Source organism: Lycium ferocissimum, chromosome 8 (assembly GCF_029784015.1).
Source record: "Lycium ferocissimum isolate CSIRO_LF1 chromosome 8, AGI_CSIRO_Lferr_CH_V1, whole genome shotgun sequence".
Taxonomy (NCBI): Eukaryota; Viridiplantae; Streptophyta; class Magnoliopsida; order Solanales; family Solanaceae; genus Lycium; species Lycium ferocissimum.
This window is the reverse complement of record NC_081349.1, coordinates 21,412,476-21,484,564: the sequence shown is the minus strand read 5'-3', so window position 1 is coordinate 21,484,564 and position 72,089 is coordinate 21,412,476. Positions and strand designations below refer to the sequence as shown.

General features: G+C 34.5%; 5 protein-coding genes and 1 long non-coding RNA gene across 6 annotated transcripts in view; 4 read left to right on the top strand and 2 right to left on the bottom strand.

The window, feature by feature from the left end:
* Positions 1-16,123: 16,123 nt before the first annotated feature.
* LOC132066131 (uncharacterized) lies at positions 16,124-18,020 on the top strand. Its single transcript, XM_059459509.1, has 3 exons — positions 16,124-16,496; positions 16,579-17,631; positions 17,740-18,020. The coding sequence occupies exons 1-3, from the start codon at positions 16,124-16,126 to the stop codon at positions 18,018-18,020; spliced, it is 1,707 nt and encodes a 568-aa protein (XP_059315492.1).
* Positions 18,021-26,499: 8,479 nt separating this feature from the next.
* LOC132066712 (uncharacterized) lies at positions 26,500-29,584 on the top strand. The gene is made up of 5 exons (XM_059459948.1): positions 26,500-26,806; positions 26,895-26,982; positions 27,095-27,165; positions 27,268-27,324; positions 29,055-29,584. The coding sequence occupies exons 1-5, from the start codon at positions 26,714-26,716 to the stop codon at positions 29,307-29,309; spliced, it is 564 nt and encodes a 187-aa protein (XP_059315931.1). The 5' UTR covers positions 26,500-26,713; the 3' UTR covers positions 29,310-29,584.
* Positions 29,585-44,708: 15,124 nt separating this feature from the next.
* LOC132067527 (uncharacterized) lies at positions 44,709-45,503 on the top strand. The gene has a single exon (XM_059460795.1). The coding sequence runs from the start codon at positions 44,730-44,732 to the stop codon at positions 45,177-45,179; it is 450 nt and encodes a 149-aa protein (XP_059316778.1). The 5' UTR covers positions 44,709-44,729; the 3' UTR covers positions 45,180-45,503.
* An 8,976-nt stretch (positions 45,504-54,479) lies between these two features.
* Positions 54,480-55,337, top strand: LOC132067526 (leucine-rich repeat extensin-like protein 2). The gene has a single exon (XM_059460794.1). It carries the CDS (start codon positions 54,744-54,746, stop codon positions 55,215-55,217), a length of 474 nt encoding a protein of 157 aa, XP_059316777.1. The 5' UTR covers positions 54,480-54,743; the 3' UTR covers positions 55,218-55,337.
* Positions 55,338-66,223: 10,886 nt separating this feature from the next.
* LOC132066129 (uncharacterized) lies at positions 66,224-67,153 on the bottom strand. Its single transcript, XM_059459507.1, has one exon. The coding sequence runs from the start codon at positions 67,151-67,153 to the stop codon at positions 66,224-66,226; it is 930 nt and encodes a 309-aa protein (XP_059315490.1).
* Positions 67,154-67,960: 807 nt separating this feature from the next.
* The window catches only part of LOC132067525 (uncharacterized), a 6,649-nt gene continuing 2,520 nt past the window's right edge, over positions 67,961-72,089 (bottom strand). The window contains exons 3-4 of the long non-coding RNA XR_009417162.1: positions 69,809-69,895; positions 67,961-68,269 (exon numbers count right to left, since the gene is read on the bottom strand). This is a non-coding gene — a long non-coding RNA (uncharacterized LOC132067525). The remainder of the gene's footprint in view (positions 68,270-69,808; positions 69,896-72,089) is intronic.

Genomic DNA, 72,089 nt, shown 5'->3' with positions numbered 1-72,089 from the left:
AAGCAAAATGCTATTTCCTCTCCTGGTTGTTAACCGAGTCGATGGCGTCTTCGAAGTCGGGATGAACGAATGCAAAGGTATCTTGAAAGGGTCCGAGTCATACTTCACCGATTTAAAGAATGGACCATGCGGCATGTACCGAGGGAGCGAAGAGCTGCGGCCGATCGTTGGCCGAGTTTGGGATCTTCGGTCGAAGGGGAAGAAATTAACCCGGGATTGTGGTGCACTTGATCAACTCGGCAATAGATAACAGTCATGCTGAGGTAAACACGATGGGTTTAAATTGGGATTGGCGTAACAAGTATATCGACTATTTGCAGCATGGAAAGCTCCCCAATGATCCTAAGGAATCGCGATCACTAAGGGTTAAAGCAGCGCGCTTCTGCCTGGTAGATGGCCAGTTATACCGACGGTCTTTCTTCGGTCCTTTGGCCAAATGTCTAGGCCCCGGTGAAACCGAGTACGTGATGAGAGAAGTACACGAGGGTACTTGTGGTAATCACTCCGGTGCGGAAGCCTTGGTTCGGAAAATCATTAGAGCGGTGCCTCTGGAACCGGATGGAGGAAGATGCAAAGAATTTTGTTCGGAAATGTGACGGATGTCAAAGATATGCCCAGATGATTCACCGGCCGGAGGCTACTACACTCGGTGATATCACCACGGCCCTTCATGAAATGGGGAATGGACATTGTTGGTCCGTTGCCATGGGCGCCGAGTAAGGCCCGCTTTATTTTTTTATGATTGACTATTTTTCAAAATGGGTTGAAGCACGACCTTCGAGAAAATACGAGAGAAGGAAGTTATTGACTTCGTTTGGGACCACATTATTTGCCGGTTCGGCATTAGGCCGAATCACTTGTGACATCGGCCCCCGATTCGTTGGTGGTAAAGTCAATGATTTCCTTGAAGGATTGAAGATCAAGAAAATTGTGTCGGCTTTCCGTATCATCGTGTGCGAACGGACGAGCGGAATCTGCGAACAAAACGATAATTCGAGAATGCGAGAAAGAGACTTGAAACGTCAAAGCACCCTTTGGAGAAATATTCTTAGAATGCTTGTGGGGTTATAGAATCACGTCAAAATCAGCACGGGGGAAACACCTTTCTCGTTGGTCTACGGGACCAAAGCTCTCGTCACGGTAGAAGTCGGAGAGCCCCGGCCTCGGTTCCGGATTATTCCACCGGAATCAAACGAGGAGGCCATGGCGGTAAGGCTCGATCTCACGGATGAGCTACGAGAACGCGTTAATCCGTGTGCGGCTCAAAAACATAGGATGGAAAAGTACTATAACCGGAGAGCTAACTTTCGGCATTTCCAAATTGGAGACTTGGTGCTTCGAAAAGTTACCTTGAACACCAAGAACCCCAATGAGGGAAAACTGGGCCCGAACTGGGAAGGGCCATACAAGGTGACCGAGATAACGGGCAAAGGGTCTGTCGGTTTGGAATCCATGGACGGGCAACGGTTGCGCAACAACTAGAATGTGGCTCGTTTGAAGAGATACTATTGTTGAGGGTATGGACCACTTTTATTTTATTCACTTACCTTTTCCCTTTGCGGGGAGTCGTGCTCGACGTAGTTAACTTGCTAGGTACGAAAACACGTGTTGCACTCTTTTCCTTGGCTCGATTTTGTCCCAAATGGGTTTTCCAACAAGGTTTTTAATGAGACAACAAGTACAATATGTTACTAAAATAGAATATAAATACCGGATATTCGAGACAACACCCTACGAGTGGGGACTTGATAGTGCTTACCCGACTTCACAGTTCGAATAAGCACTAGGGGGCCATGACACCCATGTCTCGATTTATTCCGACTAGGCGAAAACGGAAGAAATTTCAACAACGGATACCGCTGGGATCTTGTGGACCGGATTACCGGCGGTAGTATTCGATGTAAGGACCAAAACGATCAAAAGCGAATGTGTCCCCCAATATTCACTATGGCAAGAATCAATTCCGGACCTTCTTTGATAGGTTTTGATGTAAGGACCAAACGATCAGAGCGAATCGTTTCCACTTAGAATTTGCCACGGCAAAAACTTGAAGGAAACGGACAAAATCCTCGTATGATGTACAAGTACTTGGAGTTTATTGAAAATCAAATTGTTACATTTCGGATTTATCTTCCTAGTAAAGCACATCACCCCGAAATTCGGGCGTTATTTTATCCGCATACCCGATTTCGGGCATTACAGTCGAAATACAATAAAGGTAACAAGGTTATAGTAAGCCAAACCTAAATCTTAATGCTCCCGAATGGGGATTGCTACACCCGAACGGTTAAGCAGAAATTCAGGTGCCCGAACCTAATCAAAGATAAATGAGTAGCCACAAAATATCGGCCCTAAAAATGCCTAACGTGATTCGGAGACGTCTGAATTCACAAAGCATAAATAAGCCCCGCGGGCAAACTGTTCCATTCAACTCCCGGATAAATCATACCGGATGAGATAAAAACTCTAAATGAACAAGTTTGAACAAGTCGGAAAAAACCGCGACTTGACCAAGAATCATAACAAACATTCAAACAAAAGAATGATCGAACAAAACGGATACGCTTTTTATACATATACAAATCTTTCACACTTGAAATTTGAGGAAGCTCAAAATACTGTAAAGGCAAAACAAAGGGTAATATTAGCCCAGGCCTATCCGGTATGACTGGAACCTGAATGCTCGGACTTTGTCTGTTCAGAATCGTCAGAGTCGGAGTCAAGAGCTCTCTTTGCTTCTTCCTCAGTTCTTCTAGCCTCTCGAATAAGAGCTGGGAGATCGGTAAAGCCACGCTCGGCTTCCTCAAGGGTGATTCTTCGAGATCTCCACCGCTCATGTTCCACTGCAACCGTGGAGTAGGCTTTGACAGTTTCCACATTCTTTAAGGCTTCTGCCAAATCGGCTTCAGCCCGGGCCAGCTTAACCAAGAATTCATTCCTCTCTTCATCGAGGACATTCCGATGTTGATTGGCCGAATCAAGCTCAGCTCTGAGTATATTATTAGCCTCGGTCGTCTCCTCGAGTCTGGTTTTTAGTTCATCGTACATTCGAGCCCTATCTTCAGCTTTTTGCTCAAAAACCCTCATTCTCTCTGCATAATTAGCAATCTCGGATCCGAGCTATCGGTGCCTCTCGGCCATGCTGACGGCATCCGATTTAACCGAATCTAGCTCCCCTCGGAGTTGAGATATGGAGGTTTTGAGCTCGCTAAGTCTGGAAGAAAGCCGAGCGTTATCTTGACTAAGGCCGATTTTTTCTTCTTCCAGAAGTCGGTTCCTATCCACAAATCTGGCTAGCTCGCCCTTTAATCGAAAGTTCTCAGCCTTCGTTGCATCCAGCTCAGGTCGAAGGTTTGTGAGGGCCATTGCTCGGCTCAGCTCCTCTTCCTTTACTTACAAAAGATGCTGGAACTTCTCCGTTTCCCGACCTTGGGCGTCCAGCTGGCCCTTAAGGTCATCAACCTCTTGTTGGGCCCGGATGAAGGCTTCGTTGACAAGCACCACACTCTGTAAAAGAAGCAAAGATATTAAGTAAGAAACCGGAAACTCACGTCAAAATTATACAAGGCATGGGCTGAATTTGATCTTGCCCCGTTACGCATGCATGCCTTCGTTAATCAGGCTCTGCCAAGGGATTCCGGCCATCTTCCTTTTGTCCGATTCCAAGACAAGGGGCCTTAGGTAGCTTACTATTCCCACCGAACGAGATAAAAAACTGCAATCTTCGGGGACAGTAACTACTACTGATCTGGTTCTCCTAGGTTCCACACTAGGAGTCGAAAAGATGTGCACTAGGCCTTCTCTTGCGCCGGTTTCGGTGGATCGGTTAGCTGCCCTCGTGACCCGAGGGATTGGAAGATGGCCAAAACCGCGGCCTCCGGTCGCGGGAGGAGTGTCCAAAAATAAAACCATCTGATTGTCCCGAGACCTCGGAGCGATGGGGGTGGTTGGAACGACACCGGCGGCCTCGGCGGAAGTAGAGGCTTGAGCTCGATGACGGGGTCCTCGGCGAACAATGGGCGGTGTCTGTACGGTGCCTCGGCACCGGTGCGGACTCGATCTTGTCCCGGTTGCGGTTGACTCATGTCCGGATCTACGTGGTCTTTGCAGGGGAATCTCCTCGGAAGAGGCTTCACCTATAATATCAATAAACTCAATAGACCTAAGAGGTGTTGGATAAAGTATTTCTTCCCCACCTGGTAGCTGAGCCGAAACGGAGGGTCCTTCCTCGGTTGAAGGGGGTAGAGCAACAACTTCCTCCTCCGGGACCGACTCAAAGGTGGGGGCCACGCCGACCCTCCGAATGATCACGTCGGACTCTTCTTCGTCTCTCAGAGACCGGACGACGCGCCTTGCCCTTTTTCTTGATTTGTCTCCTTTATCCGAAGGTTTCCTTCGTTTCTGGGCAGCAGCAATAATTCTGGATGACCCGGCCGAATCGAACGCCGGTGCTGGTATAACTTGCTCCGCTGGGATCCGGGTACAAGGATTCTTTGAACCGCCCGGTAAACCTAAAATCGAAGGGGTTAGGGATAACGTTCAAAGTGAAAAAAGACAGTACATAATACCCGAACTCAAAGTGGCGTTACCGTGATTTTGAGCAACCCATCGGCCACGAGCCAAGATTCCCCATGTCAACTCTTCGTGTGTATGCCGGTCAAGGAGCGCCTCGACCCACTCGTTCATATGTGGGATGACCGGGGGTATCCATGCCATGGCTATTGAGAAGAAAAGGGGGAATGTGAGCGCAAAGGACTAAATGAAGGAATATAAGAATAAATTAATGAAATTGGGATCGAGACACTTACGGTTGTCATTCCATTTTTCCAGGAAGGGCATGTATTCCTCCGGAATAATATCTGAGGTCCTCACTCGAACGAAGCGCTCTAACCAGCCCCGGTCTCTATCTTCGTCCATTTTTTAGAAGATCGGATTCCGGCCTCTCTTGGCTAATTTTATTACGCCTCCCCGGAATCGTCTTGGGGAATAAAGGCGGATCAAATGTGCCATCGTGAATGGTTTCTTGGCGTTGTTGGCCAACAACCGGAGGCAAGCTACGGTCCTCAGTTATCGGACCAATTTGTGCAAGGGTCACATTGTAGGTCGGCACATCTCCCAATACGACCGGATCGATTGCGGGTTCCGAGCTTGACGTGAAAGGATAAGTGTAAACATATAAAAAACCCTCCCGGTGGTCGGTAATTGATTCGTCGGGCCGGGGAGCAAATTGCACCGGACGGTTATCCATCCACGGTCGGTCCGGACACCTGGTCAAGCTTATCCTCGGTGATGGAAGAGGGGTATCGCCTTACGTCATACCCTCTATCCGAAACTAATGAAGGCTTCTCGGCTTCAAACTCTTTATTGAAATTGGGTTTGATCGGCATGATATCTAAAGCCGTAGGCTCGGCCACATTCTTTCCCTTCGGCTGAGACACCGGCTCAGCTCCTTGGGAGGAAACCGAGGGAATATCTGCGGGAGGTGGTTTCAGTATTGGCAGACATTTGCGATGGGTGAGAGAGTTTGAAAATTTGATAAAGGGATGAAGGTAAGAATATGGAAACAGTGAAGTAAAGAAAATGAAGCACAAATGGAAAAACGAATAACGTTTCAATCAGCAAAGCGACACTAGAGTGGAACGGTTTCCTTGCAAGCAGATTTAAATGACAAATATGGGTGATTAGATAACAGAATCAACGATGAAAAAGAAGTTAGTGAAATGAGAATGAAGAACAAATGTGAAGGAGTAAAGAAACTGAAGTGAAGATAGTGAAAATGAAGAAGTAAAAATGGAGGAATGAAGGCGGTAAGAGCTTTATATAGGCCTGGATCACACGGCGGTTACAAATCCCGACCAATCGGTGAGCGCCACGTGTCCCGTAATTAATGAAGACGTGATTTGAAGAGACGTGAGTAACGGCGGTTGCAGAGCTTGGACCTGTCGGGATGCCACACGTGGCAGAAGAAGGTGACAACTGTTCCCGCCAAAACGAGAAGATAAGAACGAGCCAATATGATCCCCGATTTCACGATTCATCCACTTCCCGTTACTCCGATATGACCTCGGTCCGGAAAGTGTGGGGACTATCTGTATACGGTAAAACTGGGTAAAGTTTGTCCGGTGCAAACTGGGGTCGGTAAAAGGAAGAAAACAAACGATAGTGATTGATCCGAAGAAGCTCTGCATAAATTCGTTGTATCCGAAGATAACTCCTTATCGTAGTCAGTCCGGGGTCCGGTTCTTACATGGCCGAGTGGTTCGTGGCCGTTTGTCCGGTTCGAATATAGCGAAATCAGTCGTGGCCGTTAGCTCGGTTTCTTCATGACCATTCTGATCGTGGCCGTTGGTCCGGATAGTCAGTTATTCGCCCGCCACGTGTGAAAATCTTGTTGCCACACCGCCGACGGTCGTACGGGTGTCAGACCGTACGACCTAACCTTATCCATATTAGGTTTTTTTTATCCTAAAAGGGCTCCATGATGTATAGAAGGCCCATAGAGGAAAACTATAAATAGGGGGATTTCCTTATTTTTGAGGGTTGGCTTTCTAGATCCAAGAGCATTGTACTTTGAAGATATATATTAAAAATTCTCTCTCACTTTGGTTTCTTCAGATTTTGGTCCGGTTTACAGCTTAAATAGTTCATTGAATCACTCCATTCAACATTGCACGGAATATATATATAAAATCTTAGCTTCAAAGCATAATCCCCAATATCTTCACCCAGTCATTAGCATACCAATTTGTACTTAAGTCGTGTTATAAGCAAATCACAAATGCATATCTTTTGTTAATCAAAGAATAACTTAAAAAGCCACATATCCTATACCTCATTTATAAATTTAACTTATTATCCAATTTCGGGGTAAAACAATAGTGACCAGGAATGGCATTTAAAGTTGATTGTGTTAAGAGTGACTCTTCCTGCCATATTTAAGAGATGAGTTTTCCAGTTTGCCAATTTGTTATGCATTTTGTCAATGATGAATTGGTAATCAGAAGATGTGGGTTTCTTGTGAAGAACTGGAAAACCCAAGTACTTCCGGAAACAGTCATTGTTTTTTATGCCAGAAAACTGAGGTGGAGTGAATGACATTTTGGGGACAGTTCTTTCAAAAGAAATTTTTTGATTTTGCATGGTTAACAAGCTGTCCAGATAGCTGACAGAAGTAAGAAAGCAATTTTTGATGGTAGAACGGTTTTAGGGTTGATTGTGGCCATTAGAGTGAGATCATCCGCAAAGAAAAGAAGGGATATTTCAGGAACCTTTGGACTAATTTTGGTAGGAACCCATTTGCCCATATTATTTTGGTGTCTAATGTAGACAGATAGTAATTCTAAGTACAGTATAAAAGTCTATGCTGAGAGAGGATCACCCTGACGTATGCCCCAGCCAGGAGAGAAATAACTCGTAATAGCACCATTGACATTGATTGCAGTACTACTAGTAGATATCCACGACATACTTAACTTGTTAATGCCTACAGAAAAATGAAAAAACCTAAGCCCACGATAGACAAATGACCATTCAAGCCTATTGAAGGCTTTTTCTAAATCCAGCTTAATAACCATATCATATTTTTTCCCTTTTTGCTTTCTAGAAGTAGACATTATTTCTTGTATAAGTATAGCATTATCACTGGCTTTTCTATAAGGGATGAAACTAGCCTGATAGGGGCTGATGGGAGACTGTAGAAAGGGCTTGATACGGTTGGCAATGATTAATTTGTAATAATTTTATAAATGATATTGCAAAGCCCTATTGGTTGAAAGTTCTTCAAATTATTGGCATTAGGGATCTTGGGGATTAAACACATGATGGTTCTATTAATATCAGAGGGGATCGTAAATGTTTTAAAAACAGAAGTGCAAAAATCTATAACAAAATTTCCTACAATATGCCAATATTTTTTATAGAAAAATGGGTGGAGGCCATCCGGACCTGGTGCTTTAAAGGGTTTAAAGGAAAAAACTACTTTCTTGATTTCACTATAGTGAAGTGGGTAGTCTAGAGAAGACAGATCAAGTTTCGAAAAACTAGTAACTCCAGTTTTACAATCCAATCACACTACAAGAAAGAATAAAAATCACAACAATTTTTTTTATATTTGACGACAACTTAGTTTTATTGTTGGCAAATGATTTTTTTGTTGCCAAAGAATTTAATTTTGTTGTCATAGTATTGATTATTGTTGCAAAAAGTACTTTTGACACAAAAAAAATAAAAAATTGTTGCACGTTGTTGCAATAACAGCAGTTGGGAAAAGTTCATGCAACAAAATATATTTTTTTGTTGCCAAAAGTACTTTTTGCAACAATAATCAATCTATAGCAACAAAAAAAAAAAATTGTTGCCAAATATAATTTTTCTTGTAGTGCCAGTTAGTTTTGGAGTGCGATATCGTAAATATGTCTTGAAAAAAAAAAAGCAAGATTATGGTTAAAGATCATTCTTGGATCATCAATCCAGTCCCCAACATCATTTTTAAAAATGACAATTTTATTTCTTCTTTTCCTACCACTCGCTGAGATATGAAAGAAGCGAGTATTTGCATCGCCTTCATTAAGCCACATGATTCTCGACCTAAGTTTTCAAAAATCCTCCTCTAGAACAAAAATATCATTGTATTCCGAGATGAGTTATTTCTAGATTCTGAAGAAAGGAGCTATATGTATAAGCATTAGAGGTCTGTCTACCTTTAAGTCTAGCAAGAATCCTTCGTTTGTTTTTGAAAATATCCCCAAAAGTGTGATCTTTCCAGTGCATGGCATTCTCTCTAAAACATCTAGTAGTTCTTTCAAGAGGGTTATTTAGCCAACTACTTTTAACAACATTGGCAAAATAAGGATGCCTACACCAATAAGATTCCAATCGAAAGGGTTTTGCATGGGGAATATTTGGCTTAGTGATTAATTGAATAAGTATTGGGTTATGGTCAGAATGTTTTTTTGGTAGGTGAATTACAGAGGCTTTAGGGTATAATCCTAATCATTGCTCATTACACAGGACACGATCTAATCTTTCCCTAATTAATCCTTTATTCTTTTTCCTATGGTTTGACCAGGTGAATTTACATCCCTTAAAGCCTAAGTCTAGGAGTTTACACGCATTTATTTTTTTACCAAAGAAAAGAGTTACTTTATATGTTCGTTAGGTCAAAAGTGCATATTGTGACATTCAAATATAAGCTTTTACTTGTGTTTTATCAAAGGAAAAACTAATTAATACTTATAAATTAAATTGAAAAGATATAAGAAATAAAAGGGTAAAATATAAAAAAGCGGAGTATTTAGTGGTAAGTTAATTTACTCCTAAGGTTGTTGAAATTAGTTGAGAGAGTAATAAGAGGGTAAGTTTTGTATTTTGATTTTACAAAGATAACTACTCCCTCTGTTTCAATATACGTGAACCTTTTACTATTTGGGGAGCCTACGAGGTGCTTCTTTGACCACGTTTTTCTTACATTTTTTCTAAATTATTTAAATTATAAATTATCATGACTTATAGTACTTTTTATGTAATTTCTAAATATATAGATTTTATTTTACAAACTTGAAAAATCTATGTCAAAATTCACGGTCAAAGTTATAAAGTTTGACCCTCGTACTCCTAAAAGGTTCACATAAATTAAAACGGAGGGAGTATTAGTTATAGTAAAAGATTGAATTAATGCTAAACTCTAATGTATTTTTTTTAATCAATCTCTCCCATCTCTATCACTAGAGCATGGCAGCATATTTTATATATATATAACGGCACCAATTACATAACAAAGGAGTAGATCCCTTGTACCTACTTAGAGTGGAGCATGCTCCATATCATCAAATAAGTAGGATTTCCTTCAAAGCTTACAAAAGAGCCTTCTCAGGCTGAGAGATTTCTACCAATCTTTCCTATACAGAGATTTATCATCTATTAAGCCACATCAAAATTATATGGCCTATACATTTGTCTATCTAAGCAAAAGGCATTTCGATGAGTCTTCATTCTGAAAGATGGTAATTGCATTCTATCTACATTGATAGCTCCCCTGATCTCTCTCGGAATGTTCTGTATATCTGTTTCAAATATATCTCTACTGCATTGTAGACCCCAGTTAGCCAACAAATCAACAAATTTGTTTCCTTCTCTGAAACAGTGGTGAATTGACCAGCCTTCCAGTTGGGACAGCATCCCTCGAATGCTGTTGATGATGCCCCATAGCTCCCATGGAACATCATTCTTCCTAGAAATCTAGTCATTAGAAGCGTAGAATCGCATTCTATTTCGATTTTCTTTATTCCATTCCTGTTACACCGCTCAATCCCCATCTTCAACGCCATGGCCTCTGCCTTGTTATTAGTCATACATCCAAAAGGCATGGCAAATAAGTTCACCATATGGCCCCTATCATTCCTCATTATTCCACCTCCTGCACTCATTCCTGGGTTTCCTTTAGAGCACCCATCAGTATTCATCTTTATGTATCCAGTTCTGGGAGGATTCCATTTTAAAGGGATAGTGAATATATACTCCTTAGCAAACTCTATCACTTTTTGAAAAACTTCCCAATCCAGCAAAGGAGGGATCCTGGGAATTTGTTTGTGGATAATGATAATAAGTTGTTGACAAATTTAAGGGATAATCCTGTTATGATGCATTTTCACATTCTCAAATCACTTTCTTGCATCTTGCTTTCCATACCTTCCATACAATAATTCCAAGAAGAATGTGAAGAGCCATTTTTTGAATGTACATTTTTACCTTTTGTCAGCCTCCAAGTGATCATAAGATGTCTTAGATTAGCCGGACCACTACTGATGCCAAACACTTGATTGAAATACTTCAAGATATTGTTACTGATCATACTATCAAAGAATAGGTGCTCCTCAGACTCTTCTTTATGACTGATGAACAAGAACACATGGAGGGGATGTTGATACCAAATTTCCCCAAGTTAAGATCAACAACAACTTTGTGTTTCAGCAACCTCCAGAGAAAGAAGTAAACTTTATAAGGGATTTTTCTTGTGCCATATCATCTTGTTGATCATAGAGTGGTTATGATGTATCCTGATATAATTCCAAGCTGATTTACAGGAGAACTTCCCATCTTTGTTATCAGTCCATATAGGCTGATCTTTTAGAAGTGGAAATTCTCTAGTAATTCCTTGGATGTGTATCACTATCTCATGAGGAAGGATTTTTTTAAGCTTTGTGGTATTCCATCCTTCATTGATAAAGTAATCAGATACCTGCCCTCTGACAGAGGTATTTGCATTACCATACTGAGCAAGTCTTCCTTTTCCAGTCCAATTATCCCACCAAAAACTTGAATTTCCTTCATTGACCTTCCATTGAATTAAGTGTTCCACCTTGTCTCTGCTTTTCATCAGTCTTCTCCAGCAATGAGATTGTGTATAGCTCTATTTCCTAGCTACAGGGTGTATCCTCCTAGCATATTTTGCATTTAGGAATTCAGCCCACAGAGATTTCTTTGTTCTATAGCTCCACCATAATTTGGCCCCAAAACTGTCTGACACATCTTGTAAATATCTGATGCCTATTCCTCCTTCTTTAGTTGGGAAGCACATTTTACTCCAAGCCAGCCAATGTTGTTTATTTTTCCCTTCTTTGGTCCCCCATAAGAAATTCGCAAAGATTTTCTCCATCTGCTTGATGATTGATTTTGGAGGTTGACACACACATAGAAAGCAGATAAACAGGCATAGCAACAAGAATGTGCTTGATGAGTGTCACTTTTCCTCCTGTTGATAGCATATTACAGTGCCAAGCTCCTACTTTTTTAAGAATCCTTGTAGCAATTTGAGTATAGAATTGTATCTTCTTTCTTCCTTGAAAAAGTGGGCATCCAAGATAATTGATTGGGAATTCTTTCCTTTGAACACCAAATATTGAGAAACTATATTAGCTCAAGTAAGCGATATATTAGTATCCATAATGAAACAACTTTTCTCTTTATTAATAAGTTGTCCAGAGTTTTTTTCATATTTCTTTAAGCACTCCATAATGATCTTAATAGTATGAGATTTCCCAGCACAAAAGATAATGAGATCGTCAGCATATGAAAGGTGATTAATTTTTGGACCATTAGGGAGCATATAATATCCCCTGAATCTTGGTTTTTCAAACAAGTCATTCAAATTTCTTGACAGTGCTTTAGAGGCTAAAATAAATAAAGAGGGGGATAAGGGATCACCTTGTTTTACACCTCTTTGAGAATTAAAGAAGCCATGTCTCTTACCATTAATGTTGACAGTATACCACATGTTGGATAGGAGATTCCATATGTTGTGGATCCACATCTCACTAAATCCCATTTTCCTCATGACATCACAAATAAAAGGCCAGGAAATTCTATCATAGGCTTTATTCATGTCAATTTTAAAAACCACATTGCCACCCTTATTATTCTTTTTGAGATCATGAATGAGTTCTTGTGCCAATAAAACATTTTCTCCAATTGCCCTTCCTTTTACAAAGCCACTTTGATTAGGGGAAATCAATTTAGGGAGAATTTTAGAAAGCCTATTATTCATAACTTTAGACACAATTTTTTGAGTAACATTACTGAGACTAATTGGTCTAAATTCAGAAAATTCTTGAGGAAAATCAACTTTAGGAATAAGTATTAGACAAGTATTAGTAAAATATTTAGGCAATTGTTTCCCATTGAAAACAGCAGTTACCATATTCAGGATATCCTCACCAACAACATCCCAAGCTTTTTGGAAAAAAAGTCCTGTGTATCCATCAGGACCAGGTGAGCTGTTTGGATTGATATCAAAAGTAGCATCTTTAACTTCCTGTAAGGTAACATTAGACATTAGAAAATCATTGTCCTCCTTAGTAACAGAAGTAGGAATAGAGTTTAGGAAAGTCCTGTCACTGATGATGTTGTCTTTAGTGAAAAGATTTTGGTAGTATTCTGCAGCTGCCAAACCAATTTCCTTGTCACCTTGGATCCATATACCATCTTTTCGTATCATGTTAATCTGCAGAATGCTCCTTCTACTCCTTAGTAACAGAAGTAGGAATAGAGTTTAAGAATGCTAAACTCTAATAATGGCCAAGGAATTATGTTTGCTTTTGACTATGTCACTCAAAAGTTACGAGAGTTCACATTTGTGTAGCTAAGTCCAATTTAAACACTTTGATCCTTAATTGAATTTCTTAATTGTTATTCCCTTCCATTTTTACTTGTTCATGTTTGATTTGGCACACCCGTTAACGAGCAATAAACAAAACGATAATTTTACCATATCAGCCTTAGTTATTATAAATCATGTATAATTGTAATTTAATCAAACGTACGTTAAAGGTTGTGCAACGACTAACAATTTCTTGATGTTTTCAAACCCAATAATTAATAACAAGGTAAAACAGATATGAAATGGTAAATTATCTCTTAATTTTCAAATTGAATAAGTAAAATTGGACATCTATTTTTAATATACTGGATAAGTAAAAATGGACAGAGGGAATAACAATGAAGCATATTAAGGTAAAAAGCTCCTGTCTGGAGTTATATCCATTTCTAAAACTCACGTTTCTACATAGTTAAAAAATAAAATCAGGGGTGTAATTTGGTTTTGGTTGAGCTTCATTTGATTAAGTTGTTGGACATCTATGAATACTGGGTTAAAATTGTAAGTCCAAACTTGGTGTTAAAGGTGGTGTTTTTTTTTTTTTTTTTTTGGGTTAAGTTGTTAGAATGTTAAGAAAGAAAAACTATAACAAAGTTAAATAAATATTTATCAATTGCATTATAATAAATATTTTTATGTATAAAACAAATTTTAAAAATGTATAGTTATAATGTCGGGTTGATTTGATCTCAGTTTGACCTTTTTTAGTTAATACCAAACCAAATCAGTTATGATCGATTTTTTTGTCAATACCAAATCAAAGTAACCAATCACTATTCGAGTTTTTTCAGTTTGACTCGATTTAGTTATCGGTTTGGTGTGGTTTGTCAGTTTTCTTTATATCTCTAGTAGGTATATTGATATAATGCTAGCGAGTATATATTGTGGTGATGGTTTGAGATATTCACGAATATGATTTGAGAGATTTGGGAGATGATTTGGGAGTGTCGAAGATTTTCGGAAGAGAGAGAATAAATTTGAAAATTTTGAATTTATTTTACGGAAAAGGCTCAAATATGCCATCAAACTATCGGAAATGGCTCATTTATGCCACTCATAAATAGTTTGGCTCATTTATGCCATCGAACTATAGGAAATAGCTCATTTATGCCACTCATCAATAGTTTGACTCATTTATGCCATCGCCCGTTAATAAAAATGACGCATCCATGCCATATTTCATTAAAGTTGGTTTTACAATACCGTATATGACACATGGCCTCCAACTAGGTTATGGTTGTGGGTGGGTAAGGTGTATGGATCTGATTTTTTATTAATTTAGTATTTAAAATTAAGTTGGTTTAATTAAACGACGTAGACCTCTAATTAGAGGTCACGTGTCATATCTGGTATTATAAAACCGGCGTTAATAAAAAATGTCATGGATGAGTCATTTTGGTAACAGGCGATGGCATAATATAAATGAGTCAAAATATTGATGAGTGGCATAAATGAGTCATTTCCTATAGTTCGATGGCATAAATGAGCCAAACTATTGACGAGTGGCATAAATGAGCCATTTCCGATAGTTGAATGGCATATTTGAGCCTTTTCCGTTTATTTTAACGGGAGACTTTGATGGTTAGAGAGATTCACGGATATGATTTGGAAGAATGGAATATTTTCATAAAAGAGAGAATCTTTACAAGTTAGTGAATACAAAATTGTATCCCAAAACGCGAGAATGGGCCATCCCTTGCCAAAAGTTTGAACTGTGACTATTTTACGCCATTTGTCTATCCATGCTGATACCCGGTGCTGAATTTCCTAGATATATATATGTATATATACATATATATGTATATATAAATATATATAACCATTTGTCTATCCATCCTGATACCCGGTGCTGAATTTCCTAGATATATATACATATACATATATATATACGTATATATACATATACATATACATATACATATATATATATTCACAAACAACAACTTTTTGTTACTTAACGAAAATCCAAAAAATATACTAAAATTATATAACGATGATCTTGATATATAATATCGGCAAAAAAATATTTATGAAGAATTATATATGGAGCAACTTGTAGGGTTTGTGGTTCTTGGCAATAAGAATAAAATATCCAAATTCGTTAAGTCATTGTATGGATTAAAACAATTTTTTATTAGTGGAATGAGAAAATTAATATTATGATATTACCAAATGATTTTTAACTTAATGAAACTGATAAATATATTTATTTAAAATTCACAAAAAATTAAAAAAAATACCAGTATGTCAACTTAATAAGAAATACCATTATCTCAACATTGACAGGTTAATGTTAGCACCGCTTAATAGGTTCACAGAGGTGCATGTTAGAGTGCTTTTCTAATCTGCCCCACTCGCCGGAATGGTGAAGGGACGGCCAAGAAAGGATGCAAAGAAGGTGGTAGAAAATAACGCCAGCCCAACAGAAAGGGAGAAAGCAAATTTCAGTGTAAATAAGAACAAAAACCAAACCAGATGATGGTGACGACAGTTGAACAAGAACCAGTCGCATGGCCTCGATTAACAAGCAAAGATCTGAAATCACTAGCTGGGGGTGCTACTGCAAGTGTAGTTACAAAATAATATAACTTTGCTAATGAAGTACTAAAGAATATTCCACTTTGGGTGAAACTCCATAATTTGCCACTCAATTGCTGGAGCATGAACGCACTAAGTAGAATCGGAAGCATTTTGGGTACTCCTCTATATGCTGATGACTGCACATCTAAGAAGGATTGAATAACCTATGCGACGATACTCATTGAAATGGATATTACAAAGGAGTTACTAAAGACAGTGAAGGTTATGGATTCGAACGGGAGATACTTTGCTCAACCTGTTGATTACGATTGGAAACCTATTTATTGTTGCACTTGTCTAATGGTAGGGCGTGACTGCAAGTATGACAAGATGAAGCAGGTTATTGCACCTCCAAAGCAGATGAAAAGGGATTAGAAGTCTAAACCAGAACCTATGAAACCTGCTCCAATAATTGCTCAACCAAATGAAGGGGGGAATGTCAAGGTTGCTGGACATGTTCAGGCTACTATGAATGTAGGGACACAAGTTGTGAACCTTTCACCACCGCAAGCAACCTCTTCTAAACCACAAGAGAAAGAGGCTAGTTGGAATGAAGTACCCAAGAAATCTGCTGCAAAAGGAACTCAAATACTGCAAAAACCACCAGTGAGATCCCTAAATGGTTTCAGTCCGTTAGCTGATAATATTGGAATAAATCCTCACATGGTGCAGAATGCCCCAAGCAGTAGTGGCCATGGTAGTCAGGTTAGAGAAAGTGAGGTCGGGATTCAGCTACACGCTATCAATAAATCTAGTGACATGGAATGTGAGAGGCTTGAACCAAGCCTTCAAACATAGGGGTTTGAATAAGTTTATTACAGAGAATAAAGTAGGTATTATTGCTATAGTAGAACATAAAGTGCACCAAGCTTTGGCTGGAAAGTTGATCAAGAAGATTGTTTACGGATGGCAATGGCGCTCAAACTACAATTCTGTTGGCAGGGGCAGAATCTGGGTTCTATGGGATCCATCTTATATAGTATACACTGAAATTGCTAGTACTGAACAATTCATACATGGTTCTGTCTTGGTGAAAGATATGAATATTAGATTCTTATTTACATCAGTGTATGGGTTGCACACTATTGAAGACAGGAAACCTTTATGGTGTGATCTAGGGAACTTGTCAACCACTATACAGGGCCCTTGGTTGATAATCGGTGATTTTAACACAATCACTCGCACTCAAGACAGGATTAATGGTAGTGAGATGAAAGATCTGGAAGTTCGAGACTTCAGAAAGTTTATTTTTTATCATGCTCTCTCAGAACTATTAACTGATAGAAGACTGTATGCATGGAGTAATGGCACTATATGCAGCAAAATAGATAGAGCTCTCATTAATGCTGAATGGATGCTTCATAGCCCATTTCTTAATGTTACTGCTAGACAGCCTCTATTTTCAGATCATTCTCCAATGTGTTTGGAAATTGAGAGGCATCCTGAGAAAGTAGCTAGGCACTTTAAATTCTTTAATTGCCTTGCACGCCATGGTGATTTTCTGAAGGTTGTGGCTACTGGATGGAACACACAAGCAAGGGTAAACCTCATGGAAAGGGTATGGAGGAAATTAAAAGCTACCAGCAAGAGGGAACTGAAACAACTTAATACCAAGGAGTTCAATGATATTGCATCCAAATTTCAACTTGCAAAAGATCAGCTGCTAGCAATTCAAGAACAAATAAAAGATGGTCAACAACAACAATTACTTGAGCAGGAAAAGGAGTTAAGGAAACAGTTTGAGAAGTGGACTAATATTGAAGAGAGTGTTATGCCACGAAAATCCAGAATTCAGTGGCTGAAACTTGGTGATTCCAACACTGCATACTTTCATGCAAATTTGAAAAGCATGGAAACACTGAATTATAAGATCAGATTGTTAGTAAATGCAGATGGGGAGGGTCTGACGTCTAAGAAAGACATTTAAGAGGAAATACTCAGTTTCCATAAAGGACTTCGGGGGACAAGTGCTGAGAAATTACCAACCATACTTCCTAATGTTCTGGAAGGGGATTATGTACTTAACAGGACACAACAACTCATGCTGATTGAACCTATCATTGATAAGGAAATCTGGCAAGCTATGAAAGATATAGATGATTTGAAAGCAATTGGAATAGATGGATTCAATGCTGTATTTTTCCAGAAAGCCTGGACTATAGTTGGGGAGGAGATAAGTGCAGCAATTATAGAGTTCTTTGACATACAACAGTTGTACAACCCAATGAATTGTGCTAATGTCATACTTATACCTAAAGCCAGAAATCTCACTACTATCAAGAATTTATAATTCTGACGTTGGAGTTACAAAAGGAGAGAATTTGCTGTGAATGGAGGAATTAATCGATACGAAAGCTTGTTAATTTTACAATGTACGATATTGTACACTTTGATTTTGTGACATGAGTAAATCATCTCTACAAGAAAGAAGACAATTGCCAACAATTTTTTTTGGTGTTGGCATGGATAGACTATTATTGCAAAAAGTACTTTTGATAACAACATTTTTTTCTTTTGTTGCATAAAAATTTTCCAACGGTTGTTATCGCAACGTCGTGCAACAACAAAAGCCAAAAGTACTTTTTGCAATAATAGTCAATACTATAACGAAATTAAATTGTTTTGCAACAAAAAAGTTCATTTTTAAAAGATTCATCATATATGCCAACAATAAAACTAAGTTATTGTCAAACATTGAATTGTGCCAACTATATTATTTTTGTTGCCAGAAATGCTATTGCCATTTATGTACTTTCTTGTAGTGCATTGAGCGGGCCCAACATTGTCTAAGGGGGAGAGACAACAGCTCTTAAAATACTAAAAACGATGGAAGTGCCAAACCGCGCCTTATTAGTAGTTTCTATCAAAAACTTACACAATAATAGTCCGAAGATGATGAGACCCTATGTCCATGTTCGGAGCGAGGCAAATGAAGGTCACAAGCATACACGAGATTCGATAATCTGGAAAGTTTATACGAAGGAAATGGAGTTTCTTCTCCTGACAGATTCTATCCAAATAGTTTATGAAATATTTTAAGTAATTTATTTTGTTTAAAAAGTCCTTTTGAATGTACAAAAAAAAAAAAATTACAAATAGAACAACACCCACCCACTCCACCCCACCCCAAAAAAAAAAAAAAAGAGAAAAAAACAAACATGGTTTAATTTATAATGTTTAAAAGTATTAAAATTTAATAAAATAAACAGCAAATACATACATTTGCACATTCTAGTAACTTTTAAGGGTCGTTTGGTTCATAAGATAAGTAGAAAAGATGAGTATAGTGGTAAATTAATTTACTCCAAGCTCTAATTGTTGAGATTCGTTGTGAGAATAATAAGAGGGTAAGTTTGTAAGGTTGTTGAGATTAGTTGTGAGAATAACAATGATAGTAATAGCTCCTTTAAGTAGATACCAGAGGTTGCAATAATGCAAGACAATACACTGAACTCTAAAGGGAGAAGGAATTAATTTTCAAGTTGTTGACTTTATGCGGGTGGCTTTTGGGTGAAGCCTCTAATGCCTAGGTTTTAGGCCTCTCATTTTGGGAGCCCCATTTTTCATCGATGTAGATTATTTTTGAAAAATTATAAAGTCTTTTAAGTACTTTTTGTCATTAAAAGAAAATAGTTAATTAATTTACAGAAAATATGGCCCCTAAATCAGTAAGTAATGTATAATATACAAATACTCAATCTATATTTAGTATCATATTATACTAAAAGTGGAAAGCCCCTTAAGTGTAATATTAGTTTACTAAAATACCCTTTAAAAGTTAAATGATCAATTTACCCTCTGCCTAAAAATAAAATTGCCTCCAATAAAATGATTTATTTGAACTATTTAATTCCAGCCTAAGCTTATTACTCTGTCTGTTTCGCTGGATAAATGTACATAGACTGTAATTGACTATTAAATTGAGATCCTATTAAATGGTGATTATGCCTTCAGTGAACGTGAGAATTGGAAAGGATTTAACCGCAATATAAGTCTTATTCCCTTCTAAGCTAAAGACTCCCAAGTGTCCAATAGATTTTTGATTTTCATTGTTTTCATGATCCAATAAGAAAGTCAACCGTTACCAAATTTGATTTTCATTCTTACTTGAATACTGATAATTTTATCATGAAATTATTTTATTCTAAAGTCTACAGATTTTATCCTTGGAATTAACTATAGAAAACTTCTCTATTCAAAATGTAAGGCTCCAGTTTATATTTTCTATGGTTAATGAAATTTGTAGGTTTATTATTTGAATTTGAATGATTATGGCTTCATATATGAACATTAAAAGAACCTACTGTTGACATCTATTGGATGTGTTAAAAATGATTTCAGGAATTTAACAACATTTGTATTAGTGTCAACAATAACTCAAAAATTCCTGACACTTTTAAAAAAGTCGCAAACAATAAGCTAAAAACGCATAATGCTGACATTTGATAAAGGTCACAAAGAAATGTCACCATTTGTTTGCCGACATTAACCTATATGTCGGAAATTTCAATGTGACATTTTTACAAATGTCGTAAATAAATGTCGCAAAATTTTTACCGACATTTACATAAATGTCAGAAAATTCCCGACACCTAAATTTCCGACATTTAAGCTAAATGTAAAATAAATGTCGATGAGCGATTTTGTGACATTTATGTAGCTATATGCGACATTTATAAAATGTCGTCGTATGTCAACTTTCTTGTAGTGAAATTAAATTACTAATTAATCATCTTATATGCTCAAGAATATTATCAGACCGTCAAGTAAATTCTGGTTACATGAACTTATATAAATGGCCCTTAAATGAATGATATGCATAACCATCATCATTGGAAGAAATGGTAGAAGAAAGCTACAGATTTACCATGTAAGTTTAGTTTCCTTCAGTATTTCCTATGAGTATTCATTGTATCAGAATCTTCTTTTTTTAAGATATAGCATCATTCATGAAGTGTAAGGTATTTATATTGAAAGGTTTCAACCTCTCGGAAAATTTCTTGTACTAGCATAAGTAGCATTCTACTTCTTCCTTGAGCATGTCAGTGTCATACTAACGACGGATCATTATGACATTTCATTTTGTCAATTTTGGGATTGTTTTAGAACACACACATGAAATTGGTGTCAATATTTTGGTTATAAAAAAAAATTATTGAAATTTAACTTGATGTTTTTTATTGACTATTTTGCACTTAAAATTATTCAGTATTTTAATTTATAGACCATACTTTCTTTGATCATACTTTCTTTAGATGTGGTTAGCATTTTTATAAAAGTGAAAAAATAAATGAAGAAGGACGAGAAGTAACAATTACGAATGAACTGAAGAAGGACATAGCAAAAGGCGAGAAGTAACAATTACAAATGAAAGGCAAGTTATAAGTCACTTTGCACTCGTGGATGAAACTTTACTACATGTATGGTATGATCGAAAAACTTTGACTCTGTAGGAAACTTAGTTGTGAATGATGAGGAATTGCTAGAGAGCAATGAAAATCCCCAATAAGTGGTAGCCTTTTGTAATGTTAAACGTTCTAATTACCAAGGCCTGACTAAATTTAATTTTGTTTACTTTTACAGGTTCATACAATATCTAATTACTTGTAGTTCAACAATCAAATCATTCGAATATGCTAATTGTTAATCAACTTTAGCTTGTACTTTCCCTTCAAATATTGCATTATTACAATGTAATTCACAATAATTCATACAGTTTGTACGACTTGTATGGGCACACGTTCAACGCACGTGTCCAAATACTAGTATTGACAATTAAAAAAAATAAATAGAAGACCTCTAATTGGTTTCTCTACAATGCTCAATCTACTTTTAACCTTTCTCTAAATTTTTGTATCATTCTATGCTTTCATATTCTTTTTTATTTCTCCAAGAGAGTCTTTGACTATATTGCTATGAAAGACAAAAGTTACAGCGTATGAATTTGCTATTTTTATTTTTCTCGGGCACCAAATATTACAAGAGGTATATTGAAGCACCAAATAAGTATTCTCAAATCAAGTTATCAACTTCTTAAATCAGGTTCTATTATTTCAAATTTTTTGTTTTTTTTTTTTTTTCATCTAAAACTTGCTTGTTTTTGTTATTTTACTATGTCATATATATTTTCTCTATAACTATTTATTAGAATATAAACTATATCAATGAGAAAATATGAATCCGGTTGTTCAAAACTCAGAAAGGAAGAATTAAATCTTTGGTACAATCTCAAAAAGGAGCTCTTGAGGAAGTAAGTGAGATATCTGACATAAATCCTCAAAAAGTAGACCTCAAATGAAAAATAATTATGAATTCTTTTTTCTATTCTCAATTTTGTGATAAAAAAAAAAAAAAAAAAGGTTAAGACCCCTCATTGAAGTTTGACTTTAGACCCCTAACAGTATTGAGCCGCCCCTGACTTTATGGCTAAAAGTTATAACTATCCAATTTCACATTTGTCATTTTTGTAGCTTAAGTTCCACTTAATCCTTAATTAAAAATTGTCTGTGTGAATATAAAATTTTCGATAAACTAAAAATGAAATAGTGTTTTCAACTGAGTGAAAATATCTTTAAAACAAGTATTTACTAACGAGGGGCTGAGCTAGAATAAAGGATATGAGTTCGGTTTAATTCAGTAATTTTGATTCAAACTTGATATTTATCTTAAGAAATTTATTAAATATATTTAAATTATTAAAATTTAAAACTCACTAACTAGAATTGAAATTCCAAACATATAAATTTTAAATTTTGGTTCCACCTCTATCACTAACATCATCATTTTTATATGATAAGTACTTATCTGCACTTGGTATTTATACTTTATTGATTGACTTACATAGGTTAAGTAATTTAGTTAAGTGAAAATATACACTAATCAATCATTCCTAAGTGATAGATGAATATGTTCTGACACATATATATTAGGCATATGTTACTTAAATATAAACAGTGTAAATTTTTATTGCGCGTATATTAAAAACTAGCTCGTGCGATGCACAGATCGAACATGTTATTTATTTTAATTAGCCAATCTTTAAGGTTTGTATTTTGAAAATAACTTTTTAAAACATTCTAATTGTTATTATATAGCAACATATGCAAAATGTATTTTATGTACCATCACTTTAGTTATAATTAGAAAATAGAGTTTAAAAATTAAAAACATATGATGGAATTAAGTCTTTGAGATGGAAAGAGTCGGACTTTTTCTCATTGTCATGACAATGAAAGTTGTTCATCGATGTGAAAAAGAAAATTAGTAAGAATATGAGGAAAAATTAATATTTTGATTTTAAATTTTTTCTTTTAAATTCTTTAATATCTTATATGTATACCGACAGGTTGATATCCATCTCAATTAACTAACTGTTCAGATTCAAACATAAGAACCATTGTTGTATATATTGGATTCTTTAAAAGCAAAACGAATAAAATATTTTTATTAAATTAATTAAACAATATATTATAATTTTTTATATTAACAATTATAAATAAAAAGAATTTTTACAAAGAAATAAAAATTAGAAAGATATATGTTATATCGTAAATCACCAAAAAGGGGATAAAAGTCACTCCCTCCGTTCACTTTTACTTGTCCATGTTAACATATCGAGAGAAAGAAATTTTTGTTCTTATTATTAATTTTACCCTTCACATTAATTACTCATTTTCAAATCATTTTCCAAGGCTATTGAGACTTACACCAATAAATATGAATATTATGGTAAAATATATACTCCCTCTGTCCCATATTACTTGCCACTTTCCCTTTTGCACACCCCTTAAGAAATCACAAAGAAAAGATGTATTGTACTAACTTACCCCTATCTCTCTCAAATTAATACATTCTAATCAAAATTGACTATTTTCAAGAACATCTATTACTAAGGGTAAGATGAAAAAATTTAATTAATTTTATCTTGATTTTGTAAACGAATAAGTAATTTGAATATATATTTTTAGTAATGTGGCCAAGTAATATGGGACGAAGGGAGTACTTCATTTATTAATTCTTAAAGAACATGAAAAGTCAAAAGTGAACAAGTAAAAATGCATGGAGGAAATAAATATATATCGGAGAATTAAAATTGAAGTGCATACGTGTATACATGAGAAGAGAATAAATATTCAGCGCTGTGACATATGTTCACGTGGGATAAAAAAGTAGTTTAGTAATATGGCCAAGTAATATCGGACGGAAGGAGTACTTCATTTATTAATTCTTAAAGAACTTAAAAATTTAAAAGTGAACAAATAAAAGTGCGTAGAGAAAATAAATATGTCGGAGAATTAAAATTGAAGCACATACGTATATACATGAAAAGAGAATAAATATTTAGTACTATAATATATATTTATGTGGAATAAAAAAATAATTAATTTAAATGTACAATTTATATAGGGAAAAGGGTCAAAAATACCCTTCTACTTTGGAAAAAGGGCTAAAAATATCCTCCGAACTTATTTTGGGTCAAAAATATCCCTCTCATCCTTAAAGTTTTCAAATATACCCCTGTCTTGATGGAAATTATCCCCCAAAATAACCCAAAATCATTTTTTAAACCCGCTCCATCATTTAAACCCGACCCAACTAAATAATAACCCATAAGATCCCCTTATTCCCTCAATTCCTTTAAACTTCAAACCTACATATTCGGGGAATAAGGTGATCTTATGGGTTATTATTTAGTTAGGTCGGGTTTAAATGATAGAACGGGTTTAAAAAATAATTTTGGGGGGATAATTTCCGTTAAGACAGGGGTATATTTGAAAACTTTAAGGATGGGAGGGGTATTTTTGACCCAAAATAAATTCGGAGGATATTTTTAGCCCTTTTTTCAAAATAGAGGGGTATTTTTGACCCTTTTCCCATTTATATAACTTTTGGTAAAGCAGCACAAGAGAAGCCAAGGAACACAAAGAGAAAGCAGCTCGGTCCATTTGGGGGAATGAAGAGTACGCGTGGCTTGTCAAAACAGTGGTGCTATACACGTGTTCACAGTAGAAAGCAAAGAAATTCATTAAAAGGGCCTACCTTTTAAGTACAGTTGAGATAGCTTTTTGTACAATGTGATATTGCGGTGTTCATCCCTCCATCCCACTTATATATATACTAGTTATGTGAGGCCCGTCCTAAGTCCGGACCCAAATTTAAGATATAAAAGTAGATATTTTAATTAAAGAAATATAATTTGTGTTAGTACAAGTGTACAACAACAACCATATACCCATTGTAGTCCTACAAGTGGGTAATTACGTTAGTAATAATTAAAATTCATATAAGTATATTTTCAATATATGAAAGCAAAACTTTCATTCAACTCCTTTAATATTTTAACTTCCATTTTGATGAAATTCTTTACTTCAAATTAAATGCGGAGCCAGAATTTAACATTTATAAGTTATGTATCCCAATTTTCTGAAGTTATTTAGTTCTAAATAAATAATCTATACATAGTTAATGAACTTTTAAGATAAATACATAATTTAACTTGTGCAGCGGATGGAGCTGCTCCTCCCTTAATTAGGGATTAGGGGTTCGAATATGTATATGAAAAAAATCTTTGGAGGAAACGCTTCCCCCGAATGGGCGCGATACAATGCGAATTATCTAGATTAATTGAGCTCAAATGCGGATATCGAGCACCAAACAGAAAATCAAAGAACATGAAAAATGAGGTAGGAGGTTCGATAGCTTTTGAAAAGTAGACCTTAAAAAAAAATTGACTTAAATAAATAAGATTAGGACCCAAAAGTAATTAATTAAAAAGTTTTAAAAAAATTGAAAATTCTTGTGAGGATTACAAAAGTCCCTAAGTTTGCCCTTAATTAGGGATTAGGGGTTCGAACATGTATATGGAAAAAATCTTTGGAGGGAACGATTCCCCCCCAATGGGCGCGATACAGTGCGAATTATCTGGATTAATTGGGTTCAAATGCGGATATCGAGCACCAAACAGAAAACCAAAGAACATGAAAAATGAGGTAAGAGGTTCGATAGCTTTTGAAAAGTAGACCTTGAAAACAAAAAAAAAAAAAAAAATTGACTTAAATAAATAAGATTAGGACCTAAAAGTAATTAATTAAAAAGTTTAAAAAAATTTGAAAATTCTTGTGAGGACCACAAAAGTCCCTAAGTTTGCCCTTATATATAGTAGTAAAATAGAAATATACTCTCTCCATTTCATAATATGTGATGTTTTAGGCATTTTAATTTTTTTCAAAGTAAGTGGCGTTTTAGAAATTCAATAAAACTTTGGACAGATTCTTCCAAGATTATCCTTATTTAAATAGTCAAGATTCGCTAACTACTTTTTTATTTTTTAGAAAGTAGTAAAATTTGATTAAGAGTAAGCTAGTAAAAACACTTTAATTTTTTTAAGAGTGAATAATTTTATAAGGTGAATGTATGAATTTAAAAAATCACTTATTATGGAACGGAAGAGTACATGATTAGGTCTAAACAAAAGTAAACTTATGTGGACACGTCATTCCAAAATATCTGTTGTGCCCAATCATTATCCAAATGTGGGACCAAAAAGTCATAAACACCTCAAGTTCGCCAGAAATTTCCAAACAAAATATCTCAACTCACAAAACTAAAATATCTTCTTACAATTATCAAACCACGTATACCCTAAAAACCGCATTTTTCCTTCAAGAACCTTCTTGAACCTTTGTACTTTCTATCTTAGAACCCAATGGAAGCTTTTAGCCTCTTACTACTTTTTTTAGGTCATAGATATTTTGTTGGTCATAGATATTTTGTAACAAACAAAGTTCCATTGGACCCACTTATCACCGACCTTTCAAATTATCTTACTATATATAGGATTCATTTAACAGCCTTTTCATGTCACATTTTCTTGATTTTGAGATATAGAAAAAGTGAAAGAGTTGAGGGGGTCTTAAAGTCTTGATTTTTTTTTTTTTAATTAAATATTGAAATTAGAGGATACCCTTTTGAGGAATTTTGGTTATGGAGATGGAACCATCATATTATAGTGTTCTTGGTGTTAATGTAGACTCTTCTGATGAAGAAATTAGAAGGGCTTATAGAAAGCTAGCTATGGTACGTCGAGGAAAAAAAAAATTATATTTTTGTTATTATGAGAGTAGTTGGATCTGATTGATAATGGAAATGGTGATTTTGGTTGCAGCAATGGCACCCTGATAAATGGACAAGGACACCATCATTATTAGGTGAAGCTAAGAGGAAGTTTCAGCAAATTCAAGAAGCATATTCAGGTAAAGTTGCTATTTTTCAATTCCATAATGCCCTTTTTATCAAAAAAAAAAAAAAAAAAATTTAATGTCATTTCTAATGTATATTTTTTTATTTATTTTTATGTTTCAATAGTGTTGTCAGATCAAAAGAAGAGAATGATGTATGATGCAGGCTTGTATGACCCTGAAGAAGATGAGGATGAGGTATGCAATTTTTTTTTTTTTTTTTTTTTTTGAGTTTGGACGATACGTTTCTGTTTTTGGAACTCATTGAGTGTCTCTATGTGCTGGTTTTTTATTTTGCAGGGATTTGGTGATTTTCTGCAAGAAATGGTATCTCGAATGGAAGATGCAAGGAAAGAGGTATGTATTATCTTCTTCATATACTTTCTTGCTAATGAATGTGAGAACATTTATCGAAGGAACTCTTATGTTGTGATCTTATATGCACCATAATATAAAGAATTTTTATGCTAGTTTAGATTATCTGAAAGATAGCTATATTACAACCTCTTAGAGTGCGGTCCTGCCGACCTTCCCTAGGTGGTTTGTGTCCTGAGCTGCCTTATATGTTATCTTGGATAACGAACCTATTTAAAAGGGATAAGTGGCTTGGTGTTTTTTGTGCTCAATTAAAATAAATTATGAGCCCGTTTGGATTGACTTATAAGTTGCTTATGAGCTGTTTTTAGTTTTTTTGAATAATTGATTGGCCAGCTTAAAGTCATGTTGTGCTTAAAATAAATTTAAAAAATTAATTGGATTCATTTATCTTAGTTTATCTAAAGCAGTTTATAAGCTGAAAATAGCTTATAAGTTAAAAAATAAATTGGGCTATCCCAATTTTTTTTAAAGCCCATCCAAATAGGATCTATCTTGCGTACTTCTAAGTCTTAAGTCGACCAAGGCTTGGGCCTTTGGCTTTTGTGGCTTCATTGGCCTTAGATGAGGACTAAGTGCTTTTTGAGAGGACATGTTTCTAATAGGGTAATGATTACGGACGAATTCAAGATTTGAACTTTATAGATTTTTAATTGAATTTTAGGACAATGAGTTAATTCATAATAATTGGGTTTTGAATTTAATTTTTTTTTTTTCCAGATATAGAACATTTCTTAACACATACAAAGTTAGTAGGCGTTTGGCCATATAAATTATAAAAAAAAAAAATTGGAATTTTAGAATTGGAGTTGAAGTAGAAGTAGCGTTTGGTCATAGTTTTCGCAATTAGTTTTTGTAAATAGTATATTTTTTTGTTGAAATGTATTTGTTTTGATTGTGAAAAAGGTGAAAAATTTTAAAAATAAGTTTTTCTTATTTTTTAAATTTTAAATATAAGTTGTGTTGGGAACATTTCTTAACACATACAAAGTTAGTAGGCGTTTGGCCATATAAATTAAAAAAAAAAAAAATTGGAATTTTAGAATTGGAGTTGAAGTAGAAGTAGCGTTTGGTCATAGTTTTCGCAATTAGTTTTTGTAAATAGTATTTTTTTTTTTTGTTGAAATGTATTTGTTTTGATTGTGAAAAAGGTGAAAAATTTAAAAAATAAGTTTTTCTTATTTTTTAAATTTTAAATATAAGTTGTGTTGGGAATTTTTATGGCCAAATATTAATCTCTGAAAAAAGTGAACAAAAAATTCGGACAAAAGTGAATAATTCTTATGGCCTAACAGGTTCTTAGATTAAGAGCCTGTTTGGATGAGTTTATTTTAAGCAGTTTAGAAGCTAAAAAAAAATAAGTTGGGGTAGATCAACTTATTTACCCAATTTTTTTTTTTTTTTGGCTAATAAGCTATTTTCAAACTTACAAGCTATTTTAGATAAGCTAAATTAAACGGACTCAATTATTTTTTTAAGTTTATTTTAAGCACAAAATGATTTTAAGTTAGACCAGTCAAACACTAAACAGCTTATAAACAACTTATAAGTCAATCCAAACCGGCTCTAAAGGGAATAGGTTGTACAGAACTTGTATGTTAAAGCCCTAATTCTGCCCTTAATTATTTACTTATGGGACCCGCTTTGTTCTGTTGAGGGGTGACTGATTTGATTTTGATTTTTTCTTTTTCGTTGCAAATTCTTTCAAACAGGACAAAAATTATAGTATGGAGGAGTTACAAAGCATGTTTTGGGAAATGGCTCAAGGCTTTGAAACTTGTAATTGGTCTAGCTTCTCTCAACAACAAAACTTTGAGTCTCCACTATGGTTTTGTGGTTCTTCTTTGGCTTATGATAACCCCAGAACTTCAAGGACAGCTCAGTTGGATGCAAATTTGGCAGACAGAAATCCCTTTTTTGATTTCTCAAGCTTGCATATGCACGGAGCTAACCGTTTCTGCAGATAAAACTACTTCAAGAAAGTATTTTCTCTCTGACTAATCGATGCAAAAATTGTTGCTTTCAATGGTTTTTGCATCATAGGATGCTGGTGACCAGTTTTGAGTGTGGCAATGCTCAAAGGAGATGCCCAAAATTTTTGCATCGTACTGTTGTGGGATGTGATCATACAAGCACTGACGGACTACAACAAGAAATGATGGGCACAAATTCTTATTGGTTTTCGACGGTTGTGGGCAAGGAACCATGTGCCATTCTGCCAACTACACTTATGATAAAATGTTTTTCTTCATTTCCTGTAAATATAAGTGGAATGTTTAAGAATTTCTGGCATATTATGAACTACTTAGCTAGTTGTTGTTTGGATGTATTATTAGAAGTGTAACTTGTACTATTTTGTTCATAAAGTGTGAGTGCAGTTTGCACTTGTAAGTTGTATTGTAAGTTGTAGTTTAATTGTAGCAAACTGTAAATCAATTTGCACAAGTTGTGTGTTGAAGATTGATAGGCAAAATTTTTCTATAAATAGAGATTTTTGCCTTTTCATTTGGAACATTATCAAGAAGTGAAGTATAATTTTTTCCTTCTCTGTATAAAGTTATTCGTTTGTTTTTCTTATTTATTTTTAATTATATAGTTTTATAATACGGTATTTTATTGTCTGAAGAAACATCTCAAGAAATTATTTTGAAGATTAAGATACGGTTGTTTCTCTTCTCTATAATTATGGCTAATTTAGAACTTGAGTTTGTTGCCGTTAATGTTTCGGGCAAAAATTATCTGTCATGGGTATTAAATGCTGAAATTCATTTAAGATATCATAAAAGATCAAAATAAATCATCCAAGCAATATTGTGCTAGAGTAATGATATTTTTGCGTCATTACCTTGATGAAATTTTTAAAATTGAATATCTCACCATCAAGGATTCATTTATTTTGTGAAATAACTTGAAGAAAGATATGGCCACCTGAAGATGGTCATCCTTCCAAAAGCACGGTATAATTGAATTCATTTAATGTTACAAGACTTTAAGTTAATTATTGAGTACAATTTTGCGATGTTCAGAATTATTTCTCAATTGAAACACTATGGAGAAACAATTAGTGATTCTGATACGCTGGAAAAAACGTTCTTCACCTTTCATGCCTCGAATGTGCTCCTGTAATAGCAATTTCGAGAGAAAAGTTTCAAGAAGTATTCTGAATTGATTTCTAATCTTCTTGTGGCTAAACAAAATAATGATTTGTTAATGAAGAATCACGAGAATCGATCTACTAGAACTACTCCATTCCCTGAAGTGAATGAGGTGCACTCCCACCACTCTGGATGCGGAAAAGGTCGTGGCCCCAGTCGTGGTCGTAATCAAAATTCTTTCCCTGGGGCTAATTATTCATCAAAGAAGAATCACCACCAGAAGGGAAAAATAAAGATGAGAAGTGTGAAGTGGTAGAAACAAGTGGCTCAGAAAATAGATGCTACCGATGCGATGGAAGAGGACACTGGTCACGTCGTATGCCAAAACACTTGGTTGAGCTTTATCAAGCATCACTAAAGAAGAAAGAGAAAAATCCTGAAGCTAATTTTATCTCTGAGGATCAAGTTGATATTACTCACTTGGATGTGGCCGATTTTTCCGAGCACCCTGAAGGAAAAATAGATCACTTGATTGGTGGTGGATCTGTTGTTAAGGATGATTGATTTGCTTAATTTTAGTTTTTGCTAGTAGTAAGCAAACAAAGATCGTGTAATCGTAGTACTAGTCTATTTCCGTTTTCCTGCTTATTTCCGTTTGTATCATAGTAGTAAAAGATCATGTAATCATAGTACTAGTCTAGTCCCGTATTTATGCCTATTTCTGGTTTTATATATTAAACATTTTGGTTTTCAAATGATAGTAGTAATATTTACTATTACTTTTATTTATGTATGTCATTTGAAGATATGGATATTTCTCAAAATGAGTATGAATTAAAATTCAATTGTGAAGACATTTTGTTTGATTGATTACTCTAACGCAAAACGATCTTCAAAGACAAGAAATATTTTTCTCATTTACTCATGGGCAAGATAAATGTTACTACGATTTCTGGTAGTACTAATTTGATTGAAGGCTCCGGAAGAGCCATCATAATTTTGCCTACGAGAACAAAACTCATTATAAACGATGCCATGTTATCTCCAAAGTCTCGAAGGAACTTATTGAGTTTTAAAGATATCCTCCAAAATGGATATCATATTAAGACAATGGACGAGATGAATCTTGAATATCTTAGTATCACCAAGAACGTATCGGGCCAGAAATATGTTATAGAAAAGCTCCCTGCTTTATCTTCTGGCTTACATTGGAAAAAAATTAGTGCAATTGAGGCAGGTACATTCTATTGTAAACCAGAAGTTTACTAATTCCAATACTTTCGTACTTTGGCATGATCGACTGGGACATCCTGGATCTATAATGATGAGGCGAATTATTGAAAATTCAAATGGGCATCCATTAAAGAACCTGAAGATTCTTTCAAATAATGAATTTTCTTGTACTGCTTGTTATCAAGGCAAGTTAATTATTAGGCCATGACCAACAAAAGTTGGGATTGAGTCTCCTGCATTTTTGGAACGCATACAAGGGTTATTTGTGGACCTATTCACCCACCTAGTGGGTCATTTAGATATTTTATGGTCCTAATAGATGCTTCTTCTAGATGGTCTCATGTGTGCCTACTGTCATCTCGCAACCTGGCGTTTGCAAAATTATTGGCACAAATAATTCGATTACGGGCACAGTTTCCTGAAAATCAAATTAAGTCTATTCGCCTTGACAATGCTGTTGAGTTTTCATCCCAGACATTTAATGACTATTGTTTATCAATTGGGATAAAAGCTGAACATCTTGTAGCTCATGTTCACACTCAAAATGGTCTTGCAGAATTATTTATTAAACGTCTAGAGTTGATAGCAAGACCATTATTGATGAAAACAAGGTTGCCCACTTTTGTTTGGGGTCATGCAATTTTGCATGCAGCAACACTTGTTCGTCTCAGACTGACAAGGTCAAGAACATAATATATCCCACCTCAAAATTTTTGGATGTGCTGTATATGTGCTTGTAGCAGCACCACATCGTACTAAGATGGGTCCCTAAAGAAGGTTAGGAATATATGTTGGGTTTGAATCAACCTCCATTATTTGCTACTTTGAACCATTGACGGGAGATTTGTTCACTGCTCGATTTGCAGATTGTCGATTTGATGAGACACTTTTTCCAAAATTGGGGGAGAAAATAGTGAAATCAGAAGAGAAATTTTGTGGAATAATCCATCATTGTCTCATCTTGATCCACGTGCTTCTATTTTTGATCAAGAGGTTCAAAAGATTATTCACCTGTAGAAAATAGCAAAACAAATGTCAGACGCATTTACAGATTTGAAAAGAATTATCAAATCACATATCCCTGCAGAGAATGTTCCAGTTCGGATTTATGTCCCTGTGGGACCATCTACTAGTGTCGTAGCTAATGAGTCCAAAGCACTCCTGAAGCGTGGTAAACAATTGGGTTCTAAGGATCGAAATCCTAGAAAACGAAAAACAAACGGACAAGACGACACTATGAAAGAATCTCATAAAGGAATTCATGATTTGAGCAATCCTATGATACTTGAAGAGGTCAATGAGCGTGAGACTTAAGAAAATGAGGAACTATCAATAAATCCAATTGATGATGGAAACAATTTGAATCGATTAGAAATAGGGGTGGATTATGTCTTTGCATATAATGTTGCAACAAGAATTATGCAAGATAGTGAGGATCTTGAACCTCAATCTATTGGAGAATGTCGACAAAGATGTGATTAGCCAAAGTGTCAAGAAGCAATTAAATCAGAGTTGAATTCACTTGCCAAACGCGAAGTTTTTGGACCTGTAGTCCGAACACCTAAGGGTATTAAACCTGTTGGTTATAAATGGGTCTTTGTGTGTAAAAGAAATAAGAAAAATGAAATACAGAGACACAAGGCACGCCTTGTTGCACAAGAATTTTCACAAAGACCTGGTGTCAATTATAAAGAGACATACTCACCGGTTATGGATGCGATAACATTACGTTATCTCATTAGTTTCGCTGTCCATATAAGAGAATTGAGATGCATTTGATGGATGTGGTTACAGCCTATCTTTATGGCTCACTTGATAGTGAGATATATATATATATATATGAAAATCCCTGAAGGATACAAGATGCCTGAAGCATATAATTCAAAGTCTCGGGATATATACTCAATTAGATTGCAAAGAGCATTGTATGGTTTGAAGTAATGAGGACGCATGTGGTATAATCGCCTTAGTGAGTATTTATCGAAGGAAGGTTATATAATTGATTCCATTTGCCCATGTGTTTTTATAAAGAAAACAATATTGGAGTTCATTGTACTTGTTGTTTATGTTGACGACATAAACCTTATTGGAACTTCAGCAGAGCTTCAAAAGGCAATTGATTATTTAAAGAAAGAATTTGAGATGAAAGATCTTGGAAAGACAAAATTATGTCTTGATTTGCAAATTGAACATTTAACAAAGGGTATCTTTGTCCATCAATCTGCCTATACAGAAAAGGTGTTGAAACGATTTTACATGAATGAAGCACATCCATTAAGTACTCCGATGGTTGTCCGATCACTTAATGTGAATAAAGATCCGTTTCAACCTCAAGAAAAGAATGAAGAGATTCTTGGTCCTGAAGTACCATATCTTAGTGTGATTGGTGCACTAATGTATCTTGCTAATACTACAAGGCCAGACATAACATTTTCAGTTAATCTGCTAGCAAGATATAGCTATGCTCCAACCAGGAGACACTGGAACGGAATCAAACACATATTGCGGTATCTAAAAGGGACTATCGATATGGGCTTATTTTATTCTAACAATTGCAGTCCCGATCTTTTTGGTTATGCCGATGCAGGGTATTTATCTGACTCACACAAAGCTCGATCTCAAACAAGTTATGTGTTTGCATGTGGGGGTATTGTCATATCTTGGCGATCTACAAAACAATCCATTGTGGCTACTGTTATACCCCATTTTAACCGGGTCAGAGCGGAGTACAACATATTGGTGATTCCTAATTATTTAACTTAAGGAGTCGCTACCTAATTATTTTAACGGTGAATTAGGACACCTAATTTAACTAAGGTAATGCTAACCTCCAATTTTAAAGGTCTTACTAACCTAATAAATTCTAGGTAAGGGTTCTAAATATCCTAATGGGAAGGTCTTAGGCATCCAATAGAATCCGTCAAATACGGTTACCGACCAAACTTAGGTTAATATAAGAAATTCTGACAAAATATAGTATATTAATATTTTATAAGTAAAATAAGGAAAGATATTCTTCACTAAGTATTTAGATATTTTAAAAAAAAATTATTACACTAGATAACACAATGGATTTAGTACTTAGTATACTAGCTGAAATTAATGTGTAAAAAGAAACAAAAAAAAAGAAAAAGAAAAACGTAAGTAGACATTACCATCAAGCAGCAATAGTAATTAACTCAGTTACAAAAAGTGATTAAACGTTAAATCTTATCCTAAACGTATAGAAAATTGTATTAAAAATGTGAACCTTTTGAAATAAATGTTTGACCACATACACAAAAAAAAGTACCCTTAATGTTTAGAGAAACAGAGCAATGATAATCTTTTTAACTTGCAAATGGTTCTTTCGATACTTGCTGAAACTAACATTATTATTCGAGATTGTTGCAAAACTTCTGAAATATTTACTCGATTAAACTCCTCAGTTAGAGCGATTGAATTAACAAAGGCATAGTTAGAGATAAATTTCTATTTTAAGCCTGCAAAGAGATACTCAAAAATCCTGAACCGAAGAAAATAGGTTGAACTGATGAGCTTTTAATATGTTACTTCAAAAAAAATGTCTCGGGCTCTAAAATCCGCAACCTCTAAACTACCCCATAAGATAAACTACCTGAAGTACTCTTAATTTAAATGGGTCTGTGCAAGGAAATAGAACATATTAGAAGCCAAGAGAAATGAAAAGAATGATGTAAAGCAAAAACTCGATCGACACGATAGGAGGGAATATCCATTGCTTATTTTCCCCTTCTTTGTATTCTGTTCGGGTGCATTTTGAGAGGGTGAGAGTGCTACTGAAGATGCGAATGCAAATCTCAGGTCTAGCGATGATGTCGAGTCTCGACGCTAGACTCAGGAGTGCTCCAATGTATCATGAAACAAAGAAAAGAAAAATATAAAGGATTAGGAAATGAGCAGATTCAATAAGGAAAAACAAATAGACAAAGACAAATTCTTAAAGAGCATAACCAGCAGAGTCCAACAAGATGCAAAGAGAAACAAACGGGAAACGTAGTTGCAAGCACAAACTAAAATCCAGAGAGTTCAAAGGAGTGTTATATAAGTCATTTTAAAGGCTAGATCTTAACCTTAACTCAACTACTCGTTTATGTAGACATTGTTTAGATATAAGCCTATGCCATGGTTTTAACCGAGAGAACTGAAACCTTTGCATAAATGAAAATTCACAGCTACTCCTATATAATTAACATACAACTTAAACATGTTGTACATATTATGGATTTAGACCTATTCGTAAACATATCGTCCATATTAATAAAGAGAGTTCTTAAAACATATCTAGACGATTGGATCTTAACGAATGTCATCAACTTGTGTTTTTCAGATTATGACTTATAAAGGGGCAAACACTTAGACCTCATCATCTTACGAATAGAAATGCGAAACGGTTCAAAATAGCGCTTAATATATAAGAATGAATACATGTTCATAAAAGCAGCGGGTCGAAATAATCTACGATCAGAACATACTTCCTAGTGACATCTAAGAGATTTATGAAAGGGCCTCCAGCATATGGTATCTAATATTTATTAGTTTTAAAAATCATGCTGTAAACTTTCAAAACAGAAAGGGGGAGGCGAGCATGTAAAATATTCATAATCAGTAGATATTTTAGCAACAAACACATGGAAATGAGAACTGAAGGTGCATAAACAATCGTATACATTCAGGTTAGACAAATAACGAGTATACGGCATCCTTCTTAAACCAGAATTTAAAACATGACTCATATTCAGATTCCTGAAACTTTAAATTATTAGCTAAACTTGTTTGTAGCAGACCTTATATGAGATCCCCTTTAAACATGTACTATTTCTACTGAAATGTACGAATAGGTACAAACATAGTTAAAAGTAGGACACACACAGTTAAAAGTAGGACACACAGCATACGTATTCACTGAGACATGATTCGAAACAGGATTACGACATATATTTTAAGACAAACAGAAAGCACATTTTTTAACATAAAAAGAAAAGGAAAAAGAAGACAGGAAGAGAGGTGTAGTTGCCGACCTTTTTTTGAGTGCAGCAAACTGGGGTTCTTCGGTCCCCGATCTAAGGGTCTACGCTTAAAGGCCGTCGAGCTTGCACACCTCCAAAGCAACCAAAAATCTCGAACAGAAAGGTAAAATAGAGTAGATTAGAGTAATGTGTGGCTGTTTTTTTTTTTTTTTTTTTTCTTTAGGGATATGTAATGGCTGTTCTTCGTTTAGAGTGAGATGTAGTTGCTGCTCCACCCCTTTGAAATGAAGCCCAAGGCTGATATTTATAGCTACAAGCTAGGTTATTTGGGACATTTTTGGGCGGGATTTTGAATTTCTGATTTCGAACTCATGGTCAAAGAAAGCCCTTTGAACTCGAACGTTGGGGCTTTGGAGGTATGTGACCTTCACGTGATTTGGTCAGATTTTTGCCCGAAATGATGCGAGATTGGTAAAATATGCAGAGATTTGGTCTTCATCTATCCCAAAACTAACAAGATTTCGTAAAGCTCCTTTAGGTCTCGGGTTGTACCACATTGCACGAACTAGGAAAGAAGAGAGGGACGTCCTTGAAAAAAAAAGCATTCTCTTGCACGAAATGGCTAAACAAGTTCTGCTTTTAGGATGGGAAAGTATGGAGTTTGTCTGTAAATGGAAGAAGTGGAAAAGGTGTAGTAGAGGCTGCTGACCTTGGATAAGGGATTAAGAACCCAAGAAACCTAACTGATGTATTGAGGTTTGGGCTAAAGGAAAAGATGAATGGGCTTCACCTGGTGGGCTCGAAATTGGGCTGATCCGGACTTCAGTCTTAATGCTCCTTCTTCCTTTAATTTCTTTGGCTTCAAAATTTAAATGAAAGATGCTCTCTAGTTAATTATACATTAAAGCGTGCTAAAATACTACTTAATATAAAAATATATTATTAGTACTCAATAAAAATAAAATTATATGATATCGTAATAGTTGTGCGATAATATTTATAAAGTTTAAAAGTAAGTAAATGCTATCGTCTAATCGTATAAAATAAATGCGATGCGTAAGATGTTAAAAGTGATCATGACGATTATAATTCAGTGATGGAAATATAAAGAAAAAATAAAAAATAATAGTAATAATAATATTATTAATAATGATAATAGGCAATGACTACAGTTGGATAACGACGATATTAATAGAAAGCTAATAATTGTAATAAATAATTATTCTTTAAGTTGTCAAAAATATTAGAAGCACAAATAAATATTTTGGAAGAAAGGCGGGACAAAATTGGGTGTCAGCAGCTACTTCATCAAATCATGCTGAGATAATAGCTATTCATGAAGCAAGCCGAGAATGTGTGTGGCTGAGGTGAATGATACATCTCATTCGAGAAAAATGTGATTTAAAATGTGACAAAGTACCCACGATCTTATATGAAGATAATGCAGCATGCATAGCCCAATTGTGGGGGGGATTCATAAAAGGAGATAGAATGAAACATATTTCACCAAAAAATTTCTTCACACATGATCTCGAGAAGAATAGTGATATCAACGTACAACAGATTCGGTCAAGTGATAATTTAGCTGATTTGTTCACTAAAGCATTGCCAACTTCAACATTTAAGAGGTTGATATACAAGATTGAAATGCGTCATCTCCGAGACATTAATTGATGTTTCCATCAGAGGGAGTAAAATATACGCTGTACTCCTTTTTCCTTAACCAAAGTTTTATCCCATTGGATTTTTCTGTTAAGGTTTTTAAGGAGACAGCTAGCAATGCGTGTTACAAGATATGTGTACTCTTTTTCCTTCACTAAAATTTTTCCCACAGGTTTTTTTTTCTAGTAAGGTTTTAACGAGGCATATTATTTATTAATAAAACATTCAATGGGGAGTGTTATGAAATACTTAGCTAGTTGTTATTTGGATGTATTATTATAAGTGTAACTTGTACCACTTGTTCATAAAGTGTAAATGCAACTTGCACTTGTAAGTTGTATCATAGTTGTAGCTTAGTTGTAGCAAATTGTAAATCAACTTGTACAAGTTGTATGTTGAAGATTGAGAGGCAAAACTCTTCTATAAATAGAGACCTTTGCCTTCTCATTTGAAACATCATCAACAAGTGAAATGCAATCTCTCCCTCCTCTCTACAAAGCTATTAGTTTGTTTATCTTATTTATTTCCAATTATATAGTTTTATAACATGGCAAACATTGTACTAGCTACTTGAGGTTTACTATTTGTAGTGTTACTTCTGGATATGAGATTTTGAAGAAATTTTATGCATGAAATATCTTTGATTTTGTTTAGTGTCATGGGGATCTCATCCCTCTTCTCTGTGTCTATCTTTAAGTTCATTAATGACTGTTTTTCGTACTATAGGGGTCTTTAATTTTTGCCTTTCGCTTAAAAAATTGATTGAATTTTTAATTTTTGACTTTCGTTTAAAAAAGTGATCGAAAATATTTCGAGATTTTGGGTTTGAAACTTAGCAGAGTCGAAAATAATAATAATAATTTCGCGAGGCATAGGTTTCTATGTATTTGTGCCTATTCGGGGGAAGTTACATAGAACCTATGCCGGAGACGATAAATTTTACCTTGTAAGGCAAATTTTACTTTTAGGTAGCAAAGTTTGCCGCATAAAATGAGACTTTTTGTTTCGAAATTTTTTTTATTGAGCATAGGTTCGAACCCAGAATTTCGCGGTATTTTCGATCACCTTTTTAAGTGAAGAACAAAAATAAAAGATCAGCAATTTGAGTGACAAAAACTAAAGACCACCCCAAAAGAAGGACAACCTGCGGAAAAAAATGAAAGGAAAGATTCAGTTGGGTCATTCGCACAAATGCCCTCATTTTGGGGTGGTCTTTAATTTTTGTCCTTCTAATTTATAGTATTTAATTTTTACCCTTCAACATTTTTTGCAGGCCATAATTTAAATTTTGTAAGGCATAGTTTACGTTTAACATTGATACGTGTATCATACCTTCACACAAATTATGCTGAACAAGGCAAAACTTGCGACACTCAACATAATTTGAAAACGGCGAAATTTTTCGCAAGGCATAGTTTACGTTAAACTTCTATATATGTATCATAACATCCACATAAATTATGTCGGACAAGGTAAAAACTTTCAACACTCAATATAATCAGAAAATCGGCATAATTTTAGATTTCGCAAGGCATAGTTTATGTTTAACTTTGGTGGCATATGTATGGTAACATCCACACCAATTATACTGGATAAGGCAAAACTTTCAACTCTCAACATAATTTGAAAATAACTATACAACTTATGCTGCATAACTTAATTCCTACAAAATTTATGTCGAGAAGGCAAAAGTTCAATTTCCAAAGATAATAATGTTACAAATATTATGCATTACGAAGTAGATTTGAATATTTTCATTAAATAAGTAGCAGGGGAAAAATTAAAGACCACAAACATGAGGGCCAAAAATTAAAGACCAGTGCGTTTGAAGGTCAATCCATGCAAAAAAAAAAAAAAGGATTCAGTAAGTGCAATTTGCAGGATTTCCCTTATTTGGGGTGGTCTTTAATTTTTGCCCCTCAAATTGGTGGTCTTTAATTTTTTCCCTTCGCTAGAACCCCTTAGTTTCAGGTTTGAACTCCCACTCAGTCAAAAAAAATTTTTAAAAAAAAGTCGCAAGGTAGAGTTTGGATTTGCGAAGCAAAGATTTACCTGCAAAACTCTACCTCCAGGCAGAAATTTGCCTGGAAAACTCTGCCTTCAGGCAGAGTTTGAAAGTCTACCTTATGGTAGAGACTGCAAACTCTACCTTAAGGTAGAGTATTGCCTTCAGGCATGTCAAACTCTGCCTGAGGTACCTCGCCTTACGGCCTAATTTTGGCCTGAATAGGCTTAACTTTGCCACAAAACTTTGCCTTGCGAAATTGTCTCTCTCTTTTTTTTCTCCATTGAGCAGGAGTTTGAATCCCAAACTTACGCTAGTATTAGGCGAAGGCCAAAAATTAAAGACCACTAATGTAAGGGATAAAAATTAAAAACCAGTGCATTTATCAGTAAAGGGAGAGGGAAGCGTTAAGCCCATAGTGACTTTAACTTCGTTTGATGGGACTTAACTTCGTTTGATGGGCTACGAGTACATTTGACCCAAATGGAAAGGGAATGCGTTCAATCACTTGCTTAAGGGGACGAAACTATGACATATCTCGGATAAAAAAACATGATCTCTCTGAAGACATACATTTTTCAATATAATTGTGCTTCAATTTCAAATAAGTTGAAATCTGTTATAAAAGCAAGCCGTTTGGCCATGAGAATTTTTTTTAAATTTTATTTAAGAATCAGTGTTTGGCAATGAAAAAATGAAATACAATCTAAAATTGTATTTATAATTTGAAAAACACCTCAAAACCTGTTTTCAATTTTCTCCATCTCACTTTTTGAATTTTCTTTTGTTTTTTTCAAAATTTTCCCTAAGTTTTTAGTTTTTATAAAAACGACCCCATTTTAATTTGGTCAAGTGTGCCACAACGGTTTAGGTTTTTTGAGGCAGGTCGGGTTGGATCTTTCTAATTGAGTATTTATTTATTAGATATATTAAAAAAGAGTAAATTTTAATCATGATATTTGAATTAGTGAAGCAATTTTTTGTACTTAAAAAAATATATGCGATACAATTTATAACACTATGTGATTATTATGAGATATTATCCTTCTAGAGCAGATTTGATTGTACCTTTCAGCTAAATTAATCAAGTTGGACGGTTTTTCTAGTTTTTAGAAATTGAAGGTATAAATCATATTTTTAGTTTTTTAGAAAAAATACATTCAAACACTCAAATAGTTTTTGCGAAAACTATAACCAAACACAACTCTATATTCAACTCCAACTTCGAAAATTCTAAATAAAGATGAAAATATTTGATTTCTATAGCCAAATGTCTACTACGTCTTGACTGATTAGGTTACTCCATTTAACACATTTTGATACCATGAAAGGATGTGGTGCAGTGGATGGGATTGTTTTTCCCTTAACCAGAGGTCTCGGGTTCGAGCAGTGATATGAAAAAATTCTTGGTAGAGAGGACTTCCCCAAAATAAACCCTACGCGGTGCGAATTCTAACACAGTCAGGTTCTAATGTGGATAGCGGACACAGGGCGGAAAAAAAATACTGGAAATAAAAATTTAGAAAATTGATGTACAGAGTTTTAAACAACCAACTCACCAAACATTTTTATTAGTTGGACTCTAGTGTATTATGGTTGACTGAATTGCTTCCAAAGTCGTCTACGAAAGCAACACGTCTCCACTCTCCTCCATACTTCAATATAGTAGACCCAAAAGATGGACCAACCTTGCAAGTTTCCAATTTTCAATTAATAAAGTTTCACACTGTAAGTCGACTAGCATTTTGACTTCCTCTAATTCAAAATAGGGGAATATTCAAGATTATAATGTAGTGCTCAACTTTGTGTGAATTAAATTTAGAAATAGTAAGTTGTACTTCTGAATATTTTCTGGCCAGCGGGGCGGTCCAGAATTTATAGTGTATGAATTTCTACAGCGAATACTACAATAATAGCTGGGTTTACGATTAAATATTTAAATATATTTAAAAAAAATAAAATTTCTAAATATATTTCCGTAAACCCATATGCAGGCTTCTAGATCCGCCTTGCTAGCCATATACAAAGCCATCTTTATTTTTCTCCCCCTTTTGTTTTCCATCTTTGCAAGAATATTTATAACTGGTTTCCCGATTAAAATATTTTAGTATAAATAAGTAAAAGAGAATAAATATTGTTCTCTTTAAATTGCAAGAATTTCCCACTTTTGAGTAGGACTAGAGAAAAGGAACGTCCCACATAGGGGTATACATGGACCGGGTTGGTTCGAATTTTTCAAATCTTTCATTAAAACCAAACCAATTGCGTTGGGTTTTTAAATTTATAAACCAAACTAAATCAAGAAAATTCGGGTTTTTCAACTTCGGGTTTTTTCGGGTTATTCGGTTTTTTCGGGTTTCTCAAATTTTTTCCCGAAAAAGTCTTCATACAAAACATATGACTTTTACTTCAAATATTTCTTTAGTCCCAAGAAGATACAACTATATAACTAAGGTGTTTCTTAATAAAATAACACAAAATGTGAGATGGGTAATGACATCGTATTAAAATATTCAACAAAAAAGATAATAAAATCGGTTAAAATAAGTATTGCTAATTAATAAGCCATAAAGAAAATGACTTTAATCTAAATACTAAGTTATGTTAAATAAGTACGGCTAATAAGTTTTAATTACATGATAGAGAAAAAAATAAAGCTATGTATTTTTACGCTCTAAACCAATTATGCAAAACTAAAGAATAGATATCCAACATTACTGTCATTCCTAGTGTTAGGATTGAATTATTATTTTTTTAGCATAAGTGTTGAGTTGGTTTTGATTTGGACTTTATTTGAGTTACTAACATCCATGGGATATAAAACTTATTGGCATTCAAAATTCTAAGTTCAAGCTTAAAATAATATGATAAAAGACACAAAACTATGAAAAAATTTAAGAAATATTTACAAATTACAACAACAACAACAACCCAGTGAAATCCCTGACGTAGAATACGAGAGGAGTAGAGTGTCTGTGACACTTACTCTGCAGGTAGGACGGTACATTTTTAAAAGAAAGACCTATAAACAAATATTTACAAATTACATTACAAATAAATATTTTTATGTATGAAATATTTTAAAAATTGAATACACGTAATGTCGGGTCGGTTTGGTTTGGTTTGACTTTTTTTTTTAGCTAGAACCAAACCAAATCAATTATGATCGGGTTTTTTTTTCTCAACACCAAATCAAGTCAAACCAAATCACTAGTCGAATTTTTTTCTCAATTTATCAGTTTGGTGCGATTTGTCGGTTTGCTTTGTACACCCCTAGTCCCACGTGCACCAAAGCGTATTAAACCATCACTTTGACTTCCAAAATGAAAAAACTAACTAAATTGTAGTCCCCATTATACCAAATTCAACTACCCAAAATACCCCAAATTTCATTGTTCATGTTCAATAATTGGGATTGCCACTTCTCCAGACACAGGATACTAGATTCAAGTATTCACTAGGGTAGAGTTATTGAAAGCATACATGCTTCGTAGATGTACAAAGTATGTTGATTGACAATTAATCAAACGAAATAACCGGCTACAAAAATTAAATCAACTCCAAAAAGAATATTTAGATATAGAAAAGGAGTCCAATGGTGGGGACACAAATTGGACCATCCACATGCATTTGTTAATTGCCTTATAGATTAAGCCAATAAATCCCACGCATATAAGAGACACGTCATCATCACTCTTCTATTACTCTAATCTAATGTAACAACCACCCCACCCCCCACCTCTTCTTTGGAATTTAACTGGGTTACATTTTATGATTTATATCAATGGTATAATATTTACTCTCTCTTTAGTCTAGGAATATAATGTTTACTTTCCTCCTTTTTTTTTTTTTTTTTTTTTTTGCGTCCTGCATTGGCTACGTTTCTTTTAGTAGGGATCTCCAAGAATCATCATATACTCCTCATAAAAGGTAGAGATATGATTTGCGTCTGTACCTACGCTTTCATAAGCTTTGCATGTAGGATTCTGCTTTAAATATGTTGTTGTTGTTTGTTAATTTCCTTTTAGTTTAGTATGTATAAGGAAAATAATATATTTTCTTTTATTTATTCTCTATTTCTCTATAAATAGAGATGTAGTATTTTCCAATACAAGAATGGATATAAGAGTTATAGTTTTTTTCTTCAATTTTCTGTTTGGTTTCTTCCATTTCATAACAGCCGCCCCCGCCCCCACAACAAAATACTCAAAACCAACAACTTAAATTCCGTTCTCTTGCAACCTCCATGCAATATTCTCAAGAAGTGTAACAAACAAGCTCCCTCTCATTTCTCCAATACACTTTTCTTTCCTTCCAATTCCTCTCACTTCTCACTACTTAACATAATATCTCTCTTCTAAGGAAGAATAAGAAATTCACACATTCACCAACAGGCCTCTGAACATGTCGCGATTCGTGATTTTTTTCTTATTTTTTGTGGTGGCTATACATATAGCCAATGGATTGAATCCACGAAAACTCGATGAGGGTGAGAGCAAGTGTGGAGGTTGTCCTTGTGACAAACCTTGTAATCCACCTTCACCACCACCACCTCCACCTTCACCACCACCACCTCCACCAGATTTGCCACCACCATCACCGCCACCACCAAAGAAACCGCCAAGCGGCTATAACTGCCCTCCTCCTCCTTGTTCCGATGGTTGCGGCGGAGGAGGAGGTGGTGGTGGTGAAAATGTTCCCTCTTCTCCAAATTCACAATATATCTATATGACTGGTCCACCAGGGGATTTGTACCCCGTTGACCATAACGTTGATGGTGCAAAAAGGAGCTTTTCTAGTGGATTTTCACTTTTGATCAGTGGATTCTTCTTGGGATTGCTTTTATTTTGGTGAAAGATCAAATCAAATTCTCTGTGTAAAAGAAGAAGAATAAGAGGAAGAAGAGGAGGAGGAGAAACAGCAAATTTCAAAGACCAATAATTTAGTGGCTACGAATATATTCTAATTCTATTATTAGTAAGTTGGTCCTTAGCTGTAATCTTGATATTCATGTGTTTCATATAGTTCCATAACCTTCTAAATTTTCTTCCACTTGTTGGAAAATTGAATGTCTATCCTATTTCAAGAGACAAGTTATTGATTGTTGTAAAATTAAATGTCTATCCTATTTCAAAAGACAAGTTATTGATCGTCTGCTCATGATAGCTATTTCCTATTTTTTTCCCTTTATTTTCCAGTGTACTTTTTCTTGTGAATATCGTCATCTCCTTATGGGAAAATTGATTAAAATAAAGGGAAAAAAAAAAGTTATGGGTTTCAGTCAGAAGATAAGTACAGTGTTATTGAGTCTTCAATTTCAGTGAAGAATTTAGTGTCTATTAATTTATGCATATTTTTTTTTCTAGTGCACTGGTTAGAAAAGTCTTTTTCTTTTGGCTCCTTTTTGGGCACACTAATTGGTTAGGCTGTACTAAGCAAATGTTATCGCGTATGATCGTGGCAACATCAGCTTCGTATATTATTATTTTCTTAAAATAAAAATTGTTGAATCAATTTATGTGCATCTGAACTATTTCATTAAATATCATTACATTATTACTGATGATGACGGGCTATTACTATGCCTACTACAATCAAGGCAGATGATAAATAATAACTTGCTACGTATTATCTTTTGTCTGAATTATAATTTTTCATGATTTTTCTTCACTTCATTGACGTTAAACTACGTCCTTGAGTGTTTAGTATTGATACTTGATAATTAGTTAGAATTGTTTAATTACTGAAATGATTGAAAAAACAAACGTTATTTAGCATTTTGGGAGGTGGGCTTGGGGGATTGGAGAGGAGGTGGATTAATAAATTAAATAACCAAACAAGATAATAATAATGATTCTATTGCAATATGGACCGACCACTATCTATTGGGTTGACACGTTTAATCCGTCGATTTTGACAGGAAACTGTATTGGGGATTTTGTGTAAATTATTAATTAAATGCAACTATAACTATCTCAATTAGTAAAGCCTTTTATAGTTATATTGATACTACTTTTAAGATACCCTTCAAAATTGTTATCTAAATGACAAACTTTTCTCCCACAAAATTCAATGTTTGATAATCTTAAGCTAATTTCATGATGTAATGCAAATACTACTAGATATATAGATTACTTAACCACTTCATAAAGTTGGTTAAAGATGAATAAGACACAATTCGTGCACTTTTTGGATAACTATATTCTGCGGGGTGGCATAATGATTAAAGAAGTGAGATAAAAATTATTGTATGAAAGATTAAAATTGTTCTGAATCCCAATAACGACAACAAAATGGGTGATTATAGGTGTGTAAATTTTGATGTGATATATGTGCTGACGAAAGATAATAAACACTTAATAAAATAGTCGAAGCGTGCACAAGATAATTTCAACACTATGATTGTAGAAATAAACATTTTTGTGGTTTTTTAAAGAAAAGCAGATTCTACAGTTTCTTTTACCATGAAGATTTTGATGTAAGAAAAGCAGGTTCTAAAAGCTCTTTTTACCATGAAGATTTTGATGTCAGAGTTTGTTGTCAGAAATGAAAAGTACTAAGTGGGGGGATGAGATCAACTTTGGTTTTACAAACTAGAATCCACTTTATATCTCATTATATTCCAAGAAAGAGTGGCCCGGGGCGGGGGGGGGGGGGGGGGTGGTTTCCCAAAAGCTACAATAAACTTTTTGAAGTTTCAATTAATAAGCGCGATGCGTTTAGGTGGCATAAATCATTCATTGAATTTGTCCAATTGTATGGCTTTAATTTTCCACTTTAGTGGCTTACTAACCCATGTGCTGATGTTGGTTTAGGTTTTAATTTTCATCAGCAAAATGTTTTTCTGGCCATGGAATCGTTGGAAAGTTTATCTTTTTTATTATTTTCTTTTGGTGTTTGGTTGTCTAAATTTTGATTAATATAAACTCGCATCGCGTAAAGCTTATCAGAGGAAGAATTTTGCTCTGTCAATTTATACTTATGATTCGATTCGCGATCACTTGTTTAGGATGGATGATTTTTTCTCTCAACAACAAATCAAATTAACCTATACAAAAGTGAGGAATAAAAATTAATAATCAACAATTAACTTACTGATTTCGATGTCCTACGATTGTGCTACTTTAGAAACAAAGGAGAAGAACAAGGGCTGCTGGGTCAGAAATGAGATAACTAAAAAATCTCCCCAAATAGAATTCGAATCTACATCAATCAATTAAGAGCCGACCGCTCTACCACGAGCTGCTGAGGAACAATGGACTTGATGTTGGAAGATGACTCTCCTTCTTTGACCAATCTATGATCGAATAAAAATGAGTTCATCACTCTTTTTCAGAATTGATTATTAATTATTCGACAGCAGAACATAGACAACTACAAGTTCTGATTTGATGTGAAACAAATGGATATCTTTAACATATTAACTCTCCTATGATTTGTCTATTTGTCCAACTCTAAAAGTTGTTTTACTTCTCTGAATTTTCGAAAATGGCAAAGACGGTTCTTAAGTTTGGGAAAGACTTAAAATAATCCTGTTATTATTCTTCTTAATAGTTTAGATCCTTTAAATTCGAAAACATGAATACTAATTCTAATTATTAAATTTCATCAAACCGTGGAAAGAAAAATAATGTTAACCTAGCAATCTGGTCCCAAGATATCCAAAATAAATAAAAGGAAAGATACCGAAAGGATAAAAAAGAGTAGGGAAAGGGAGTAAATTCTTTCAAATCCCGAGAAACTATAAGCTTTTATTTATTATTATTTTTTGAAGATTCTATGTTCTTTTTCCATCTATTTTTTGGTTGGAAAATTCCACTTTTATTACCTTTGAGCTTTTCAAGAAGAAAAAGGTTTATATAATATGATACTACTAATATCCTAACTTTAGGAGAATTTTCCAGCTTGTTGCATAAAGGCTAACACTTTATATTATATTTTGAATGAGTTACTCATTTTGTTGGTTGTCTACGACACAAAGCAACTAACATTACCATGAAGAAAGCGTGTAACTCTGGGGTGGTGATATGCATTCCACATTTCCGTGCAATTGCTTTTTCTTAATCATTTAGTATATGAAATTTATTTACCGATTTTATTAATGACTAATAACATATTTGGCCAAGCTTCTAAAAACAGCTTATTTTAAAAAGTATTTTTTTAAAAGTACTTTTGGCTAAAAGCAGTTTGTGTTTGATCAATTAATTTAAAAAGTACTTTTGAGTAGCAATTAGTGTTTGACCAAGCTTTTAAAAAGTGTTTTTACGTGTATTTTTTTAAAAAAAAATCTTTTGGTAGCTATTTTTTTAGCTTCCAAAAAAGCTACTATTCTAAAAGACTTATTTTCTCCCAAAAAAACACCTCACTTTTTTTTAAAATAAGCGACTTATTGGAAAAATAAGTATTTTTGCGAAAAAAATAAGTTTGGCCAAACAGGCTATAAATTGGCTTCACTGAAACTCATATTGTAATTATCATTTGTTGCTGCCATTCATGTCAGACAACAATCTCTTTATTCACGATACTCAAATTCAAATTTTTTAGTTAAGCGTGAGAAAATTTTGTTCACTCTATGATACTCTTGAATGGTCCACGTAATTGCTTTATAAAACGCAGAAAATACTACTCTCTCTGTTCCAATTTATGTAATATAATTTTTTTTTAGTCTATCCCAAAAAGAATAATACATTTCTATATTTAGAAATAATTTAACTTAAAACTTCTTCTTTTACCTTTAATGAAATGATTTACAACCCCATAAATATCTATGACTTATTTTAAACCATAATTTTCAAAGTCAGCCTTTCTCTCTTAAATTTTGTGTCAAATCAATTATATCACATAAATTTGGACTGAGCAAGTCAAAAGGTTGGATTAGCCTACGCACTGAAATTTAGAAGAACAGGATCCTCAATTCACCTAATCTTTCACTTTATTTACCAACTGATTTCACACTCTTATTTTATATAGTTTATTTAAGTGGGGAAGAGTCTCCTAATAACATTCTTTTTGGAGAAAACAAATTAAATAAATAATTGTACGTGCATTTTTTAGTTTTCCATGGTATACCTTTAAACTAATATCAATAACGTTTCATCTTAAAAAGAATACTCAATGCAATTCTTTTAAACTATTTCACTTATATATATTCTTATGATGCATTTCTAAACTAAATGACCGAGACAATTAATTTCTTTATGCATTCAACCAAAACCATATAACAAGTCAGGACTATCATAAATCTAGAATTTTTTTTTTTATCTTTCATCAATGTTCTTAGTTTCTAGCTCTCTTAATCCCCACCTACCGGCTCTTCAATAGAAAAAATATACAAGACATCTACTACATATCAATGTGTAATAGGTTAATTGGATAAGACAGATGAATCATCCTAGTGATAAGTGAATAAAACAAGATGAAAAAGACAACTCAACAAACACCGAACCTTAGGCTTGTTATGTGCTTTATGTTAATTGGTAGTTAAGAAACTGATAATTATTTGAAAGTTTTGGACATATTTTGAGTTTATTCCTTTGAAGAACTTCATGGTGCCTTCTCTTTGAAGAACTTCATGGTGCCTTCTCTTTTCCCTTTTGGCCCACATGTGTCCATCACCAGGGCATCTCTCCATCTCTTTCAATCTTCAATGAAATCAACAATAACATTATTTTGATATTCGTAATAGTGCAAAAAAAAATTAAAAATAATATATATATATATATATATATATATATATATATATATATATATATATATATATATATATATATATATATATATATTGTCCCAATTGTTTAAGAATAGTGGTGTTTTTCCATAGAGACAAATTCCTCCGACGAAAACATTTTCTTTGTCACTATAAACTGAACTTGATGTGAATCTTTTCGATTATAAATAGTAACGACTCGTAAAGTAACCATTAGCATGCATTAGCACTACTATCAAACCACTGTAGTAGATGAATGACATTTTTTCTGTACCTTTAATTAACAGTATTTGATTCGAATTGTGGAAATAAAGAAGATGTATGACATAGAATAAATGTTACTTAGTTTTTTCATGCATCATATAGTCATTCCTCATTCATGTGAAGAATTGTTGGGCTTTACCGACCTTAAAATTTTTCGGCTTTAAAGATGAGGTGTAATGTGAATTGAGAAATAGCGGGAAATACAATAAACAAGTGAACTTTGTCCATCATTGGTAAAGGCCACTAAAAAAAAGAGTAATTTCTGGAGGCTGAAAGTTGCATTTCGCGGGGTTTTAGTCTCCTCAAGCAATTAGCGGAGGCTAAAACCTCCGCGAATTGCAACTTTCAACCTCCGAAAATTATTATTATTATTATTTTTTTTTTTGGTAGTGAGGAAAGCAAGACTTGTGTATTTATATATAAAAACACATCTTCTAGCGCATTCCCAAGATTTTAAAGAATTTTTCCTGGACGAGATCATGAAATGATGACTTTGTCGAAGTATTAGATAGAATGATAGATTAGCAAGTGATCGTAGACGATGTGAGGAAAATTTCGTACTGGAGATGCTAGAAGGTGGATAATTAATGGATACAGAAGCTGCTATAATTTTTTTTTTGCGACTCTTTTTACTCAATTACGTTATATTAATTAAAATTAATCGAACCCGTAAATATCAAATATCAGATGGTTATAGGAAAAGAAAGACACTGGCGCCTCCTTTCCAATTTGTGTTGCGGGTGGAATAACCAATTCTTGAGTATTCGACCACACACTTTTTTTCAACAGTCAACAAATGGATGCTCAAGCTAGCTAGCTAGCTATTTTCTTTTCTTACATTAAAACAGATGATAGAAAATTTTCATGTACTATTTTACTCGTCCACCTTCGTATACGCGAATTACACAAATGTCAAGGGTGCGATTTAACTTATATAAAAACACTAGAATTTTTTTTTTTTTTTAAAAGAAGTTTGCACATTCAATTTATTTAACCTCATGTTATAATAAGTAACATGTCTTATATTTTATGTTGCTAATCTCAGGTTTTAAGTAAAAATTACATGTAATTATCTTTTGGGTGATTATTGATATTGTAAGAATTGTTTTGCGCGACAAGTACCTATTGTATAACTCCAAAATATATATGTAAAAGTTACATGACTTTTAGGGCCTGATTTGACAATTTTATGGTGATTTTCAAGATAAAGGAAGCAACCAAGGAGGAGTTACGACATTCAAAGGCAAAATTAAACAAGATCCAAGAAAATAATTTCAAATCTCGAGAAGTAACCTTGAAGTTTCAATTTGAATTATTATTATTATTATTATTATTAGTAATGTTGAATGCAGGACATCAATTTTTTTTTTTTTTTTTTTTTTGAATGGAGTACATGATTTAGCAAGAAGTCTCATTTTTGAGAAGTTTCCAAATTGAGTTGTTGTGTCCCCTCCCTACTTCCTAGCTTGTTGATTTCTTCCCTTTACAAAATGGTTTGGCCGGTTGGCAATATTTTTCAGTTTAGAATAAAAGGGGGCCACAAAGTTCAATTAACTTGATCTAATAATAATAATAATAATAATAATAATAATAATAATAATAATAATAATAATAATAATAATAATAATAATAATAATAATAATACAATTTCATAATATAGATAGAATTAACATTGTGCCATGTTTAGTCGGTCCGGCAAACTTTATGAATAATTAAACCGCACATGCATTGTCTATTATTTTGTGAACAATTTAAAAATATAAGTGAAATACAGACAATGTTAAATTTGTGACGTTCAATAGCGTACCAGATGTAGACATCTAAGTAAAACTTGTGAGCAAGTGAATAAGCATAAATTTTCCATTCTTCCTATTGAACGCCAAATTTATTATTCATCCTATTCCTATTTATGTGATATAATTTGTATTTCAAGAGTTAAACTTTTTTATTTTGATCATTCATTCAGATATACAATCTTTAAAGTTTTTGAAAAATAATTTAGCTACTTAGAAACTACATAAAAAATATTATAAGTCACAAAAATTAATGATTTAAAATATTTAAGGGACATACGAATAAATCGCGGTAAAATTTTTTCTTGTTTGACTCTCGAAATCCGGACTATGTCATAAATTAAGAGGGGAGAGTAATATAAATTTTCTTGAACGGGGACGAAATATAAATAGTAACCTCAACTCATTCTATTTGTGAAGACCTCCACATTTTAGATGCCTTCTCAAATGAAAGGCGGAGTTAGATGATAAATATTCTTTCTATATATTAGAAAGCACGGTTTCAACATGTATACTTCACGTCAATGTAATATAGTCTTTGAAACAGTTTTGCAGATCAGGTTTCACATTTAAAATGTCATTGAATATAGGTGCGCCCACATAACTTTTCAAATTGATACGTACTAACGTAAGACCTGTGGGCTGTGATAATGTCATATTTACTTTAATTTCCTTCATATGTATCCCATTTGAATCTGGTGAAGGGTAAATAATTTTCTCCATGTATTTTCATTTGAATTTGGTGAAGGGTAAATACAATGAAAAAAAAAGAAGAGGGTATATACTTACTATCTACATCCAACTTTATATCAAATTGGTTAAATTTAATATAGTTAAATAACTTAATGAGGTTATAAGCCATATTAATTAATCACGATTAAATACTAAAAGTAACTAAATGTCATATATTCCTTTTCTTTCTTCTTAATTATCCCTTATACAAAGAATAAGTTTTTCTTTTTACTTGTTCAGTTTAATCAAGAGAGTCTTAAGGGTAATCATTAAGTATACATGTTGAAACCATCCTTTCTAATATATAGAAAAGAGTAACCATTAAGTAACTACGTAAAATATTATTGAAAGACAAAAAGTTCAATTAACATATTAGAAAATATACATTAGGCAGTGCATATTTTTATCGTGATATTTTATTTTGACAAAGATATATTAATAGTTTCAATTTCCATAATATTGGGTACGTGCTGGCACATGCCGTTGCCCCCTAGTAGCTAATAGAGAATGATCCTTTAAGAAAATTTAGATTTAGATTTAATATTTACTCATACATTTCTCAACCTTACATGTAAAAATTAGACTGTCATTCACTATTTGGAATAATTACATAATTTTATATCATAATCTAATATTTTCTTACAAGATTTCAGATTGCTTTAAACGATCTTTAAATCATGGTCTAAAAAATTATAAATTGCACGAAAAATAAAAAATGAATTATATATTATAAACAATTATCTATAAAGAAATAACCAATGAAATTTCAGCAGCTTGACCGACTAAATTGGGCTGGACTGAACTAACGTGTTCTGAGGGCTCTAGAGGAGTCATATTCAGACTACCACGCTGTGAAGTTTCCACTAAGTGATGAAAACATCCCATCACCTAAGCTTATCCTTAAACTTTATCTTATGATAACAACATGCACTCACCAAAAAGATACCTTCTTAGCAAATTCTTATTTTAAAATTACTTGAGCCACCTAATAACAAAAAATATTTGCATGGTCCACAATATTCTCCCATCTAAATCATCAAAGTGGCTAAAAGCCTCTTGCTTTTGTTCCATGCTTTTGCATCTCTTTTGCCTCTTTCCTTAACCTTAAGAAAACCCCTCAATACTCAAAAGTCTATTAGCTTCCCTTTATTCATTCCCCAAATAGCCCTTTTTCTTCATTTCCCCTTCTTCTTTTTCCTTTCATTTCTTTCTACAATCTTGAAGGAAAAACTACTTTGTCTATGTTTCTCTAAAAGGACCCCATTAGCTCAACCTCTACTTCATTTCCTTAACACCATTTTTCTTCATTTCCCCTTCCTTTTTTACCTTTCATTTCTTTCTGCAATCTTGATTTTTTTTTTTAAAAAAAAAAAAACCTATTTTGTCTATTATTCTCTAGAAGGACCCCATTAACTCAACCTCTACTTCATTTCCTAATACTCTTTTTTCATTTTCCCTTCTTTTTGCCTTTCTATGTTTCTCTAAAAGAACCCCATTAACTCAAACCTCTACTTCATTACCTTTATACCCTTTTTTTCATTTCCCCTTCTTTTTTTCCTTTCTATGTTTCTCTAAAAAGACCCCATTAACTCAAACCTCTACTTCATTTCCTTTCTACCTTTTTTGTAATTTCCCTTCTTTTTTCCTTTCTATGTTTCTCTAAAAAGACCCCCCATTAACTCAAACGTCTCTACTTCATTTCCTTCTTTTTAATTTCCTTTCTATGTTTCTCTAAAAAGACCCCCATTAACTCAAACCTCTCTACTTTATTTCTTTAATACCCTTTCTTTCATTTCCCCTTCTTTTTTCCTTTCCATATTTCTCTAAAAGGACCTTATCAAATCAAACCCATACTTCATTTCCTTAATACTCTTTCACTCATTTCCCTTCTTTTTTCCTTCCATTTCTTCCACAACACAAAACATGCCTTCTAGACACACAGAACTCCTCTCAATTACTCGACTACTATATGTTCTTCCATTACTAATATTACTCAACTTGCCACCAAGAATCACAGCCCAAGAATGTCCTTACCCTTGTTATCCACCACCAACCGGCCCCACAGGAAACAACCCTCCTCCAGCAACTACAACCCCACCATCACCACAAGGGGGTGGGGGGTATGTCCCAAACCCTCCATCAACCACCAATCCAACACCACCAGCTGGTTATAATAATAATGATCCTTATGTTTACTCTCCACCAGATTCTGTGAATGGTGAAGCACCACCACCACCAGAACCAATAGTCCCATGGTTTCCGTTTTATTATAGAAAGCCACCTCATGCTGATGTTGATCAATCTTCATCATCATCACCCTCTCTTCAAGAATCAAGAACCATGAAGATGATGATTATTACTACTACTATTTTTCCTTTGATTTTGCTTTTTCATTAATTTAGGCATCTATGTGAGTTTTGATGTAACTAGTAGAGAACGTGTTAATAAGATTGTTTGAGAATTGTTGTAGCATTTTATGTCTATTGAATGATCATCAGTTCCATTTTTCTATGTTTATTGATACTATGTGGACAGAGAAGTTCCTCTGTTTTATTGTTTTGCAAAATTATTGTGTTTTCAAACAATCAAAGGGTGTGGTGGAGTTGCAACTTGCAAGTGTTCCTGCTCGTGATCAGAAATTTTAGGTTTGGACCTCAGAAATGAAGTTGTCTTTAGTAGAGAACACGTAATTCTCAAAGTGAGACTTTTCGGTGCGAATTTAAAGTATCAATCGAGGCCTTAAAACAAATACTATCAAAAACCATGTGTGAGATAAAAAACATGTATTTTCAAAAGTCCTGGCTTTACATTTGGTAATTGGATTCTTGTATATGGTTCTTTATTTATTTCTTCAAGAATCAAGAACCATGAAAATGATGATGATCACCACTATTGCCTCTGATATTTTCATTTTTGTCTTTTGATCAATAGTTTTATCTATGAAATGGATTTTGACGTAACTTAGAACATGTTAAATTAGATTGTTTAAAAATTGTACAGAGTTTCTCTGTTTTTGATCACTACTTGATCTTTCACTAAGTTCTATGAGCGAATTTTGTTGTACTTCGTAGAGTCATGTTGATTAGATTGTGTTATAGTTGTTGTAGGATTTTAATGTCTAATTAGTGTTCAATTTTTTCTCTGTGTATTCATTTTAAATGGACAGACGAGTTCTTGTCAGTTTTTATTTTATTTTGCAGAAGACAATGAAAATTATATTTGGTGATAAACAAGGGATGAAAGAGATCTATGGATGGATGGATAATGGTGTTTTCAAACCACAGGTTGTGATAGGGTGATAATTATTCCTTTATTTTGAATAAGACTTCTTAAGTTTGAGCTTTGAGAATAAAATCACTTTTTATAAGGAAATGCTTTATCCCTGACTTCTCAAATTAGTCGATTATCAAAACGAATAATAAACGCAAAGTGAGAAACAAACTTATGTTTTCAAGAGTCTTGGCGTTTACCTTTGGTAATTAGATTCCAATATGCTGTTCTTTAATTACTGTAGTTTTCTTGACGACTTGATTCCGCATGATGATTTTGCATTTTTAGTTCTGGACACGTACACATACAACTGGCATTTGGACCCTTCTCGGCTTCAAGTAATGAGGTCAATATAGACTTATCATTTTCTTATACTATTATTATCCAATATAGATTGTTCATTAATACGATTAATTTAAATTTGCATCGCATTCAGTTGATTTGAAAAAAAAAGCTTCCCATAAAAAAAATTTATTTTATTTTCAAAGCTCAAATTTAAAAATTTTAAGTACGACTTCTCATCGATTTCACCGCATTCTTAACAGTAGGTAAATATAAGCTTCTACAAGATCATGGCCACCACCTAATTTTGATCTCTCTTTTGAACAAGTAGCTTCTCCTTTCCCATCATCTTTTTATCATGACAACCAACTTTCCCAAAAATTCATGCCAGTTTCATCATTTCCCCTTCAAATTCTCCAGTGACGCCACTTTATTGTTGTTTTATTTTCCTCTTTTTCCCTTGGTTTATTTTGTGTTTTGTTTAGTTACAACAAATAAGACTAAGTAACTGTTATACCCTATTTTAACCTAAGTCAAAATAATTTACAACATCCGAGTAATTTCGGGGTTAATTAAAGTACAGGAGTCGCCACCTAATTATTTAAGGTGAATTAGGGCACCTAAGGTTAATTAAAGTAATTATCTAAAGTCGATTTGTTTTTTAAGTCTACGAAACCAAAAGACACCGAAAATGTGGGTTCAACTAACCTGAGAGGGAAGGTATTAGGCATCCTCTAAGTTCCATTAACAATGGTTAACCGACCGGACTTAGGTGAACTAATTAGGCTAAGAGTGCAAGTCGATATTTTATGAGATTTGAAAAAAATAACTTGTGAATGTTACTAAAGTTATAAATAGAGATATAGTAAGAAGAAAAAAGTAATAATTTCCCTAAAACTTTAGCTGTAAATAAAATAATGAATGTATGAGATTGTATAGCATTTGATAATCATTTAGCGAAAAAGGAATTACGTTGACTAATAATGAAAACAGTTGTTTGTGAGATTAATTTTGATAAACTTTTTAAAATTTTATAGGAAGAATATTAGCTCAATATTAATTGTATAAAGGTTGTTAACAAATGTGTTTAAAATGTTAGGGGAAAACTAAAGAGAATGGTTGTTTATGTGAATTAGTTCATTTTTTTAATTTCCCAAAATAAGCTAACATTAGCGTGGAATTTGTGACGTTTTAAAGTTCCTATGATGGTAAGAATGAGTCTTGGTTCGTTTAGCTCAAAAGATATAGTCATGCTATTTCGAAAATTAATTATTCTATTGAAAGTACGTATTGTAAATACTATAAATAGTTCAAATATAAATAAAAGAGATGAAACTTGTAGCATTAATTATTAGTCTTCTTAAACTACCTATTATTCTAAGACCAGTCATACTAATTCCTTATAATTCAACTAAGCTAAAAAAAACAAGCAACGCAAAAGGGTTAGTCAAATACTGCAAGTTAACTACACAAGAAATAAAATAGAGGCATAAAATAAATTAAATGGGCCGTGCGGATATGACTGTTATTGGGCTTCAGCCCAGCAGATTTTGTTTGCTGCTGCAGACAGGACGTCCATTGGGCTTTGGCCCGGAAATTTTATTTGTTGCGGACTGGGCTGGACAGAGAGGAATAATGCTCTCGTTGGGCCTTGGCCCAACACCGAATGCGGAAGACGAGTTCCCGGACTCATACGCGATGTTCGTGCATAAAAAAAAAACAAAAGAAAAGGAGAAGGATTAGTATACACTCAACGAACAAGATAAAACATATGAAACATGAACTTAAAACGGGTCAATGATGATGTATATAAAGCGTGTATTTGCATATATTCTTCATATATTCAAGATTCAGCCAGTGGATCATTCACAATTTTTATTGCCCATATTCTCTAATGAACTTTATGGGTAGGTTGCGCAATCATAGCAGGCACTATATGAAACCAAATCAGAGTTCCAGAAATACACAGATAAGAACTTATACCAAATTCTCCTATGCAGACTTAATCTGCTTTCAAACAGGGATGCAAGCTTAGAATATCACAACATCACAACTCAGAAAGAAAGGGATAACGTAAGCCAAATAAATAGGGGATGCAAGCATGTTCAGAGTCTAGAACAGGGATCACACAACAACATTAAGAGGTCTGTGTATGGTTCTAGACAATTCAAACATATCAAGAGGGTAATTAATTAAGAAGTGATCTCATAACATGCCATACAGGTACCTAGAACAAAATAGTCTTATTAACAAGTCATGCAATTCAAGTTGACACTCAACAGCCACGTAAAGACCTCTGAGCTCTCTGAGTAACTAAACAGATCACTATATGAACCTAATTAACCTCATCAAAGCCTTAAATTATTCAGCCCGAATCATTACAATTTCTAACAGTTTCGTAATGGTTAACATACAACAGCAAACAAGCGATAGTGGCAATAAGCTATCCCGATAGCGACTGCTAGACAGCGGCGAAATGAAATAACAAAGGGCAGACGTAGGCAGTCATGAACGACATCAAGTATAGCAGTAGGCAATATCCTTCCAAACGGAAACCCAACTTTAGTAGCAGTAAATTCCAACAGAATGCGATAAGAGATTCGTTGAAACATAGCAACTAAAGGCGCGGCCCACTATTGGCCAAACAGGGGTAAAGGGGAGGGCAGATATGAAAACGAGAAAAGACACAATGATTTAAAGCGACCTCTTCCTCTATCCAGCATAAACAGAACAGTAGATCTTTGACACAAATGTACATTCCGCAAACACAAACTTATGACTCCAATTAAGATAATAAAACAACATTCTTATTCAATTCGGTGGGCATACACAGTTCTGGACAGATATATTTTAACAGAGAGAATCCAACGGATCTTCCCTTTTTAAGTTAGGCATATGGTCGTTCACATAGGGACAATACTCAAGTTGCCCAAGCATATAAGCTACACATTCCTGGCGGTAACAGCAACTCATCGAACATACATTCTTCATTTCAACCATTCGACAATATAAGCCCGTTCCGATACCACGTATACTAACAAACAAGGCACTGTTTGATCACATAATCAAAAATACGTTTTCATCAATTTCTTCTCTATCGGCCTAATCGTTTTGTTGTCAAAGACACTGGATTGGTATCATGAACCGAATAGCGTCGATTCTACAAATCAAGCTACTAGATACAAATTCCGACTTTATCTAAACGTCATCAATAAACAAACATTCAAAATTCATGGTACTTAACCCGTAAAAAATCTGAAGAAAATCCAACAATCTCAACATATAATGGAATGCGAACCCATCGAAAACTCAGATTCGAAGTGAAGAGAATGCACTGACCTGTTTTGTGAACAGTGAAATGGGGTGTCGAGGATCACGAATTTAGGCTCGAACTCAACGAACTCGAACCCGATTAAAATGAGTAAAGTTTCAGCCCGAAAAGTTTTTAAAAAAATAACAATATGTCGACAGTTCTTTTATAGTGAGACTATGCCTATTTTTTTAGATATGGTGACTGAAGAATGTAAAGATTTCAGAGGAATTAAGGCGGCTAAAAAAAGAACCCCCCTTCGGCTGTGGATTTAGAGACGTATTTATAGGTAAAAGCTAGGGTTTCAGATTTCGAATTTTCGATCTTTTTGGCTCCAAACAAACTGAAGAGACCCGTTTGAAAGTTGAAATCGAGTCTGTAAAGTTGCTCCTTTTTCAGAAATTTCAGAAGTTCTTTGGCCATTTGTGTTGACCGAATCGTTGAAGATGAGAGGGAAAAAGATATTGCACAAAAGGGGGTGGCACGATTTCTGCCATGGTTGAAAGTGATCTGTGTTTTTGCTAAAGTGGGGGGAAGATGACGAGATGAGAGAAAGAGACGAGGGAGAGGAGAGAGAGTCGAGAGAAGAGGGCTGCGGCTGAGATGAAAAAATGAAGGAAACCTAAAGACTAAGGAGAGAGGAAGTGGGCCGGTCGGGTCGGGTATTGGTGTGGGCTGAAAATTGAGTTGGGCTGAATTAGAACGTGTAGTGGGCTGGTGAAATTAATGGATATTGTGTTTGTATTTTGGGCTATTAATTTGGGTGAAAATATTGGTCCTTCCTCCTCTATTTTAATTATTTTTGAGCTTCTAACTTAATAACTAGTACAATATGATAAATTATGATTAATATGTAGAAAATAAAGGACTTGATAAAGGATAATTAATTTGACGAAAATAAAGTGACGACGAACCCTTTTGAAATTTGTGATAGAGTGATGCTAGTAATATGAAAATAATGATATTAATAAAATACTTAACTCGTCAATAAATTTAGAAGCCCGAAGAAATAAATTAGAATAAAGGAGGGACAAAATTGGGTGTCAACAGTAACCTTCACAAATATATTAAATTAGGTAATTTAGCCGCGGTTCGCGCGGTGATGGTTGAGCTCATTAAGCCTACTTTTTTTTTTTTTTAAATTTTCGAGTATATATTAAAAATAGTGAAAATTTGAGATATTTATAAGTCTAGCAATTGAAAATCTTAAAAAATCTTGTTTCTGTATTAATAAGAATAGGAGAGGTCTAGTAACAATCGAGCCATTTAGACTTTTCTTACTAATTGGTCAGAGCGATGGAAAATCCTTCTTGAGTGAAATTTAAAACTATCATTTGGGTAAAGAATTTTATGCCAGAACAACACCTTTTGCTAATAAATCCAACTTTACAATTCAAGTAATAGAAGAAATCATGTGACGTTCAGTTATATGCTTTGCAAATCATATGTAGTAGTTCTTGATGAAATAAATTACCATGCAGAATGAAAAATACAATACTGCTTTGGAGAAGAAAAAATAAAGAAATATATAATATGACCAGGCTAACTTCCTATATGTGGCACCATAAAGCATAATCCTCCAAAGGTATACCAAGTTACATTACAAAACTCAAGTACTCAACCTATTCGCATCATGTTGCCTTTTAAGACTCAAATACTCAACCTATTCGCATTTAATGTTCAGAATTTTGAGCATTCCGCCAAATTCACAAATTCGACCAGGCACATGATTCAAATCCTAGCAAAAGTTGATGTTAGCAGCTTAAGGACGAACAACGAATTCAGTTGAAATCATTCCAGTCCTAGTATCTTACTTGAAGTTTGATAGGTTTACTAACATACTATTACCATTTCAGCTAAATAGTGGCATCCATGTGAAAAAGAGAATTTTTTTACAGGCACAATAAAATTAAGGAACAGAATCACCCAAAAGAAGGGGACTGGGAATTAGGCAAACATGAAGAGCTTATCCTATTTTGGAAAGAACTACAACACCTTTGTAGTTCATTATGTTCAAACCTTGTTTGCTTTGTTAGATCAACATGCTTCCTTGTTTCTTGCTTCTACAGCTTCATTCTTTTTCAAGTGCAAAAATCTCTGCTACAACTCTTCTACTTCACCTTCATTTCCCTTTTGAATTCTAAGAATCTTGAAGCAAAGTAGTAGTGGAGATTTTACACCTACATAATTAGGCTTTTACTGTACTGTTTTCTGATGCAACTGTCAAGCATGTCCATTGTTAAAATGTAAGTCTTTTCCAGTTCCCAACTTATTTTTATAGCGTTCCTTAATGCTTGCTTATAGGTTGTGAGGTCTTCACTTCTATGGTTGAACTTCATTTAATTAGGCAACCATCACAGTATAAATTTCTGAAAAAATAAATTGGAGAAGATGATTTGAAAATATTTCTTGTATTGGATGATGTTTCAATGTTGTACAGTAACAGTATAAATAGGAAAAATAACCTATGCTAGCTATACACTTGGCAATGTTCTACTTGTCCTAATTCTAACAAACTTATTTGTTGTATTCACAAATTCACAAAAGAGAATCTGTACGTTTTGCTGTACAAAATCAGGTGCACGTTATTGTCTCATATGCTGCTTGTCTTGTTGTCAAGGTTTCTTTCATGGACTGGGCCAAATCTGCTTATATGGCCCATTATCCCTTTTTGTTCCATATGCTTCTATTGTGACATCCATTTTCAGATTGGGCCAAAGTAAAATAAGCCCCAATATTCTTGACCCAATGCTCCTTTAATTTCCTGACCCGATATCCATGTAATTTACATCTGCATTTCCTTCCTTGGGATCATCGTTATCAAGTTGAACAACATCTGAACTCGAATGTCCGTCAACACCCCCCCTCAAGTTGGAGGAGGCGGTAAGCAAACCCAACTTGCCAACAATAGTCCGATGAGAAGGGCCGGTGAGTGATTTAGTAAACAGATCTGCTAATTGAGAGCTAGAAGGAACAAAGGAAAGGGAAATCAAGCCGGCGAGGAATTGTTGGCGGACAAAATGGCAGTCCAAGTCCACGTGTTTCGTTCTTTCATGAAACACGGGGTTCTTGGCTATGTGAATTGCTGCTTGAGAGTCAGAACGTAAAGGAACTGGCAAGATCGGAGGGACGGAGAGATCATCAAAAAGACGAACCAGCCATGTAATCTCCGCCACCACTCTTCGCATAGAGCGATATTCAGCCTCGGCGGATGAGAGTGAAACCGAAACTTGCTTCTTAGATTTTCACGAGATGGGACAACCTCCAAAGCTTACAAAATACCCACTGATGGAGCGTCTACTTTCAGGGCAAGTGGCCCAATCGGCGTCACAAAACGCCAAGAGTTCAAATGAAGGCGAAGCATTTAGGAAAAGTCCTAAGCCAGGATCGGAGAGTACATAACGTAGAACATGAAGGGCAGCATCAAGATGGGGCTGTCGAGGCTCTTGCATATATTGGCTCAAGTGTTGCACGCAGAAGGAAAGATCAGGACGGGTATGTGTTAGAAAATTTAATTTTCCAATTAATCGTCTATAATATGTTGGATCTGAGATTAATCGACCCTCTGATGCTCGTAATTTGTGTGAAGGGTCCAAAGGAGAGGAAACTGGTCGTGAATTGAGACAATTGAACTCAGCAAGCATCTCCATGGCGAATTTCCGTTGACTCAAAATCAAACCTTGAGGTTTACGAATCACCTCCATGCCCAAAAAGTACTGTAAGTGCCCCAAGTCCTTAATTTTAAATTCCAAATCAAGAAAGCCCTTAATGGTGTGAATTTCTTCCAAATCATTTCCAGTCAATATGATGTCGTCGACATAAACGGCTAAGATTGTAACAGCAGTTCCATTCCTTTTGAAAAACAGACTATAATCGTTAAGAGAATAAGAATATCCTTTAAAACTGAGTGCCGAAGTCAAACGTGCATACCATTGTCTCGACGCTTGTCGAAGACCATAAAGTGACTTTCTTAATTTGCATACCAGATTAGGACCAGGAAGCTTCATTCCTTACGGAAATTTCATGAAAACATCTTCATCAATCTCACCATGTAGAAATGCGTTATCAACATCTAGTTGATACAAACCCCAATTCTTCTTTACTGCGACGGATAATAGGCATCTGATTGTTGTCATCTTGACAACTGGGCTAAAAGTCTCATGAAAATCTATCCCCTCTCTCTGAATATCACCCCGGATCACTAATCTAGCTTTTAGTCTCTCCACTGTCCCATCAGATCTTAGTTTAACCTTATAAACCCACTTGCATGGAAGTGCCTTGTGTCCAGGAGGCAATTCCACCACATCCCATGTCTGATTAAGGATAAGTGCATTGATTTCTTTTGTCATGGCTTCTTGCCATCCTGGGTGCATACAAGCTTGATGAAAACTAGTTGGTTCTTGAACACTAGAGAGGGAGTTTAGAAACTGTTGATTGTGTGAGGATAAAGAAGTGAAAGAATAGGATAAAGGTGTAACAGTGGATTGTAAACAAAAATTCGACACATCTGCCAAATGAACTGAATTGCATACATAATCCTCCAAATAAGATGGAGTCCTAGATGCTCTACTGGATTGTCTCAAAACTGTAGGGTTAATAGAAGGTACAGGTGCAACAGCTTGAGATGTGGAAGATGGAAAAAGAGTAGAAGGGGCAGTATGACTAGGAGTAGAACTAGGATCAAGCATAGGAGACGAATTAGGATTAGGATTATGGTTAAGAATAAGAGATGGTGAAGGGGATGAAGCAGTGGAGTTGATAGAATGAGGTGAGTGTGGTGAAGAAGGTTCATCAGAAGTTGGTTCCAGGTCAAAAGAGTATGGTGGAAAATAATCTGTAGGTTGAGCAATGTTATCAATGGGAAAAAGCTGTTGTTTGGAAATGATTTTGGAAAAAGGAAAAATGGATTCATGGAATGTTACATTTCTGGAAACAAATATTTTGTGGGTCTGAATGTTGTAAAGTTTATACCCTTTCTTTCCAAATGGGTATCCTATAAATACACAAGGATCAGCTCTAGGGGATAATTTTGTTCTTCCTTGTGATAAAGTAGATGCGAAAGCCAAACAACCAAAACATTTCAAAATAGAGTATTTAGGTTTAGTACCATATAATTTCTCATAGGGAGTTTTAAAATTCAATAACCTAGTAGGACATCTGTTGATGAGGAAAGTTGCTGTCATTAAACTTTCTCCCCAAAATCTGTGAGGCAAATGAGATTGAAAAAGTAATGCCCTACACACCTCCAATAAGTGCCTATGTTTTCTCTCCACTATACCATTTTGTTGTGGAGTTTCAACACAACAAGTTTCATGTACAATACCCTGTGACTTCAAAAAATCAGAAGACTCATTTCCAGATCCCAATTCCCAAGCATTATCTGACCTTATCCTCTTAACTTTCTTGTCAAACTGTCTCTCAACCATGAATATGAAGGATTTTAGTACTGAGAAGGCATTGCTTTTAGTAGACAGTAAAATAGTCCAAGTACCTCTACTATAATCATCGGCTATAGCCAAAAAATATTTAAAACCATCATAAGTAGGAACTTTATAGGGACCCCAGGTGTCTATGTGTATCAATTCAAAAGGTGTTTTGGTACTGATGTTGTTGTTAGGGAAAGGTAATTTGCATTGCTTAGCCATTGGACAAATAGAACAAGGAATATTAAACTTGGAACAAAAGGAAACTGGAATTTCATTAATGTTTTTCATGTTTGATAAAGGCATATGGCCTAATCTGATATGCCATAGCCTGCTAGTTACATCAGAAACTGAAACTGAAGACAAACTATATGGCCTAGTGCCATTTGATTGAAAAGCATAACTAAGCAAAGCAGTAGATGATTTAGTGGAGGACTTGACAGCTCCTTTTGGACTTGTCTGGAGCACATATAGACCCTTGTGACTTCTACCAAGGACCATGGGGCTCTTCATTGAAGGGCCCTGCATTAGACAATGAGAATGATCAAGCATTAGTAAGCATTTAAACTGCAAACACAGCTTGTGGACTGAGAGTAGATTATAGTGGAAACTTGGAACAAAAAGCACATCATGAATGACAAACTGAGTAAATAGTTTGACTGATCCCTTATGAGTGACCCTGACTTGGTGAGAGTTAGGAAGATTAACAAACATAGGCTTAGATAAAGGAAGAAAAGATATGAAGAATTCTCTGTTATAACTCATGTGTTCACTAGCTCCTGAATCAATTATCCAAGAGTTCTTATCTAAGTAATTATTCTGAAAGTTTGAGTTAAAAGAGAAAGGTAGTGGTGTTATACCAGCACAGTTGCCACTGTTTTCAGTTGCTGTCTCAGTACATGGTCCTTTTCCTTTCATTTTGCTCAACATTTGCACAATTTGTTGTAGTTGATCTGGACTCAATGGTTTTCCTGCTTCTTCTCCTTCAGGGTTGTAAAAGAATTGCCCTGGATTTCCCTCATTATGCATCACTGCATTACCCTGTGCATAGTTTTGACTGTTTCTTGGCTTGGTAAATTTGAAATTGCTTGGAAAACCATGGATCTTGTAGCACTGCTCTATGGTATGCCCAGTTTTCTTGCAAAAGACCTGCAAATCAGGTTAGTTTTCTTGTTGTTGTGAAAACCCTTGTGTGCCTTGGCTTCATTGTAGAAAGGTCTTTGTCCTCCTTGTCCTCCAGTCATGGTTTGAGAAGATTCTCCTTGATAAAATGACTTTTGACTGTTTTGACCAGTAACCAAAAAAGAAGAAGTCTCTCCTGGATATTTAGGTGTAGAATGCATCTCCCTTTGCTTTTCTTCTTGCATTAAAAGAGCATAAGCATTAGCAATGGTGGGAAGGGGAAAAATCATAAGGATATTACCTCTAGCACCACAATATCCATCATTAAGTCCCATAAGGAATTTCACAAGCCTCTCATCTTGCTTAGCCTTCATAGCTTTTCCTTTAGCCTCACATGTGCACACACAGGTGCAGAGAATGGCAGTATCCAAACTGTCAAGCTCATCCCAGAGCCTCTTCATTTTGGTATAATAAGTAGCTATATCATTGGATCCTTGAACAAGATCATTCAGCTCTTTTTGAAGCTGAAATAACTGAGCACCACTGCTTTGGCCAAATCTGGCCTCAAGGTCCTTCCAAATGTTCTCAGCAGTGGTGTAGTATATCACACTTTCAGAAATCTCCCTAGAAAGAGAGTTTAGGATCCAAGAGATTACCATATTATTTGCTCTTGACCATGCCTTGTGTAGATCTGATCCTACTGTTGGTTCTGCAGAGGTTCCATTTATGAAGCTGGCTTTGTTCTTGGCATTGAGAGCAATCAACATCCCACGTCTCCAACCAGCAAAACCTTTGCCATCAAAAGGTGAATTCACCAACAGAGTCCCTGGAGCATCAGATGAGCTTATGAAATAAGGATGTGAAGCATTCACAACCTCAGCAGTTTCAGCTCCAGGAGCAGCAACTTGTTTTGTTTGATCACCCATTACAAGATGAAGGACAGAAAATCAGAGTTTGAAAAGAAATGAGGATTTTGAGTCGAGTAGGTTCTCTTTTATAGAGCCTGCTCTGATACCATGAAAAAATAAATTGGAGAAGATGATTTGAAAATATTTCTTGTATTGGATGATGTTTCAATGCTGTACAAAGAATAAAGATAAATAGGAAAAATAACCCATGCTAGCTATACACTTGGCAATGTTCTACTTGTCCTAATTCTAACAAACTTATTTGTTGTATTCACAAATTCACAAAAGAGAATCTGTACGTTTTGCTGTACAAAATCAGGTGCACGTTATTGTCTCACATGCTGCTTGTCTTGTTGTCAAGGTTTCTTTCATGGACTGGGCCAAATCTGCTTATATGGCCCATTATCCCTTTTTGTTCCATATGCTTCTATTGTGACATCCATTTTCGATCGGGCCAAAGTAAAATAAGCCCCAATATTCTTGACCCAATGCTCTTTTAATTTCCTGACCCGATATCCATGTAATTTACATCTGCATTTCCTTCCTTGGGATCATCGTTATCAAGTTGAACAACATCTGAACTCGAATGTCCGTCAACAATTTCTACTTTTCATTGAGCAGGAGATCAAGTTCATTTATTAGGAGAACACAAATTATGTGTCCTCTTTGCTACGTTAAGCTATATTGGGAAACCACTAATTCTAGAAGTGTCCTGGTTTTACTGTTGCAGAGCTAGGAATAAATTCCTATTTTGCTTATGCAAATCAACACTTGAATTCACATGTAACAAAAAAAGGAAAAATCACATAAGTAAATGCCACCATCTTCTCAATCCTAAAAAGACTAAAGACAAGCACTTGAAATACTAACATTTCATACTACAGGAAAAAAGTTTGTCAGCAACCAATCAAAGATGAAATGTGACATTAAAGTACATATAAAATTATCTACTAAGATATTCAACTAATCTCACATGGTTAAAACAAACTTGTTTGAAGTAACTTAAAAGAAAGTGGTACACTGCTTTACCTGTAAATCTATAATATTGAGGCGGCAAAAAACTTTCGGAAGCAGCAAAATCATACTTTCTAGTTCTTAATGATCGATCATCATTACCGAAAATTCATTTGTAACCTGCATCAAGTCATTTTCAGAGACTACCCTATAGAAGTAGAGGAAAACTGGTTTCAGGAAAATCAAAGGTAGACTGGAGAATTGATTGGAAAATTATTGAACCTTTATCCCTGTCTCAAGTATTGTGCTTTAATTCAAGTCAACACTTAACATTTCACTTCCTATTTCAAGTGGTTAAAATGCTAGACTTCAGCAGTCAGTATCTACCAATACGAATATGAATAGAACAAATAGATTAATTAGAGTATAGGCTTGTGATGATGCACAGATTAATGAATCAAACATTATCATTCCAAGATTTTACTCACACTTGTCTTATCTTGATACCCAACATAGAGGAAATAAAATCTGTCACTTGTTCATGATATTTCCAAAAATCCATATTTCCCTAGATAATACATAGTTAAAACTGTGAAAATATAGAGAAACTAAGCCAGTTGGTATTGTACAAAAGATATACTGTAATACTGTCAGAAACAACGGTTTCATCAAACCTTGTGGAAACACTTGTTCCGTATACGTTAGAACCTTGTGACTTTTGCACTTGTGTAAAAAGGTGACCGTTTTTCTTATGATTTTTGGGTTATTATGATAATAACATTAAATAAATGGAAGAATAGGAGAAAACCCAAAAAATTATGAAAAAGATAAATAAAAATCTTAATTAAGAATCCTAAACCTCGTCTCTCCTCCCCCAATTCATTACTTTTTTAATAATCTCTGTTCACCCTAGTTTACTACAATTAGTTACTATTTAGATTTTTAGCGTGAAAGACGAAAGGGAAAGAGAATAATTTCTTAACTAGTGTTATTTCTTACTTTCAATAGCCAACAACAACATACCCAGTGAAATTCCACCTGTAGAGTAAATAAACCAAAATACACATGGACGACAATATATAAAAGTTTCATTTTTTTTTCACAAGCTGAAGAAAATCTAAAATAAAAAATAGTTTCTTCGAAGAAGATAGTAGTGCACTATTTTAGCCGACCATTGAAGTGTAGCCGAAAAAGAATCAAGACTTCTAAAATTGCTATTAATAGACTCTTGCTAAACTATCAAAACTATAATGACTCAAATCAAGCAACATATGGACAGTGGCGGAGCCACACTATGCCGAGGGTGTTCATCCGAACCCCCTCGGCGGAAAATAATACTGTTTTTACAAGGTTAAAATTATTTTTTATGTATATATAATAGATGTTGAACCCCCTTAGGTTTCTTCGTATATTTACTTTTTTATATTTTGAACCCCCTCGGAGGATATCCTGGTTCCGCCACTGCATATGGAGCAGATAATTATCAATTCAATCTTCCTGTAATCAAGTTACTCTGCCAAATCATAATTTCACTCTTAAGAAAAATATTGTGAAAGTGAAATCGAAAGTAAAAAGAAGACGAAGCGAAAAAAGTTTCACCAAATTCTCATACTTGAACTCATACTCTGCTAAAACCCGATATAAAAAGGGAAAAAAAGAAAAGATTTAATATAGAAAAACATGAAATAAAACACCAACCAAAAGATGAAGAACTTGTACCTTCAGATATTTCGCAAGGATGATAAACTTCCTCCCTAATATTGTTGAAGAAGCCAGTCAATGGAAGTTCGAACGTTCAACTTTCCCCTAGAAACACTTTAACAAAACCCCAACAATAATTGAAGGTACGGAGCAAAGTACTTATCGAGCAAACATATAAAAGAAAACAACAAATAAATATTTTGATGTCATCATCAATGCATAAAACATTAGACGAACAACTCATTAAGTGAACACATTCAAGATTAATCAAATCTCACCAAATGGACGACAAAATAATGAAAAGATACAAACTTCATGGCGACGTAACTGGAAAAAAAAAAGATACAAACTTTATTGCTACGTAATTGAAGCAGTGGAGATTCTTTATCGCCCTAAATTTTGGAATGCAAGTCTAAACTTTTAAGTAATTACGATCAAAATATAGACATAGTTCATGATTTAGAAAACTTATAGTACTTAACATTAACATTTAAGCCATTCACATAATTGTATCTTAGAATGCTACAAAATAAGAAGACAAAAAGGAGTTGGCTATATGTATATACTATCGACTTTTCAAATTTTACAGGAACAGGAAATTCTAATCCTTCTGTTATGGTTCACTTTTATGTGGGCGCATAAAAATTATTACAAGATTGTTGATGCTCTAATTGGATTTAGTATTTTTTTAGAGTCCCCACCTAATTTATTAAGGGAAATTAGGAAAAATCGGGTTTAGATTTTTTTTTTCAAGCGAGAGAAGAAGTCTTATTGGACTAAAGTTCGACTTAAGGGTTCTGGTGATCCCTTAAGGAAGGTTTTACGCACCCTAGTATTAAAGATTCGTAGAATACTGTTGACCTACGAGCTTCAATGTGTGATTTTGTAATTACTTGCTTAAATATTGTTTAAAATCCTACAAAGTGTCATTTCATTCATATCATTAATTCAAGAAAATTTTGGCAAAAAGTATTCTTTAAAAAAGGGTGTTTGGGTTTAAAAATCTGCGTAAGTATTCAACCCACTTTATTGCCGGACTAGGACACACCGGGGATTTTTCCCGAATAGAATTACTACTATTCTAGTCCTAATAAGATGAGTTTAGTTCCTACGGGTTTTTATTTTTTATATAAAAATATGAAGCATACTCCTATATATATATATATATATATATATATATATATATATATATATATATATATATATATATATATATATATATATATATATATATATATATGTAGAAATTATGGAGTATATCTCCTATTTTGATACATATGTATGAAGAAAAGGCAAATTTCATTAAGTCCCAATTTTATTTATTTGAAGCTCATATCAAGTCAACTCATAGTCTAGTCCAGAGTCCATCTCATCTCAAACTCTGCCCAAAGAATTGTCTCGTTTTTAGTCCAGATTCAACATTGGGCTTCCAGGCCCAAAATGCTCGTTCTTTTTCAATTCTCCAGTTCGGTGGGCTTTTGGTCCAATAATCTCAAAATCCTTTAAAGTTCAAAAGAGATCTATTTCCATTTTTAAACAGAACCAAGTTCTTAACTTCCCAAATCATCTAATCTTCGCATAGTGTTTAAAGTGTTTACTATCAAAAAAAGTTCTACCATCTAAACAATATTTGGGCTAACCCTTGAAATCCCATTTTTTTGTTCAATAAAACAGTTATTTTTAGCAAAGGGAATTCAGGCCCAAAACAGTCAAATACTTGTTATTGTACTACTGAATTCTACAAAGGGCCAGCAAGCCCGAACCATTTTACTTCTCAATCTTTATTTTTGAAATTGTTTTGCCCTTTATTTGAAACTCTGAACCAGTTTTACAATTAGCCAAAATCGGGTTAAGTTCCATTTTCATGTAAAGTTGATCACTATTTGACCTTTTGAAAACAGTTTGGCGACTTTCCTAAGATACTAAGTGCTTTTCCTAAGTTCTACATCCACGTGGATTTCAATATAGTACAGATTTGTTTACATATACAACACAAACATACATATAAATAAAAGGAGATAGAGGAACGAGAATTTTATTTGGTGGGACTACCAAAGCCCACCAATGACCATTTCACTCATGGTTGGGCCTTCAATATATTTGCTTCAATTATTTGCTTTCCACTGACTCGATATAAAAATGATGTTGGGCCTCTGGCCCAACAAGGCTTAATGCAAGAGACGGCCCAAGTGGCCCGAGGTTGAATCACATGGAGCACAAAAAGAAAAGAATTAGCTTGTGTCTAAGGCCTATGTGTTAAATCAAAGTACTTATAATCCATACTTCAATGATTTAATTA

Bases quoted from the DNA above. Each gene is read 5' to 3' on its own strand.
- LOC132066712 (XM_059459948.1), top strand. From the start codon at position 26,714: ATGGAGATGGAACCATCATATTATAGTGTTCTTGGTGTTAATGTAGAC. The intron at 26,983-27,094 runs GTAAAGTTGCTA...ATGTTTCAATAG, and splicing joins AATTCAAGAAGCATATTCAG to TGTTGTCAGATCAAAAGAAG. The intron at 27,166-27,267 runs GTATGCAATTTT...TTTATTTTGCAG, and splicing joins CTGAAGAAGATGAGGATGAG to GGATTTGGTGATTTTCTGCA.
- LOC132067526 (XM_059460794.1), top strand. From the start codon at position 54,744: ATGCCTTCTAGACACACAGAACTCCTCTCAATTACTCGACTACTATAT.
- LOC132066131 (XM_059459509.1), top strand. From the start codon at position 16,124: ATGAAACCTGCTCCAATAATTGCTCAACCAAATGAAGGGGGGAATGTC. The intron at 16,497-16,578 runs GTGAGAGGCTTG...TTATTGCTATAG, and splicing joins TAAATCTAGTGACATGGAAT to TAGAACATAAAGTGCACCAA. The intron at 17,632-17,739 runs GTCTGACGTCTA...ATGTTCTGGAAG, and splicing joins AGTAAATGCAGATGGGGAGG to GGGATTATGTACTTAACAGG.
- LOC132066129 (XM_059459507.1), bottom strand. From the start codon at position 67,153: ATGGGTGATCAAACAAAACAAGTTGCTGCTCCTGGAGCTGAAACTGCT.
- LOC132067527 (XM_059460795.1), top strand. From the start codon at position 44,730: ATGTCGCGATTCGTGATTTTTTTCTTATTTTTTGTGGTGGCTATACAT.